Genomic DNA, 71,294 nt, shown 5'->3' on the forward strand with positions numbered 1-71,294 from the left:
AGGTCTCTTCCAACCTTAAGGATTCTCTGATTCCATGATTTTATCGTAGCGATGAATTTGGGATTCTTACCCACCAACAGGAAATGCTGCAAAGAGACAAATAAAGCAAATGTGCTTTTGGCACTATATATGTGATTATTGAATTTTGAGTTGGCAGCTGCTTTGAGGCACAATGCCTGGTTTTGAGATCTGTGTTATTCAACTCTGACTTTCCTGGTAACTTTCAGCTCCAGCAGTTGAGAAAATTTGTTGGAATTTTCCAAGCACCTGCTCTTATTTCCAGCCCTAATGGCTTTATTTCAGCTCTGCTCTGTGCAGCTCCACTCAGCAGAGCAGGTTTTCCTGCGTGGTCTATGACTCAGGACCCTTGAGTCACCCTGGCTTCTTGGGATCAGCCCAAGGATTTTAGGGCATTATGCTTCTTATTCCTGAAGCGGCGATTTGGGATTTTTGAGATTAACGCGGCTTTTCCCTTTGATCCCTGTTTTCTCCTTCAATCCCTATTTTCTCCTTCCTGTGGTGCTACAAGTGCAGATCTGGCCATGAGCCTCCTCTGCCCTGGCTGTACCTGCAGTACCTCGATTTTCCAGAGGCTCCTCCCAGGTTTTCCAGAGGTTCCTCCTGAGCATTCCTAGCCCGGTTATGGTGCAGGCTGTCATCTTTGCTCCAGCGGATGAAGAAAGTGTTTAAACTCTGTCACCATAATAGGATTATGCTTTTAAACCCTCAACGATTCCAGCTCCAGAGCAGCATTTTGAGATCAGATTTGGATTCCCACGGCTTTTGGTTATTTTGGGAAGCTGGCGAGCGAGGGTGCGATTCGCCGCGCTAATTGTGGTGAGGCGCGCGCGGCGTAGGCCCCGCGCCCGGAAAGGGGGAGCTTTGGCTTTCCCAGGGAGTCTGCAGCCAAAAAAAAATCCCCTCTGTGAGCTGTCAGGTGGGTCAGCACCTCCAGGGCCATCCCTGTCCGTGGGTGATGCTGTGGTGGACGCCAGGAACTCCCACAGTGCTGGGAATTCCTGGCGGAAGCGTGCCAGGCAGGTTTGGCTTCCAGCAGCTGGCTCGTGTCTGAAAGCACCTCCAGCACTGCTGCAACATTTAGTAACACCAAATATTTAAACCTGGTAATTGCTCCTCTGCTCCAGGCCCTGCAGAAGCACCTCTTGAGGTGGGATGTCCAATCCCTGTGCCACTGAATTCCCTCGGATGAGGACTCGCTCTTTGCGCTGCTGCCAAATTTCTCCTACTCTCACTTGCTAAAGTGATACATCGCAGTCACCTCTTAAATTAGACACCAGCTTAACCCTGTGACAGAGTTCATGAAACCTGTGTGCTGTGAGGAGAGACTGGAGCACGCTTCTTAATTTGGGAAATGCCACAGGTGTCGGGTCAGTCAGCTGGATTTTATACAGCAATTCATAGGATCACGGATGGTTTTGGCTTGGAAGGGACCCTACAGAGCATCTCATGGGCTTGGTTTTCCTGTGGTGGTTTGCTAGGAACCCCAACTTTGTTTTCCACAGATCCATACTAAAACCTTCAGCTGTCTCCAAAGGAGTGTATTCTCCTTCAGCTTTCCCTTCAGGTGCCAGCAGACACTTCCCTGCAGTGCCCAGCCCCTGTTTTATGGGAAAGCCCTCTGTAATCCCAACAAAAGGAGCTGCAGAGTTTTCCTCTGCCCCTTTATTACACAGGAGGGTGGGTGTCTGCCCCGCAGTTCAGCTCTTCCTTTGGAAAAAGCACAAAGCTGAGAAGGAATAAATTATTGAGGCCATTAATCTACAGGTGGCAAATGGAAAAGGATGCCAAAATGAGAGGGAATTATCTGTGGGCAAAATAATTTTAAATGGGCACTAAGCTCTGTAATTGAAGGTGCAAGAGTGCAAAACTTAATACTGGAAGGAAACCAGAAAATGAATGTACTTATGGTTGGGCACTTATGAAGGTAGTTTTATTGCACATTACCAAATTTTATAATGTCTTCATTGTGTCACTGTTAAGTGTCCAGAATTAATATTCTTTAATGTGTAAAATAAAAATGTGTTTAATGTGCCAGTGTTAAATAGGTCCACGGCAAAGTCAAGTCTGCGAGGGATATTTCTACTTTAGCACTCAGTATTTTGTCAAATAATGTTTTATGAAAAAAATCCCACACTGAGTGGGCTGCTGGGAAGTGCTTCCCTTCCCTTCCCTTCCCTCAGAGCCCAATTCCCCAGGGTGGTCTTTGTGAAGAGGGGGCAAACAAGATTTTGTCATTTCCAAAGGACCATGGATGGAAACAGCCTGGACAGGTCCACGTGCAGGTGTCAGCACCTGCCTGAGGAGGGAAGGGTGAGGAATTGCCCAGCCTGAGCTTTCCTGACAATTTCTGAGAGCTGCAGTTGTCAGACTGTCAGAGCTGTAAAAGCACTGAAGCCTTGGTGTAAATTTTCTAAACGCAGCTGAGATTTCCAAGAGGACTCACAGTTCTCTTCCTTAGGGAATTCCCTATAAACAAGAATCCTAATTTACAGTATTTTCCTGATTCCTTCCTCTGTTCTGGGCCCACTCATGGGCTCACCCTGCACAATTCCCCTCATTCCCTGATTACTGGTTGGCTCTGTTCTGTGAGCGTGCCAAGCCTTAAGTAAAAGCACTTGGGGTTTATGAAAATATGGAGCTATTTTGGAAAAAAGGATCTGCAGCACTACAGGAATGGTGATTTAAGGTCCACACTAAAACCTTCAGCTGCCGAGCAGGCTCCTGTGGCAATAAAATTCCTCTGTTCTACAGATGTTTTGCACACCAGAGCCAAAGCCCTGTCGCAGGATGTCACCAATATAAAACACGTCTGTCAAAATTTTATGTCTCGGCTTGTCCCCCGTGGGAGGGGGGAAAAAATTGCTTGTCATGAGCTGGGCTTTAGAAAGAATGTGACAACGTGGTCTGTGTTAAAGCCTTGACACGACACCTTCCCACAGCAACCCAGGCAAGCCTCCAAATGTTTCTCATTCTGCCACTTCTCTAACGTGGAGGGAAATGAAAGAGGCTTCCTGGCTGTGCCTCTGACCTTTGGAGAAATGAGTTTTAGTGCTGTGCTGAGGTGCTTGTCCCTTCTGATTGTCCTGGCTGCTTTGGATTGCCTCCCTGTGCCTTCCGAAGCGTTCATCCCCAGGTATGGGATCATATCTTTGAAGAAGGTTGAAGGGATTTAAGTCTCCAGGCTCAGCTCTCCTTTTCCAAGCAGCTGACAAATTGTGGTGTGCTCTGTGTGGCAGTTACTGGAAATAGCTGAAGCCTGCAGAGGGTGAGCCAGGATCCATAAAAATGTTCTTCCTACTTAGGATGACAATTTATAATTTAACTGCAGCTCCCAGCCTAACGATGGCAGATTTACACATGGTGCCATCCAGCTCTGCTGTGCTTTATGACCAGGGAGCTTCCCTGCATTGGAACAGTGGGAAAACTGTGGGAATGATGCAGGAAAACCACATCAGAGAGCAGATCCTCAGCACTCTCCTAGAACACATTGTCTTAATTATCTGAATTAATTGCAGCCTGTATGGTGTATGTATGGTCTAGGAAATGAAAGGTGATGCTTCCCTGGGAGATGTGCAGTTTTCCTCTCTGGAAGCAGGGAGCAGAAGTTAGCCAAGGAAGAAATTCAGTTGGGACTGAAATTTGCAGGTGAATGAATAGATGTTGATGTGAGAAGTAGCCCCAAGGAGTGTGGGTGAGTAGGAAAGCACAAAGGGGAAGCAGGCTACAGTTCTTCCTTGTAGGAAGGCAGAAAACCCAAAATCTAAGACACAAAACTTTCTCCTAAAATAAAAAGGTACCCAAAAAGGTCATTTTGTGCTTTTCTTTCTTTTTTCTTTCTTGTTTTTTTTTTAGATCAGATGGCTTATGAAATTTTAAATGCTTCACGTTGCAGAACAATTTCTCTTTGCTTACTTGGTGTGATTACACAAGGCTCTGCAGGAAGATGTGCTGCAGCTACAATGTCATTAAATAACATTTTCTGTCGGTGGGTTTATTCTCTCCTTCACCAGAATATTTAATTGCCACTGATGCCGATGGGAATTGTGTGCCTTTGGAGGGCGTGCAGATTTAATACGGAGATGATTCCCCAGCCAGGGCAAGCACAGTGAAACACACACAGAGAGTTAAAGAAAAACTGTAAATAAATATCTTCCTCAGAGCAAGTTCTGGAAAAACTCATTCCCTCCAACATCCAGCTCTTCCTTGTGGCTCAGCCCCTCCTCTAAAGGGAAGCTAAATTACCTGACAGGGGATGTGTGTTACAGATAAGTTCTGCGAGGCAGCAGAGCTTCCACCAGACCCCGAGAAGTGGCAAGTACAAAGTCAATTGAATGGCATGCAATTATCTCCCAAATTATAAAGCACGCTTTTCAGCCCCCACAGCATTTTATGGAGCTGCAGCTTGGATTGAGAAATCCCACTCCACCCGCTGCTGACCTTCCCCTGGCTGAAAATAACCTCTGAGAAAACCCCAGGAGGATCCCAACTAGCAGCCCATAAACCCCCCTGACCTTCTGCAATGGAGACAGATTTGTGTATTAACGTGTCACGTTCCCATTCCCAAAGAAATAGGAGCACTGTAAAACTGGCCTGGGTTTGGTTAGAGGGAGCTGCAGCAGGACAAACAGCTTTGCAAACCCAAAGTGGCAGATATGGCTTTATTGAAATGTTTGAAATGTTTTTCTCCCCACCCAGCAGCTGCAGCTGACTGAGATGCAAAAATCAATCTGGTTTCCTGGGAAGTCTTTAATTCCTCATGAGCGGAAATAGGAGTATAAATTATATGCAGGATTCTTTCCTGCCATTCTATAAATCAGTTGCTGACTGGGATTTGGATATTTACAGGACTGACAAAGAGCTCCTCTCCCTCTCCTCTCCCACACTGCACACAGGAAAAGCTCTTTACACAAACAGATCACCTCACAAGCTCGTTCGGTGCTTTCAGGTCTCCAGGTGGGAATACTCTGAATTTTCTGGAAGCAGGAAACTTTTGGAAAAATTCTGCTGTTGTTTTGTTAAATAAGACTAAGGCAGGAAACTTGCCTGGAAAACCTGATGGAAAGCCAGCTGATTTTTAGGGTGTACAAGTATAGGAGCCTACAAGTTTGGTTTGGTTTTTTTGGGGTTTTTTTTTGTTTTTTTTTTTTTTTTTGGCCTACAAGTTTGGTTTGGTTTTTTGGGGGTTTTTTTTGTTTTTTTTTTTTTTTTTAACAGATGTAGACTCCTAAAACACTTTGAAAATTTAGTTACCTTGGAAAATTTGTCTACAAGCACCAGGCAGACCTGGAAAAAAAAGGCAAAACTTGTGGTGAGATATCTGTAATGTCATTTCTACTTTGCTCAGTGATAGAAGCTCTCAGGAGGTGGAATTTGCTATTCTGGAAGGTTTGTAGAAAGAATCCACGACTCTGATATGATTTAACCTCATTGTGACACAGATCAGTAAAACAAATGAATATTTTATAATAAAAAATAGAAGCATTATGAGATTTTAGGGAGGGGAAAAAAGCTGTCTCATACTTCTGAGTGCACAGTTTGAGGAATTTGCAATAGCTGGAATCGGGGCCTTTTAAGATTCCTCAAACGGAACAGAAGGAAATTATTTTTAATTAGGGCAAGAGCTTGCTTGGGGCTGCATGTCCCTCTCCTGTGGGGTGCAGGGAGGCCAAACTTTGGGAGGGCAGGCCCAGAAATGTGTGTAACAAATATTGAAGGGTCAGACTTGCCTGGATGAGGAGGAGGAGGAGGAGGAGCAGGTCAGTGTCCCTGCCAGGAAATCCCACTGTGTTTTTGGGGCTGCTGTGCTGATGGCAGAGATGCTGAGGCAGGAGGAGCTGGGAAGGTGCATGGTTTGAAGTACACGGCTGAGGCTGTTGAAGAGTAGATTTTGGCTCAGGAAATGGGAAGGAGGGTTTAAGGAAAGAAGCGAAGCTGTCTCTGTAATGCACCAGCAGAAGTGTTTATTCTGTGGCAGTGAGAAGAACCGATAGTCAGCTGTGTGCACATCAATTATTTAAAACTATTCCAGCAAGTACAGCCCTTGACCTCCCTTCACCATCCCCACCCCCCAACAAAAATTCTTTGAGTGATCAAAATTTATTTGAATTCCTTCTGCTTCAACACCAAGTATTTGTTCAACTGGATTTGCTGTCGTCACATTGGAGAGGAAAGAAAAATTAAAAAAAAAAAAAAGAGTTTGGGCAAGACAGTGAAGTTTTTCCTCAGCTCTATCAGCAGGATGTCCTTTGTTCTGAAATATTACAGAAATCATAGTAAGTCTTACAAAAGTTATCCAGTCTCTGGAGCACTGAACACTTTAGAATCTGTGTCGCTTGCAAATCCTTATTTCTTTCCGGCAGCTTTTCTAGATAGGAGAGTGATGGAGGAATCGAGTCCGTGGGCAGGTCCACACCTTTGCAGTCATGCTAAAAGGATGAACTGGAAGCACAAAAAGAGAAATAAAGACAGAGTAAGAATGGTTGTCTGGCAGGGAAATTCCTGTCCCATGAACACGGAGTTATGTAAAAGAACCCCCAAATTTAGCCTTATTTCAGTGCAATAAAATCAGTCGTGGGCTCACTACTGATTTATGTCCCTGTGCTGTACTTGTTTGGCACAGATGCACACACTCATTTTCCTGTTAGAAACATCAATTTTAAGCCCATGGCAAACACAATTTGCCACTGATGGGAGGTAAATGGGTGGGTGATGTCTCCCTTTTGGGAGGCCCAGCAGAGGGGAAATGAGCGCCCCACACCCCGATCGTTCAGGGGATGGATGAAAGATCCCCCATCTCCCTGCCTCAGAATGGGGAGGGAGGGGAAGGAAGAGGAGAAAACACTCAGCTCTGGATTCTGTATTCAGGGCACATCCCCACTGCCTTATTATCACATCAGAGAGCCTGGACCCATCAGTGCCTTCGTTACACAACCGCTTCCTCCCCCAAGAATTTCTAATTCCGCCATTTTAATTTCTTTTGGGGACTCTCTGCAGCCTGCTCCACTGTCAGAGAGGAAATTTGGTTTATTAGACAACATCTCGGAGCAGTTAATCCCACCACTTTGTTTTAGACCTTGAGAGGTCAATGCATAATTTAGAGGGGTTTGGATTCCGTTCTGATTGCTCCTCGCTCAGAGACAGCCTCAGTGATACGAGCTCAGCTTTCCCAGGGCTCTGCTTTCACCATCAACTCTGCTGCCACGGCCCTGACTCCTGTGCCTGGCCTGGAACCCTTCCCACATCCTGGAACCCTCATTTCCAGGGGAATGGGAGCAAACTGCAGCTGCAGCCCCCCTGCAGCAGTGTGTGAAACTCTGAATTACAGCCTGCAGCACGGGAAGGACAGGAATCCTGTGGCTTACAAACAGGAAAGAAGGACCAGCAGGATCTTTCCCAACCACAGCCCTCTTGCCATCAATAATTGTTTCGTTTTTGCTGGTCTGTTAGAATCCCAGCAATGATGTGGTCACTGACATAAAAAGGCATAAAAAAGCAAAGGAGATCATTTCCAGACAGTTCACAAAGGCTGCTCTGTCACACGGCGGTCCAGAGAATTTCTGGGCTGATGGCTCCTGTTACAAGTGGAGGGAGTGAGACTTGGAAATAATGTTATTGCATCTTTGTGACATATAAAGAACTCAATTCAAATGTCAGTCCTCAACGGAACACGAGATCTCTCAGAAATGTGAGGCCCAATCAAACTTAAAAAATAACATAAAAATAAAAATATCTGTTGGATTTTCAGGACATTGTGCCATTTACAGAGCTGAGAGTTAGAGAGACAGATTTCTTTCTAAATAAAAAGCTAAGGACAAGAAATAATTTTCTGGATTCTCTAGTGTTTGCCTCATTTCCTTGAAAAGCTCCTGAAACCAGTGTCATGTTTATTCAGCTTTTAGTCAGGAGTGAGGCAGTCCTCTTTTAATTAAAGCTGAGCCAATTTTAATGTATTTTAACAGCTGTAATTTTATCAAATGCTCCATTTAGACACTCCTCCCTGCCCAAGCCTTACTTATCCAAAGCTCTCATTATTCCAGTCATCTGTGGTGTTGCCAGTGCTCTGCGAAAAGGGAGTGTGAGTTTCTATGTGACATACAAATACATGTGTTTACCACCTCCAGATCTGAGGAATGACCTCCACACAGGACAAGTAAGGAGTTTCTGCCCTGCCTCGCTGGCCTTGCCCCTACAGCTCTGAGAACCAAGCAGAGTTCATGTCATATTTTTGGTGAGCCACCCTTTCATTTCCCTGCGGGCACAAAAAGCAGATATTTAAAACTGAGTGTGTGTCTGATCCAGAGATACACGAGGCAGACATTCGGGAATGAAGACATGTATGTCACACAGGTATATGTGACATACAGGGGCTGTGTTTGTCCTGTCAACTCCATTGAAGTCTACAGGAAGAGTTTGTGCTTCAGCAGGCTGTTTTGTGTCCAGAACATTCAGAAAGGCAATTAAAGTTATTTTTCTGCACCAGCTTGCAGACTGAGACCCTAAATGACCCACCCGGTGTCTGGAGGCTTCAGAGCCACAGCGCTGCTCTGCGTTCAGACGCCGCCTTTCAATATCAGGCTATTGGCCTGCCCGCAGCCTGAAAGGATTTGAAAACAAAAGCGGGAAAAGCACGACCGACCTCCCAGTCCAGCGAGCGACGTTCCCATCCTTCGCCCGTGTCCTGACCGAGCGCAGTTTGTCCGTGTGTCCCGCGCAGAGTTCCCGGTGCCTCCCGGAGAAGGGAGGAGCGCGGCTCCGCGCGGCTCCCGCCTGGATGCGGGGGGTGCCGCTGCCTCCGTGCGCTTCCCTGGGAGCGGGCACAAGGGCTGGATGCCGCCCCGCTGGCAGCACGGGCGTGCCAACACTCGTCGGGCTCGGGTTTGGGGCTTTTCAATTTCTTCTCTTGCGCTTTGTGTGGTTTGGCTGGGCAGAGCGGGGTCCGTGCGGTGCTGTCCTGAGGATGCCGAGGGAGCCGGAGGAGCTCTGGGCGGGCAGGAAGGCGCCTGGCCGGGTCCCCCGGGGCTAGCTGAGCTTCTGCAGCTCCTGCCGCAGCCAGGAGGGCAGCGGCTGGCCCAGCCTGTGCAGCAGCTTGGACAGCTCCACGTTGTGCTCCCGGTAGTAGCTCGACAGAAAGGCTCGGGACTGAGCGGGGAGAAACGAGCCAAGATCAGGTTAGAGGAAACCCATCCCACAGAGGGCTCTCACAGGGGCCCTCTCTTCCAAAGCTCAAGTTTCCGATTTTTAAAAACATCAGCCCAGTGAAAATGCAACAAAGAAAAAAATAAATCCGTGTGTTTAATTAGGGTCAGTGTTAAAACGTCTCCCATAAATTTCTGGAAAGCCCTTACCTCTTGGTCCATTGGTGGGTATTTCCGACCTTTGCTTTTCCCCAGGCACTTTGTTTTCCCTCCTTCCAATAACTGGCACCAGAAGCCTTTCTGAGGGTCAAACCTGTGGAGCATCACATCTTTTAAAAGACCTTGCTTCAGAAACATCTCCTGGCTACTGAGACATCAGTGTTAGCCCACAATTACGCTGCACACATCTCTAGATGACTGGAATTGTGAGGACGGAGTGAGAAACCTGTGTAAATTCTGGGAATTCATTTTTCCCACAAATCTGCCTTGGAAGTGCCTAAAAGCAGAAGTTTTTCCCACTGTGCTCTAGCTGCACTGGCTAATTTTTGTTGTCCTTGTGCAGCCCATCACAGGGTGATGTGCAGCTCTCCTCAGGAAGCGCTGGTTGGGTGCTGATGATTTAACCCGCCTGAAGAAGGAGAAGAAGCTGCTGCTCCCTATCACTGCATCTAAATACCATTTTCCTTCCCAGGATGGCATTGTAGCATAAACACTGTCTTAGCAGCCTTATCTGAAACCTGCAGTTTGATTGTGATGCCTGAAATGCAGAGATAGAAGAGGTTCAGATGAAGGCTTCGCTGAGGAGCGAACGGCGCGTGGCGCTGAGTTTGGAATTTATTGCTGCGGGACTTGCAGCAGGCATAAACCATCCCAACGCTGCACATTCCTGCTGCTCAGCAGATGTTTGAGAAGGATGAAGGGTAATTGGCTGGAACACAGAGTTAATTAGTTACACACCACCTTTCTGCCCCTGCTCTGTCCCCACGACACGGATGCACCTGCAATTTGCTGCTGTGCAGAAGTGGGCGAGTTTCACGAGAAGGGTGAACCTCCTCCATGGGCTTTTCCTTGCCCAGCCTATTAATGCAGCCTGACCTTTGTTTCCTAAATTGTCTCTGCAGCTGTATCAATTAAAAACAAATAAATCATTGATTAAATGGGTATATTGATGATAGATTCATTTCTGCTTTGGCCTTTCCCATCTGCTCCTTGCGTGGTGAAGCGCTTTAGCTGCCTTGCATTAATTTCCCAAGAGGAACAGCAGCATCGTGTGCTGGGTAAAAGGGAAACTGCAAAACTATGCCCCAAACAATCCTTCTGCCTCAGAAGGAGCTTATTGAACATTATGAAAAGGATGTGCACATTTGGGAAGGGGAAAAGAGGGTGAGGCAGTTTGGGCTGAATTCAACCCTCTGCGTTCAGAAATCACAGAGCTCTCGGGGCTTCTGCAAACGTAATTGGGCACAGTGGAGGTATTTATTTAAAAACAGTGATAGCCCTAAGGCTAAAGCTACAGGGGAGCATTTTAGAGCTGTCAGCAGAAATCCTTGGTGGCCTGCTTGTCTTCCCTTCCCTGCAGAGTAAGCCTGGGGCAGAGGCAGGGTTTTGGGAAGGCAGTACCTGATGCCAGAGGCAGGGAATGCAGAGCCAAGCAATGCCACCGTGAGGATCTTTCTCTCACTCTCTGACAGAATGCAGCAGCCCTCCAAGGCAGAAGGCTTTCCTCAGCACTCTCCTCTGGTGTGTTTTCTCTCATCTGGTGTTTTCCTCGAGCCCTGCCTCTGCGTCCCCTCTGCTCCCCTGCCATGGCTCCCTTCTGCCTGGGCTGATTTTACTCTCCTGCAAGACTTCCACACACTGACTCCGGGTGATGGACTTGTTGCTCAGTGCTGTTCACAGGACTGGGTCCTTAGGCTGCTTCCTGACACCTTTAAGAATGTGTGGTGAGCAGTTGTTAGGCAGTAATGACTAGGAACCATCCTGTGCAATCTTTTCCCCTTTGACAAGCCCTGCCAGAAAGCAGCTACACACTTTAATGCATTTTCCCCTTCCATCCTAAATCCCTGCAGAAGTGTGTGCTTCCACAGCACATTTGCATTCTTGATGCCTCTAAACAGGGAGCGCATAATTTTATGGATCTGTTTACAATCCATTTTTCCTGCCCAAACCAGTATGAGAGGCCAAATTTCTTCCTGCTGTGTGACTCCACTGACTTTAATTTAGTTCCAGCAAGGAAGATGTATGTCTGTGGGTGTGGATTTTAAAAACCCAGCAGAAGGCACTGCAGATGTGCAGTTGTGAGTTGTTCAAACATCAATAGCTCAGCTCTGTGATCAGACTCCTCCTCCCCTCCATCCTCTTTGGAAACCAGTGACTTAAAAAATTGCCTTCTGAAATCCAAAATTCTTCCTCCAGAAAAAGGTTTTGGCAGAGCAACTTCCTTAAGCACTGAAGTCTTCCTTTGAAACTATGATAAAAATAAGCTGAACCCTGCCAGGGAGGAAACATGAAATGGTAATTGCAAGCAGAGAGGAGCAGTGTGGGGCAGCTGCAAAGTCTGTGGTTGTGTTTCCCTCAGGACCAGCCTGCAGGGAAGGTGAAGCAGAGGCTTTGCTGCTTCCCACTCCATGTGCTGGCTCAGGGCTTGGAAAAGCAGTGCCAGGCTTCCCAGCTCATGGATATCCCAGGGCTGGGGCTGTAAGGAGGTGATGCTCCTCGCACAGGGAGCTCAGGGCAAAAGCTTCTTACAATTTTCTGCTGGACTGAGAGGGGAATTCAGCCCACTCCCACCCCTGCAGGAGTCTCAGCCATGTGTGGAAATCCAGACAGGAAAATGGGATTAGGGAACGAGTGCTTCTCACCCAGCCTCTGCCATCAGGCTCCTTTGGAATAAGAAATCCAAGCTTCCCACACCTGACACTCCAGGCTTCAGCTCCTGGAGACTCATGGAAGAGAAGCCCAAGCTTCTCAAAGTTATTGTTGTCCTGATGTCTTTGTAGTTAATAATGAAGGGATCCTGGTGGGAGGGGATGTACCCTGGGATCCCACAGGGCAGATGAGAAAAGGAATACACTCACGTTAGGGCTTCGGAGTAATTGTAGTGAGGAGAGACTCCCAGAAACTTCTGCACTTCATCCATCACAGTGGCAGGGTCACTTCTCAGCTGCTGTCCATCAATAATGAGCAACTGCAGGGGTAAATATGGCACTGATTGGAAAAAGGGCTAAGATTAACAAAAAAATGGCATTACTTCACTTCTGTGACAACCTGGATTTAAATTAGCTTTAAATGACTTTGTTCAGTGCTAAAAGCATTCATGTGGATGAGCTCCTTTTTGGGTTTGCTTTTCACTTTATTGAGTTGGATTTACATAGGTGGGCACCTCGTAACTCTGCGTGTGCACCTTGTTCAAATGCAGGAGTTAAACCTCCCAAGCCAAACCTGACACTCAGACAATTCTGAGAAGAAGAGATAAGGAAAGGATGCAAAACATTGCTGAGGTTTGTGATGTGTCTGTGGGAAATCGTGAGGGGAGAAGGCAGCAGCTCCAGGTGAGGGCAGAGGAGCAGCCCAGGGAACAGGGCATGGGATGCTCAGCACCCTCTGCACGCTCAGAATTTGCCAGAACATCCCCCTCTCCTTTGGAGGAATAAGTTGGGATGAGGTGGGTAAGGAGGAGATGTGGCCTGCTTGCTCCCAGGGCATTGCTGCCCTCGCTGCCACCTCAACATCTCTGGGAGGATTCTCTCCCCATTTATAAGAATAGAAAGGCCAGAGAGGAAAGAAGGAAGTAAATGACTAATTGAGATTTTCTCCCTTCTCCTGGAAATGGGATTGACCTGCTTCTCTTCTCTATAGTACAGCTGAGGCTGTATAAAAAGAAAAAAGAGGCTTGCAAGAAGGCAGAGCTTCTAGTTCTTTTTGTTGTTTGTTTTTTTTTTTCCCCAGGTCCCTGACAAAGCTCAGCTCTGCCTCCTTTCAGCAGCACTCTGTCCCACCCAGGGCAGTCTCTGCCATTTCCTAAATGAATTTTCCCGCTCTTCCCGCAACATCTGGCGCTGCAGCCGGGCCGCAGGAGCCTCGGGAGCGCTTTGGGCAGTGCCAGGGCTGGGTGAGCTGGGCAAGCCCTTACCTGGGAGGGCGGGAAGTGCGAGAGCCACCTGTGGATGTGCAGCGCGTACCAGCCGGGGCTCAGGCAGCGCCGCTGCAGCGCCCGCAGCTCCGGCGGCGCCCGGGACCCTCCGGTGATCACCTGGAAAAAGCTGAACCTCAGGGCAGCGGGGTCCTCGTGGGAGCGCTGGTGCTGCGGGGAGACAGGGAAACACGTGGCACAAGGATGCTGCGGGCTGAAATCTTCGCAGTGGCCGCTTTGCTGCTTTGCCTTGGCAGCCGGGAAGGTGGCAGTGAGATACAGCCGGGTGCAGGCTGCAGCCCCCGGCCGTGCTCTGCTGCTTGCAGAACTGCCTGGCAGGATCAGAAATGATGCATTTCATGCTGTTCCAGCATTATTAACCTCAGTCTATTTTAACACTGAATTTAGTGTTTCTTTTATGTTTCCATTTTTCCACAAGCATGCTTATACATTTCCCTAAAAATAGAATTTTTAAATAGTGCAGGGTTTGTTATGGAAGGGTGTGGGCTCAGTAAAAGGCAAGGAAGAGCATCCTGGGGAAAACAACAGGCTTGCTTTTGTTTCCAAGGAGAGAAAACAAGCCAGTGGCTCCAGTCACAGCTTTTTTTACCTCCTTGGAAACTCCAGGAGACACTGGGTCCATCTGTGCACCGCTGCACTGCTGAGCTTACACGCTGGGGGAAGAGAAGTGGGGCCAGACCCTCAGCATCAAGAGCTCTGATTCCCTGGCTGGGCCACGCTCCTTTTCCCTGTGCACCTCCCTGGGCACGGAGCACTGCTCTCCCTCTCTGCCCTGCCAGCTGTAATTGAGATTGAACTGTTTGCTTCCAGCTGGTGGCAGCTCTGTGCTGGGAACTTCCATCATTCCTGACACCGGTGTCGCAGGTGCCAACTGCAAAAGCTGGCATCCAGCACCCTCCTGCTTCCACGGGGTGCCAAGGCTGTGCCATTACTTGCTCAAGGACACGGATTCCCAGCGATGCCAGCCATCATCCCCAGCCACCTGGGGATGCTCCACTGTGCATTCCTCGGGGCAAAGAATTCCCTACCTGGTACCAGGAGTACGCGCGGTCGGACGGGTCGATGAGGATGGTGATGATCTTGGCCTTGGGGATGAGGGAAGCAGCTCTCCTGGGAGCTTCCTCAGAGTGGAAATAGTTGGCACTTTTCTCAAACAGGAGGTCGGTGCTGGCGTTGGAAGGGGTGGGGAAGAATTCCATGTACCTTGGAGGGGAAGAGACTCGTGAGAATGAGCAGCAGCACAACAGGGTCATGGCCCCGCGCTTCCCATTTCATGGTGGGTGAGAAGGTGAATTTTCAGACGTAATTCTCAAGAAGCAAAATTGAATTTTTCAGCTCAGCCCAGACTGGAGTAATGGGAATGCATCTTGGCTGTTAGGTGGTGCTGGTAATAGCTAAAGCCCTCATGAAGTCTGGTAATTAGGTTTTTGCTGTGATGGATGGGATTTTTGCTAATAACTTCAGTGTCAAAGGGATATCTTTCACCAGTTTGGAGTGAGTTCAGTTTTAGCTGCAGAAAAAAATGGGAAAAGCTTCAAAATGTCAACATTTAATGTCAACATTTAAATGTCAAACTGTTTAATTTTAACATTGTTGAAGCACTTCATTTTGGAGCTGACATATCTTTGCCTTTGGACGCTTTCAGAATGCAAGATTTGAATTTTGGCTTTGAATGGTCTTTTCCATTTAAAATTGATTGGATGGATCCTCATGAAGAGATAAATGGAACCTTACTTCATGAAAAGCCACTTTGGAAGGAACAGAGTGTAAGTCAGTGCAGCTACAGCTATGACAAGACAGAGATGTTATTCAGCATGAAGACAGAACTCATGACAGGACTGCCTCTTGCATTCATTTGTGTGAAAACTCAGAAAATTCCTACTGTAATGTCTAAACAAAATTAGGGGCTTGATTAAATGTCCCATCACTACCAATTAGATTCTCTTTCCATCTGATAATTCCCAGCATAACGAATTCATCCAGTAATTAAGGAAATGTCACACCCACTCCTGGAATTGCTCCACTGTGATTTTCCATGGATTAAGAATGAACACCTCATTTTTGTCATTCTTCTTACCAGTCAATTCCCTTGTGGTAGTTGTTGCCGTTGAAGAATTGAACTTCCTCAAATGTTTTTGGACTGGGGAGATTGCTGATAATGGAAGGATGCATCAGAAGGAATAAATAAAGGGCTGTCGTTCCTATGACAACACAAAGAGATGCCATTAGGAAATATTAAAAAATTTAAAAAGCACCTTTGACTTTGTAGAAACTTTTAAAAAGCTCCCCTTGTGCTCCTTACCTGTTTTCTGGGGTCCTATCACCAGGAATTTGGGCAGGTGGTCGCAAGTTTTGTCTCTGGACCAAATATCCCTGTGTCTCTTATCGTCACACGGGTTCTGAAGGACAAAAGGTGGTTGTGGCCAGCACGTGGGGCATCCCAAACCTTTGCAGGGTCTCAGTGTTAAGCACTAATGTCAGAGCCCTACACCAAGCAGCAAAATCCCACAGTGCGCGTACAACGGTTTTGAGTGAGTGAGGACAAGGTTCAGTCATTAGCAGAAAAGGAAAAGAAGGGGGAAAAAAAAAGATTGGAACATTGATTTAATCATGTTTCCATTTGAGGTTCAAATGGAAGCCCCTGAATAGCTTGGAGGCATTACTTTCTAAGCTGTCAGGATGGTTTCGGATGCATGGGGCTTAGTGCCAATTTTAATTTACGTGAGAATGCAAAAGGAAAGGACAAAATAGAAATGTGGGATATTATTCATCTCCTTATCTTTCTACTACCTATGAATGCAAAATAAAAACCTGTGAACAAAAGGCCCCGCAGAAAAGGTTGGGACTGGCTGCTCTTCAAAGCAGTTATCACACAGATGCTGCTTTTGCATAGGTAACAGAGGATACACTTTGCTGGTGAATCAAATTAACAAAATGTGATGGAGAAAATCATCAACTGAACGGATTGCTGCAGCCCAGTGGAAATATTATAGATTTATACTTCCTTTGTGGCTCGGCCAAAAATAATAGGGGAAGTTTTCTGCCAGTGTAAGCCCTAAGTAACTGCGCAGGTTTCCTTGGTGCCCCCCTGGATTTTAGCCACAAGCTCAGTGTGGCCCATGGTATTCCAGTGAAGAGAAGAGGCAGGTGCGTGTAACCATTCAATTACAGCATTGAGCTCAAAAAAGGCTTTTTAGAGGAAAAGATGCTCGTTCCAACGAGCACGTTGCAGCTGGAGGAGGAAGAGGAGGTGACTTTACCTGCCAGAGGGGGTCTGTCTGCTCGGGGAAGAGCTGGAAGTACTTCTGAGCCAGCTGCACGGGGGGCAGCGTCTGCAGCCTCAGGTTTGTGCAGCTCTTGACAAAGCTGGCAAGGTTGGCAAAGGTGTAGAGGCCCAGGCGGTCGTTCCCGTAGTTGGACAGGTGGGTCATGAAGATGCTGATCTGGGGGCAAGAGGAGCCTCTCAGGCATGGCACACCAAAAATCCACTTTGCTGTCTCCCCCCGGTGCTGGCTGCTTTGCCTAGAGTAGCCTGGCTGTGAGTAGGGGAATAAATGCTGACACAGAAACGCTCCCAGGCTTTGTGAAGGATGGTATCTCAGCTAAGTATCTTTGTCTTTATTTTCTCCTTAAAGCTGATATAACTTCTGTCTTTTTATCTGCCTTTACGTAGCCACTGCCTTGTAGATCTCAAGATTTATTTCAGAGGGATAAAGAGAGTTTACAAGAACAATGTGACAAATGTATTTCCCAGCATTTTCTTTCCACGAGGTGATTAAACTCAGTTTTGTGGCTGCTTTACCTGTAGATTGTCATTATTTACTTATATGAAGATGGCACCAAGCTGAATGTTGTCACTTGGCTGTTTTAGTCAGTGCAGTGGCCTGAGCCAGGATGGACTGACAGTGAAACAGGATTACAGCTGCAGGCAGATTTGGGGGACTGAAGCACCTCATTCTGAAGAAATTATCTATCAACAGTGAGGACACCTGGTTCCCAGAGATAATTGTGTCCAGGTGAGCCTGGCTTCAGATGATTACAAATGGGGAGAAGATTACAAAGTTGTGCAAGACTGCAGGGGAGAGGTTGTTGCAGAGTACTCGTACCTTCCTTCTTTGAAGGCTGCTACAGGAGTCACTTTCAGGTCAGTGAATTTTGAGTTTTTAAATTCAAAATGAATTGATTTGATGTGCTGCAGGGCTGCTGGATGTGGTTTGGGTTGAAGCCTTGCCCAACCCAGGCTTGGGGGACAGTGTTTAGGCAGCATTCCTTTGGAGCCTGGGGTGTGGGTCAGCTATGCTGGAGATATGCTCTAAAATACCTCTGTGTGTGGTTCAGGAAGGTTTTCAGCAGTGATCCACCTGCAGAGAAAGCTTTCCCTCCTGCAGGCTCCTGCCCTGTTGTCCCAGGCTTGTCCCTAGCACAAGAAGCCACCAGCTTCCCACTCTTACTCTCCTGCTGTGCCAAGGTGTTGCTTCTTTAACCACAGCCCCCAGTGCTCGAAAACGTGTCCATTAGTTTAATTAGTGTTAAATTATTAACAGGGCTTTTAGCCCTCCTCCAAGGGGGAGACAGATGGAGCTTAGGAGAACGTGTCCCTCGTGGCCCTTGTGCAGTGGGCTTGCATTCTGCACACTTTATGCCACAAAAGGTAATTTATTCTTCCCTTTTGTTCTGCTCTGGGCCTCGGCTAAGCAAGATTGGAAGCTGTACAAGTTGTTTTTTTTTTTTTTTCTGTGGATTGATTTGGTGGAGTCTAGTGCCTGTGTGTTTTATGACCCTGAGTATTTGACATAAACAGAGTAAGTCTTAAAATTACCCTGAACTTGGTGCGTGTCTCTGTGTACTACCCCAGAAACTATAAGGAGGGTAATAAATCATGCTCTCCTCACAAAATAAACCCCAGCCAACACAAACAAATCCTTGCTAGTTCAACTCCTGCAAATGTGAAAAGTTCTTCCTGCAAACTGTTTTAAAGTGATGAAAAGGAAAACACTTGTAGGAGATGCTGCTGGAGAATATCACCTTGTTTCTGGAGCATTTGTTTGAGTGCTAAAGGGTCTGCCAATGACATTTAATGTTATTGCACCAAATGAAGTATGCAAGTAAATCTGTGTGCTCTTTGTGCTTTGTTTACACTTGAAAATGGATGAGATTGTTTTTAATGTTAAAATGTACTTGTAGGAGATGAGTATTAGCTTATTTGAGGAGTTTCATTATGCTGCAAACCAATTTAAAAGAGCCTGTTAATCACTCTTCATGGAGTCAGAAGATCTTGGACATCTCTTTTGACTTCTTTTGCTCTGTTGGTCTTTTTGGAAGTGAAAAAGCCCCAGATATGATGCATTATTCACTGAGTAAAATGGGATTTAATTCTTTGCCATCTACCTCCAGATCACTGGGGATAAAAGTGATGGATTTTAACTGTTCATGTTTAGAGCATGGCTGATATCAGATTGTTTGCACACTAATGGCAGGACCATCACACCATTTCACTGTCTGGTTTTTGTTTCTAGGGCTATTTCACATCACTTAGATGTAGAATTTGGATACAGAGTGTTTTCTCTGTATGGAATGTTTGTACGCAGGCTTGTGTGTTATAGAAAATGAAACCTACAGTAGTTAGTAGAGAGAAAAAAAGGGCTTTTAAAAAAAGTTATTTGAATATAAACCAGTGCCTTGAAACTGCATTCTGTACTCGGAGTTTGTGTGCTTGCTGTGGGTGCACAGCCCTATTGATGCAGAATAAAGAGCTTTTTTTCCTTCTCTAACTGCCAAACTTAGCACAGCTTTAGCTAAAAGCACTTGTTTTTGGACAAAGATTAGCCACCTGCCTCTGGAGGGCACAGTTCAAGTGCAACACCATCTCAAGGATGGCAGTCCCGTGTTGGGAATAAAATATTGGCTGATTGCTTTCTGTTGATATCTGAAACTCTCCCTATCCATCGATCAAGCACTTGCAATGAAATAAATCCATTAGCAAACAGCTTTAAATGCATTCCCCCTCATCCTCTCAGCCATTCCACAATTAAACAGGATCAATGCTCCCTTCTAGGTCCTTTCCTCCTGCTGCTTGGCCCATTGCTGAAAAGCCCAGGAGCCAGAGCTGGGTGTCGTGTGGGAATTCCGCTGCTCTGGGAGGAAAGGCACGTTCACTGTCTTTAGCAGCTTTTTAAATAAGATTTGCCAGAAGGGAGCAATTGATGCAAGGGGTGTAGCTCGGCCTTGTGCACAGCAGAGCCGTGGTGTTCTTGCTGTGGAGGTGCATTTTTTGCTCTGTTCCTGTCCCACCCAGACGATTTCTGCTTTTCCATCGCGCCCACAAGCAGCAGGGGCTCCGAAGGCGACGTGGAGGGCAGCCCCCTGGATTTCTGGCTGTGTCAGTGGGATGGCAGGGCAGAGGAAGGCAGAGCTGCTGGGTTCTCATGTGCTCATCCCTGGGGCACAGCCTTTCGGTCTGGGGAGGCTGATCCCTGTCCCAGCACAGCCTCCCGCTGTGGATTACAGCCCGGTCCCTCCCGGGCCAGAGCGGGATAATGCATCCCCTGGTACAGCTGCTTGGGGGCTAGGGGGAAGCTGGGAGGGAGATTTTTGTGTTGACAAAGCACTAATTTTAATAATGACAAATGGCTGCTCTGGAATTCAGCGCTATTCATATTCATGACCCTTCTGCTGCTGAAGCTAAATCATTTATATGCCTGAAAATCGCACCTTTTTTTTTTTTTTTTTTATTTTTGCTCTCTTTCCACTCTGCGCATCTGTTTACACTTTAATGCTCTTGACAGCATAATCAAATATTTTCCAAATATAACGTCTCTAAAGAAAGCAACAAATTCAGTGTTTGGACAGAAACATTTTTGTCTTTGAAGGGGAAACAAAACCATTGAATGGCATTTTATTTCCTGTGCCCATGTTCATTACTGTGTCTGCTTTCCACCCTGAGTGCTCCCAGGATGGGAGTGGAAGCTGCTGTCCATCAGTGGTGGGAAGTGGCCGTGGGACAGCTGTACAAATGCTGTAGAGCCTCTATGTTGTTTTAAAATTCCCTATTGGAAGAGCAAAATTGGTTCTCATTTACCCAGGAATGCTTTCTGCTTTTCCATTGTTTAGTTGGCAGGATTAAATGAATTCCTTAGTATTGACAGAACAATCCTGTGCCTTGTTCCTTTCCTTCTGAGAATACAGTTGCTAGGTTTGGTATTTTATTTTTTTTTTCTGTTATCTCTCCAAGTTTTCCTTCTAAAGTAAATGCTAAATCGTGAGCACAATCCACCACAGCCACTGCTCCCCTGGTCATACACGTTTGTGACACCACAAGGTGTGTGGGGTCCCAGATGAAGAAAACTGGTTGGGAGGTTCTAATCCATTAGTTATATATATTAGGTAAATGTATATATCTATTTTTTTCAAAGCCTGCAAGTAGAAAAAATTGTGGTTTTTTTTTTCCTCTCAGCACATGCGTTGAGAGGCTGTGAAAAAAAAAACTTGCTGCTTCTGATGAATTTGTGCAATTGGTGCGTAGCTGCGTGAGGGTGGAAGATCTGAATGGATTTTTTATGGCTGTTCATCTGTCACACTTGTGTAAGTCATCAGCAGCACAGCTAATTGTGGCCAGAGCTGAATGAATTCTGCCCGAATGCGCTGCTGCCACTCACATCTGTGGGCCCCAGGAAGCCTTTGCAGAAATCTACAGCAATTCAATTCTCTTGTTATTTCCATTTTCTAGTGAAATTCATGATACAGGAATTTGTTTTCTTGCCATCTGTTTTTTCTCACTGAAAAGACTTCCTTAGACTATAAACTCTCTCTTAAAGAAAGAAAGAAATCTACTCAGTTCAGACTTGAGAACAAACCCAAGTTGAAATTAAGGAAATGAAGCAGATTGCAGTGGTTTGGGGTACTGTTGGTTTAGGTCAAGCTGAACACGAAGCAGAGCTGTGGAGGACAAGGGACATGCAGGCAAAAAGAAGCCCAAATGATGGTGAGTTTGGATAAGTGCCCATAAATGACAGTTTCTCTGCCATTTCTCCTTAGAGATGTGGTAAATTGAGATGTGCTTCAGCCCATCATCCCAAGCACAGTGAGAATTAGGTCTTTTACCCTTGACATGATGCTCTGTCATCTCCAGGTGGAGGAAGGAAAGGCAGACCTGGCATTCCCTATGGAACTGGGGATGCCCAGGACCCTGCCCAGCACACCAAGTTACAGAACAAGTGTAAATCTGTTTATTCTAAGCATTCCTATAGACACTAAGAATTTTCACCAGGATATTTTGTTCTGAAATGCAAAGAAATGCCTGGAAAGTTGCTATAGGTTGGGGATGCAGGAAATTTATCATTTGTTTTTATAACAGTTCTACTGTCACGTTGCTATCTTAGCACTTTTCTGACTGCTCTGGGTTATAGAGTGTTCATAAATGATGATTAATTAATCCAGTTTGGTGGTCTACTCTGAGCGAACCAACCTCAGAGTTAATTTAATTCTCCACTCTTGGTTTCAGAGAAAAAAAAAAAAAAGGCAGCATTTTCAGTTCACTGGAGGATATAATATTCTCAAATCAGCCACTTTCCAATTAATTTTGAATGGCCAACACAGCCAGGAAGTTTAGTTCTTGGCCATTTACTTCTATTAAGGATTCATTTTCAATAATCAGAGTTCTGAGTCAGCTGGTTTTCTCCTGGAAGCCTTGCTCCTGACACCTGAATAAATGATTGCATGGTGTGTGCATGAAGGTAGCAGGTTCTGTCCCTCTTTCCCCATACCCCCTTGCTGACAGGCAGTTGTTTACTGCTATTTCTGCCATCACCCAGCTTGCTGGGAAGGAATTCTGGTAAAATATCAAAACATGTGGAGTGGAGCAGCAGCTTTCATAAAGCAGGAAAATGTCAGAAAGAAGGAAAGGAGATGTGCTATCCTTGAAATGTTTTCCTCATGCTCTGGGTTTCAAGCTAATTAGTTTCTAGATATGCTGCTGAAGGCTTGAGTTTCCATGGGATAATATTTCCCTGTAGTAACTCTGTGCAGCCATGTGGGATGAGGGGGAAAAAGAATGATTTACCAAGGGGGGGAAAAGATTCAGGAACACGAGTAAGGTCAGGGTTGATTTGTGTGTTTATGACCATTAAGTTAAATTCTGCTGTAACTTGTTAACAAAACTCCCTTTTAATTTGGTGGAATGAACCTTTCCCTCTCTTCAGGTTGGAGAGGGATGTGTCTGTCCCTGTGGGCTGCACCCTGAAAACTGCAGCTCCACAAATATTGACAATTTTTATTGGGAGGTTTCCTGCCTGCTTTTTCCTGTCCCCAGAATGTGCTGAGATGCTCAAACTGTGCTGTGAATTACTTTTGGGTTGCAGCACGCTTCCTACAATGCCCAAGGTTATTTTTTATTCTTTCTATAACTATGCTCAGAGAAACAAAGCAAATAAAAAGAAAAACATTACCAACGCTCAAGATGTTCCATAATAACATTCCCAAATCTCTTGTGGAAGGTATAAATTAACCCCTCTCTGCATTTACTTTTAATATGGCAGAGCAATAACGTGCGATTCTCCTCTGTCTCTGTGAGGAGAGAGAGAGCAGGGAACAAGAACAAAATCTGCCAAGTGTGGCACATGCGGGACGTGGAGAATGCAGATCTAACAGGCTGGAAATGAGCAAGAGCCCTTTAGTCACGGTGAGAGTTTAAAAATGGAAATGCCTTTAAGTGGCCCTCAGAATTAAAAGCGTCCCATGCCACTTCCCAGGGAGTTGGAATAATAATGTACATTATTATGGGCTGCCTGTAGCTTCTGCTGAGGGGAGTTCAAAGTTACATTTCAATCACAGGTCTGATTTCGCTCTCGACAACCAAATTCCTGCAAAGAAAAGCTAATCTTCCTGAAATTCATCTGCCACGTTTCACCTCTGGTTAAAGCTTCTTAGGGCTGTTTGATTGAAGTGGGAAGAGAAGCCTGAAGAAGTGTTTAACTTCTCCCTTTTTCTGCTGCTTTTCCATTTTTAACCTGATCTGTCAGTTGCAAATACGCGATACTTTGGTGGCTTTCTGGGCCAAATGCCGAGCGGGGTGTGCCTGACTCTAGATCCTGTGTGGTGAGGCAGGTGTAAATCTAGAGTAGGCAGGGTTATAGATGTATAAAAATAGGCAGAAAAAAAGACTTGTGCCCATTTTTATGGTGGAACTACGGAAAGGAGTCAGTGGGAGAAAGAGTAAAAACACCCTGTGAGAGGAAGGGGAAAGGAAGAGTCAGCCCAGGTGAATTCCTGTGTAACAAGGAGAGAAAGGAAGAGTAGGAAGGGTGCTGCAGGCGAGAGGTGCCAGGATTTTGGGTTATCCAAAAGCTTTTCAAGGTGAACAGGTAAAGGGAAAATGTGCATCACATTGGCAAATAAATCCAATTCACTGACTGCTCAACCAGTACCGTGGGTGCTGCTGCTTCTCCTCAAAGCCCCATGCACTCATTCTTGCTGTAGTGCTCGACTGAGGTGCCTTTGTGCTGTCACTTGCTGGCTTAATAAAAATCTCTCTGGTTTTAAGAGGTGGTTTTTTTTAGGAGAAATGACTCTCTCGCTGTTGTTTGTAGAGGCAATAATATTTAGGGCTGTATTTATTAGCTTATCTTGGCTGTTAAATGTTTATGGCTGTTGTTTATGGCCTGTGGAGCAGGGGAGGAAAGGAAAGGAGCCATGAAAGAGATAGTGGGAGACCTTGTGGATGCTCAAGAGGTGATAAATAGAACAGTTTGTAAAAGCATTAAACGTGTCAGGCTCTTCCCCAGAGACTGAGTGAAGGGCAGGGTCAGAGAACCCACTCAGTTTTGAGCCTGACATTTGGATGTGGAAAATCTCCCTGAAAACTTCAACTCCAATGGAGTTCTCTAACTTTTCTTATGAGAAACTTTTTTCTTTTTTTCCTGCTGTTAAAAGCATTTCGGTTCTGGGGACTTAGTTACAAATGGGTTGCTTTTAATTCTGAATTTCCCTGGGTTACATTTGGAAGCAAAGCAAGGAATTTGCTCTCTTCATCCCATTTGCTCTCTCCACCTCCTGCTCTGTGTTTGGTCATGATAGCAGATGATGGGGGCTTGGGAAAATAGCACAGCTTCCACACAAAACTCCCTTTCCAAAAAAAAAAAAAAAAGCAGGCACCTTAAAGCAGGCTGGTTTTACTGCTGGTTACCTTGTGTTTCTCTATGGAATGTGGCAAAACCAGAATTGCCTGGAGAGTTGATGGGAAGAGGTTTAAAAGGAAACCAATGTGGCACAGCACTGGTGAAATAAACAGTGAGGAAGGGAGATGTTAAGAACATGTTCCGTGAGAAGAAAAAGTTATTCTAAAGCACAATTAAGCTAAGCAAATAATGAGAGGTAGAATTTTAAAAAGGCTGAAAATAACTGAAATGTTGAACTCCTTTGAAATGCCATAAGCTTTTTTTCATCTTATATAACCCAATGAAGCAAATGTTAAAAAGACATATCAAAGCACTGCAAAAAGTTGTAAAGAATTGGGAAGGTTTAGGAAGAAAGAAAAAATTATGTGATGCTGTTCAACATGGTTTTAAACAGAAAATAAATTTTTACGTGTTTCAGGCTGACTTTGCTTCTGCTGCTGGAGCTGTGGAATGCTGCACACCTGCAGAAAGCCTAAATATTTTTTCACAATGCTGATCAGAACCAGAGGATTTTCTACCATATTTACATAGCTGGGTAGTGTTAAATTCCTGTTGAGGACATGGCGATTTTCTTGTCTGATGCTCTTTGGTATTGCACTCCTGTCTTTGAAGATACATCATGAGTAGCAATGTATTTTTTGAGTATTAATGTGTTTTCTTGCCTTAAGATCTAACTACACTTAATAGAGATACTTATGCTATCACAAGAATCATAGTGTTGGGACAAGTTTTATTTTGCTATCAAAATTAGATTGGGCACAAAACCGGTTTTGTAAAGCTTTTTTACATTTTGGTTGGTTGTAGTTTTAGATGTAATTTTTTCCTCTTCCCTTCTTTCCTTGCTGCTCTCTTTTCACTGCTGCTGTGCAAGTGCTGATGCTACAGCTTTTGGGAGGCCTGTCCTAATTAAGATTTAGTGACTAACTGGGTTTTGATGTTTGTCAAACCACACAGTAAATAACATCAAAGATGATTGTAACTCAACCCTGATTGAACATCCAGCTTTGGTCTGGCAAGGGAGATAAGAAACTTTAAACTGAAATTTTTCTTACTTGTATCAAATAGTAAAGCAGAAGTCCAAGAAGATAATATTTCATTTTCTGCCCCAAACTGTATTTGTATTTCTTATTTATACATACATCTGAAGCTCCTTGTTATTTCTCTTAGCCTCCAAATGAAGGAAACCCTGCAGAGGGGGGCTGGATTGATACCTTTGAAAGAGTTTGGCTGTTTGTGTTTATTTCAAGCCCAGCCTGTTTGCTGAGCCTTCCCTACTGACTGTAATGAGCTTTGCTTTGAAGTGTTCATGCAAAGAGTAAGTAGCCCAAACTGCAGATTTGAGCAGCCTTAGCTGGGTTCTGGAAAGGTCTGCCTGGGATTCTTGCAAGCCTCATTAAAACTCCAAGGAAGTTGGTTTGATTTCTGTCTGTCTTGGTGGAATTTATCCCTCCTCTGCCTACTACTAAATCATCACTGCCAGACATGACTCATCTTTAGGACTCATAAATTAGAAAGTGAGAATATCTCTCTGAGTATTCAGCAGAAGCCATTTAAAAAAAAAAATCCATCAGAAGATCCCCATGACAATCTCTCTGCAAACTTTATTCCAATGCAGTGTCCCTTGGGCACTTTCTAATTTAACCATCTGGTGGTATTGCTTCATGGAAGTACAAACATTTTTGGTATTTGAGCTTAATAGGTATTTGTAATACATTTGCTGAAATTGCTAACCACGCCCTGAGGAAGGGACAGAGTTTCTATAAACCTCTTGAAAAACTGTTTAATCAAACGTTGATCGTTGCAGTTTTTTCAAATCCCACCCCCAATATCTAGGGCACTCTCAGGGTATTGGGGCACTGGTTGGCTGAGGAATTTGGGCTGTTCTAAGCATTGCTCGTGGGGTAAGGAGCTCTACACGCTCTGCTGCAGGCTGCTGCACTGCCCAGACCTGAGGAAATCTTCACATTATGAGAAATGCACAGGTATTCATGCAAGCATGATACAGCTCAGTGTGAATTCCGAGCTATGCTTCAGGAAAGCATGGGAAGAAAAGCCAGCTTGAGGAGACTGCAAGTAATGGGGAGACAGGATCAAGAAGAGGGATGTGTTTTATTCTCAAATGAGGTGTCATGTGTATGGTATAGAAAAATTCCTGATAGAAATGTTCCATTTCTTTAAGAACACTGAACCTGACTCGGACACCAACTCACCCAGCCAACTGTTCACTCACCAGCATCTGACTGTATAACACCAAAAATCTATATTTAGGTGTTTAAATAAAAGTGACCTGGATTTGAGAGTCAACTCCACCTGAAGTTTCTTTAGCTCTGCAGAGGAGTCAATGAGTACTGCAGTTTAAACTCACTGAAAATGAGGCCACCTGGCAAGACAAGGGACATTCATCTTGTGCCTAGTGCAGCTTGTTTGGGTGGAATGGGAAGGAGAGAGGACAATGTCAAGAAAAAATAATTGCTCTGTTGGGGGGTTTTGGCTCTTTCCCTTGCTCCTTGCACCTCTAGGCTCCTGTCTTAAATGGTACCAGGCGGTTTTTTAGCAGCTCAAAACCTGTTTTTAGGAGCTGGTGATGGAGAAATGATATCAGGCCTGAGCCCTGGGGTTTCCATTGAGCTGTGTGAGGAGTGCCTGAGGAGCCAAGTTCATGGAAAAAAGAAAAAAAATTAACAAGATCAGTTTTTTTGCCCTCACAGGTCAGTTTCAGCTTCAGACATGTCTCTTAGGGGGACCTGGCTTCAGGCTGGGAAACAATAAGGTGCTGGAATTAATGTATTCCCCAGGAAATTGTTGCACGTGTGGTTGTAGCTGGAAATTGGCAGAAGACATTTTCCTCCTTTCTTCTTAAACTGATTGATACCTCTGAGCAAGTGGTCCTGGTTCTTATTTCCCAACCTGATCTCCTTCCCTCCCTCCTCCCTGTTAGCACACCCAAACAACAGCAAAAGAAGGTACCTACGGGGTTCAGGAGAATGGTGAGGAACAGTTCACCTCCTCGGATACTTTTGTCCAGCTCCTGAGGACCACCAGGATATTCCTTGTAAAAAATAGTGTGAGTGAAAAGGCCACAGGTCTGTCGAGGGAGCACCTGGGAACAGAGGAACAGCAGCTTACACAGGTATTGCAGTGCCATAATCAGCCTGGGGAAGGTCTTTTGTTTCCCTTAATTCAATTCAGTATTTTGTAATTTTTTACTCAGTTAAAACAACAACCGAAACCTGCATTTATAGAGCATTTGGGTACATGTGTAAAAACACTGCTGATTTTGAGTCTGTTCCAGCAGTAATTTGGCTCTGCAGGAATTTGCTTTTGAGACACTCCCTCTGCCTTGTTTAGGGGATGACAAGTTGGACTTGGTATGCACAGGCAATATTCAGAGCAGTGTTTGGGACTTGAAAGCATCCCCTGGAATATTTGTCAGCTGACTTTAGCACACCCAGCCTAGAGGTTTGCAGCTGGCTGGTAGGACAGGCCAAAGGGCTTGCTAAGTTTTCCTGTCCTCTGTGCACTTCTAAGTGCCTGGGAAGAGCCTTCTCTCCCCTGGCAAAGTGCACAGGGTGTAAGAGGTAGGCAGGTGTCCCAGTCCTGCCTCTGGGAATTTCAGGAGCAGAGCTGCAACTTCAGCCCTGCAGAAGTGCTGGAGGAGATTACTGCCACCTGTTCACCTTCCCAGGTGATGGATTTCTAATCCTTTCATGCATAAAGATGAAGCAGAGCTGGGAACAGAGGTCTTGGGCAGTTTAATGATTTCACAGAGTGCAGCCATGACTCGGCTGGTAGTCGATGGGGCCAGGAGCACATTTAGTTTCTGAGGAATACTTCTGCAGTTGCCTGAGTCTGTGTGACTTGTTTTTTTCCCTTCTTTTAAATGCACTCTTTGGGCATCCTTACAGCTGCTGGATCGCAGGGAATTTTTAAGGATGCTGGCAGAGGTGAGGCCTGCAGTGAGAGCAGCCCCTCTGGGGTCCCTGCAGTAGTATTGCTATGAACATGGAAATGCAGTGTACCATGATGCCATTGTGGATGAAGCCCCGTCTGTACCGTGCAGGCTTCAGGTGCGGGTACTCCTCTGTGCTGGTCACACGGATGTGCCACACCTTCTTCCAGGCCTCGTAGAGCTGCACGTGCACCGGGTACACGCCGGAGTGGTGCGGGGCCACCGCGTAGCCCATGCCCGTGGGGATGCCGTGCTCCTGCAGGCCACCACAGGGATGGACAAGTTAGGGACACACAGAAAACCCTCCCATGTCGTTCATCAAGGCTGCACACGCTGGCACTGGAGAAGCTGCTGTCCCTAGACAGAGCTGTACCTAGTGCAGCACGAGGTGGAAATGAGGGCAGGTGGAGGGAACTGGAATTACAGTTGGGGGACTGCAGTGGGGAGTAATCCTCCTGGATCATGTTCCACTGCTGTTGCAGGGAATAGATTTGCCTTTTGTTCTGTTATGTATTTGGATATGCATCCTACCTGTCTGGTTCTTTCTAAAGACAATCTAGTGAACCACTGCTGCTTATTTACTAAGCTAGTAAACAGATGGAAAAAAATGTTGCAGTGGCATACATAGGAATTTGTTTCCTAGTTGTGGCATAGGAGAAACATTCCTCCCCAGTTTAATAAATAAATATTCCACATATCTTCTGAATCTCCTTATTTTTTTCCATGGTATTAGGGTATAGCAAAAAATAGCTTGGACTACTTTTACATTTTATCAATATTTATATTTAGCTCCATTTCTATATGGAAATACGTGTGTGTTCATCATATAATCTACAAGTTATCTTGCAAATCTCTTCCAAATACACAAATTCATCTTGCTCCCAGTACTACCGGAGACAACAGCTCTTTTCTACTCCTCTAAAACTGATCTGCAGAGGGAAATGGCTAAAATATGAGATGATTATTTTATGGGGTTTTTTGTCCTTCCTCTTGCCCACATTATCCATTGATTACTTTAATTCCAGGAACAGCAAGCTCGCTGGGCATCTTCAAGTACTTAACAAAGAAAGGGTTTTGATTCATTGGCAAAAATTAAGTTAAATCTGTAGGGAACACTCATTCCTACATCACATAATGCAACCACTTTAAATTATCCATTCCTTATAGTGGAGACCTCCGGTTATAGAGCGATCCTGTAAAAGAGAAACCCAAACTCTCCATATTGTAATTTACTGAGAACTAAATGTAATTTCAGTTTATTAATGCTGTTACCTACTTGAGAAGCATGAGTCAGTTTAAGGGTGGGATGAGGGACAGCTCTATAATGACAGATGGTAAATCACCCCCTTCTCTATTTTTTTTTTTTTTTGCCATGAACATGTGAAAAAGAAAAAGCTGTATCAAAAGATTTCTTTGAATCTGGCCATTTTTTGCCATGCCTGGGAGGCCTGTGATGCTCAGACTGTCAAACTGTTAACCTGACTATCCTGTCTCAGCTTTTGTGTGCAAACCTTCACCAAATGGGGGTAGGGAGTACACAGAAACAGATGTAAGGCAGATGTGTGCTGGGGCTGACAATGAACACGCTCTGGATGACTTATCCCAAAGTAGGGATCTGGATGAATATGTCTAAGGTCCTGTTTATCTCCTGACTGTTTGATGCTGGAATTGCCATAGCAGCAGAATGCTGAAATGGTGATCTGCCATTCACAAATAAAACCAGGCAGTTTTGCAGGAGTTCTCAACATAAAACACAAGTTAGCCTCTGAATAAAACCTGCTCACTGCGTGGCTCATCACACAGAGTTAAGAAGAAACAACTATCAAATAATTGTGTTTTCTTTGGGCAGTTCTATTTGAAGTTTACCTGGGAAGGTTAAATACTGTGTGTCCCTTTTAGTGTTTTTCTGTTGCACTTTTCCTCTCATTTTGTTATTAAACTTACTTTGGGAGTGAAAACTCATATGTTAAAGGAGGAGTATACTGGTGAGGTTAAATACTGTGTGTCCCTTTTCTGTTGCACTTTTCTTCTTTTCCTCTCATTTTGTTATTAAACTTCCTTTGGGAGTGAAAACTCATGTGTTAAAGGAGGAGTATACTGGTGTGTCAAGATATGAGAAATACCTGTACTGAGCATTTTTCATGTGTATTCTAAGGAGCAATTTCCTGATTTTTACATTGAAAATGTACATTGGGGTTTTTTTTAATGTCAAAACTTGTGCTTGTTGGTTTAGTTTGGAATGTAGGTATGATGTGCTATTGTCAGAGAAAATAAGAACAAATTTTTAATTTAATAATTTTATCTCTACTGTAAGTCTTTGCATGCAGTCACTCAAGGTGCAGATGGGAAGGCTTTTATTAGGTGAAAAAGCTAAATAGAACCTCAGCTAAGTTTGCCCAGCCTTTTGGCTTTGCCTGATAGCAGGTGATACAGCAAATGAGTATTTCAGAAGAAAATAAGATGAGGCAGAATAAATCTCATCCTGCTGCACAGAATGATGTTATCCCTTATTCACAGCCCATTTTTAGAAGCAATCTCCAGTGGGCATCTCTCCCTCCCCACACTAAGTGCAGATATTAATAAAGGGACAAATTAGGCTCTTTTCATCACAGGTAGATGCTTTGCCTTGGCTGTGTGGTCACTGGGCCCTCGTATTGTTGGGATTTAATTGGTGTATTAAAAGCTCCTGGTGTACTTGTGGCTTGAGCAGCTCAAGAGGTGCAGGCAGAGGAAGTGCTAATGTGCATCTGCAGTTGGTTGTGAGCAGGAGGTGGGAGCCAAGGAGTGCTGCTAGGCAGGTTCTCAATTGATTTGTTTAGTTCTACATCTTTGTTTCTTCTTCCTGTCAGCTCACAGCTGCCATGTACAGCCAGTGACAGTTTTTTTGTCCCATCTCTTCTGTGCTTTGGGCTCTGTACTCACAAATGAGCACAGAAGATAATCACTGAGCAAACAAACCAGGGGATGGAATAAAGAGCTACAGGCTTTGGATTAGATACATTCTACTTGCTTTTGTCAGATAAGGATGTACCAAGGGGGAGGAAGAATAGCTTGTTGTTGATGGCAGGGAAAGCTTGGTTTGTTTTATTTGTAGAATATATCAGAGACTTCCCCTTGAGCAATTTTTTGCCTCTATGTATCCATTGCATTGCCTATAAAGAAGGAGAATAATACTTGAGGAATTATCAGTTTGTAAAATTTAATCCGAGATTTTGTTCATTAGTGTCCTTAAAGGGTTTTGGGATCCTCTGATAGAGAAAAAACCCAAACCACAAAACACGATCAATTCAAACCCAACTGAAAATCAAATTAATTGTGATTTCCCACTTCCTTAGGCAGGCTGTGGAACACACCATCCATATTTCCATAAATAGGATGACATTGGGATAGCAACACTTTGGGTAGCCTGTGACTTAGTTCAGCACAGTTAAAATCTCTGTCTCTTGTTTCTCTGGGGCTGAGGGTCTTGTGCTTGATGAGAGATTTGGCAGTGAGGGCTTTGGGAATGGGGCTATGGATGGTGCAGCTGTGGGGCCCATCACTCGGGTACACGTGGATAAGAATTTTGCCAGGCAAAACTTCCCCTGCTGCCTGCCAGATCCAGAGCAATGGGGCAATGGCATTTATTGCAAGATGTGAAGGAGTTACTTCCTCTCACCATGTAGGCAGTGGAAATGATAAATATCTCAGGGATGCATGGAACAATTTGGAGGGCTCTGGGTGAAGGCGGTGTCCTGGTTCCCAAGCAATGTGCATGGAAGGGAATCCTTGAAGGCAGATGCACAGAGGTGTCCATATCTGCACTGAGATCAAGGCAATTAGATACCTAATTAGCAATTAGTTCTGTTTGTGAAGAGCTGTTTAGATAGCTGATTTCTATCTGTGTGCTGTGACAGAGCCGTGTGAGGCAGGCTGCAATTGTAAGCTCCCATTTTACAGAGCCTTGTTAGGATGTGTGGATAAAGCCATGTGAAACAGAGCCAAGGCTTTTATCTACCAGCCAGAGGAGACAAAATGTCTTAATAAACAGAATTTGTAGGTGTTATTTGGGATCTTCAGCAACCTTGAGTATTGTTCTTGTATATAATGATGTGCTCTCCCTTCCTGAAAACCTTGTTACCTCCTTAGCCATGTTTAAAAAAGTGAACAAAGAAATAGTGCATTAGGTGAAGAATTAATGTGATCACACTTCCAAATAATTACTGCAGCTTTCTTGGCAGAAGCTGACACAAAGTGTTACTTCTATGTGCAGCCAAAACAGGAGGTGGGGAGATATGGTCAATAAATGAGAAATGCAAGAGAAAAAGGCACCAGCATCAAGCTGTGTTCTCCTGAGTATAATATTAAATCAAGATAGTGGACAACAAACAAAACACATATAACATCAAGCAAATTTTCTATGTACTGTTCCAGATGTCTAATTTAAATTTGGATCCACCTCGTGACGTCGAAGAATAATGGGAAGAGGTTTGCTTTAACTTGGAGGGCTTAGAGCAGTGCAGCTGCAGAACAGGGAGTTTGTTTCTCAAAGGAGACACGATGCTGAGGATGAGACAGGGAGGAATAAAACGCACTCTGAAGTCATGGCTGGGACCTCTCTGATAGCTATCAGGGAGGCTGTCATAGAGGGAAGATGAATTTCTCCCACAAGAGAGAATTTCCGAGGAAGCCTTTTGAAAAGAAATGTTCTCATAAGTAAATTGTACAGCTCATATAGATTCAAGGTCAAGGGGTTGATACAACCCCTGTTGAAATGTTAGCAGGAAATAAAAGTGTAATAACAGCAGCTTTTCACTGACATCAGCTCCTTATTTATAGGCACCCTAAGGAGTCTCTACCCTTCAGGACACTGGCTTTATCTTTCTGGAGTGGAAGTTGCAAACACATTCCATTACCAGCTCTGTTTTCAGGCTATGCTATAGGTTTTACTCCCAAAGGTGGCTCGACCTGGATGCCTCCATGCTTCCTGAAAATACTAGGAGAATTTCCCCCTAGGTTTAAAGATGAAGGGACTGTGTATTTTTGAGGTATGGATTGTTTAAAAAATTACTCTTGCATTTAAGATCTCAGCTCTGTTTGGCTCTCTGGGCCAGGCTACACAAAAGGCAAGAACAGGCTGTGCCAGGAATGAGGCTGACAGGGAAGCAGAACTGTAGAAAGGAAAAGAAGTCAGCCTGCCAAGTAGGAGATGGGAAGGGGGAGAAGTCTGGCATGACGAGTAAACAGTTAAGCCATTTTTAATTAATTTTCTTTAAAGGTTGTTGGGAAAATATTTCCATAAACAAGGGAATAAATTGCTTCCAACTGCTTGTTCAGGCATTTGCCTCTGCCTTTTTCCTGATGTGCCTTGGCTCATGTGAGGGATGGGAGGAAGGGGCTTGGCCTTTTGGAGCTGGGGAGGGCTGGGGAATTGCTGCTCCCAAAGCAGCTAAGAAAGCCCCACTGTGTCCCTCAGCTCCTGTGAGCAGCTCTGGTTGCTTGGCATTCCTGTGCCTGGCCAAAGACCACACAGTGTCTTTCCAAAGCCAGCATTTACAGATTTCAGGTTCTCTTTGTCGTGTGCAATAAGCCAGCAGAATTATCCTGAAAAGGCTGTAAATAGTACAAGTACTGTGAGGCCTGGGCAAAGGGGGAGGGTGGCTTGTGGAAGTTCAGAGCACAAATGAGGAAGAGGGAAGCATCATTATCTGTCAATATGAGCAAGAGGTTAGCTATATAAAGAGCATTTTTCAAGCAGGTCATTTAAAAAGGCACAGAGAAACCCAGCAGCTTTTCTTGTTAGCTCAGTCAGCATCAAGATTTCTCCCAAACCATACACCAGGTTCAGGGTTCACTGCAACTTCCTCCCTGCCTTACTGAGGATGTTTGCAGCAGACTTTAGCAGGATAACCTGTGTACAAACTGCTGCCTAAAGCTTAGAAGGCCAGCTGCTATCTGCTGTGTTTTCACTGATTCTGATCCCTATGGTCCTGCCAGGATACTTGGGGCAGGGCTGCTCCCTCTGCAGAGAGCCTGTGCCAATGGGAAAGGCTAAGTCTAAATTCAGTTTGAGTCACAAACAGGCTGGCTTTGGATGAGTTTCTAACCTCACTGCCTCTGTTTGCACGCCTGAGTAAATACATAGGTATTGCTTAGACAAGCATGAAACCAGTGGGGAAGGCATGGCCATGGTCATGAAGGCATCCCAGTAAATCTCTTGCGAACTCACTCACCATTGCAAACTCTTTGTTGAGGATCATCTGCTCCACCAGTGAGGACTCATTGTGGAAGAGGTGTGGCTGCATGTGACTCCACATGTGGGGAAACCACCAGAACTCATCCACAGATCTCAGCAGCAGGTCGTCGCCCTCATCCTCCTCCTCAGTCCCTGCAGAGGGAAGAAAGGGACAAAAAAAGATACTAGAAGGCAAAAAAGGCCCATCATTACTTTTTATAGACAAAAGAGACTGCCAAAAACCCTGGTGTCCTTGGCCTGTCTCACTGTGTTCCTGTTATGTTTGTGGACTATGGGAATATTAAATATAAAGAGTAGGACTTATTTTTTTAAAATACATGATCTTAAAAACCACCCCTCCCCATTTTCTCTATTTGCTTTATTTGAATGCCACACTATCTTTTTCATCCCCATAACTTGGCAGCTTGGCAAAGATACTAGAAAGCAAAAAAGGCCCATTATTGCTTTTTAAAGACAAAAGAGACTGCCAAAAACCCTGGTGTCCTTGGCCTGTCTCACTGTGTTCCTGTTATGTTTGTGGACTATGGGAATATTAAATATAAAGAGTAGGACTTATTTTTTTAAAATACATGATCTTAAAAACCACCCCTCCCCATTTTCTCTATTTGCTTTATTTGAATGCCACACTATCTTTTTCATCCCCATAACTTGGCAGCTTGGATTTAACGTGACAAAACAGTGTCAGGAATATTAATGCTGTTTTCCAGGTCTTTTGAAAGCTGGACAAATGATGATGTTCAGTATAAAAGAAAAGGCATCAGTTATTTTCCATTTTGTCCTGATAATAATGTCACTGTTAAATAGAAAATACTCCATAAAGGCAACATATGGATAAAAATGAAATCTTACCAATGCTTTCCCTCTATCTTCCTTGTAACTACCACTTTATTACCCTTGGTTAATTGAAATCTGATCATTGCTGGTAGAGTGTGAAACAAGTTTTAAGATACAATTAGGTGGAAAGCATGAAGCTGTAATGGCAAAAGGCTTCCAAATATTTCTTAGGGTTCAGTATTCAATTTTGGCCAGATTTAATCTTGAAGTAAACCCAATAAAACCTCCTGTGTTAGTGAGGGGTGTCTGCTTCAGGCAGAAGTGAGGATATGTGGCTGTAACAAAGAAAACCTTCCATTTCAGAAAGGACACAATGCTTCTCCCACCATCTGCAGACACATCTGCCCTGCTTTTCCAGCCTGGAAAGGCAAAGTGACATTCCAGTAGCTTCACCTTCAAGCTACCCAACAATATTTGCTTTTTAGCACATTTCCTTCGTGTTCTTTGCCATTTGAATGCTTTTATTTTGCTTCAGTCTAAGAAATGATTGCCAAAATCAGTCTCCTGATGCAAACATAGAAATTCTGTCTTCTTACAGGCCCTTTAATGTTTTGCAAAACTCATTGGAAGCAAATGTCACTGTTTACTTGGCAGGAACATCCAGAGATGCCTGTTCAGTGCCTGCACTTCAGCTCTTGGCTTTTATTTTCCATTTCTGCGGTGGTTTTTGAAGAATGCCACTACACAAGTAGAGCAGCACTTTGAAACTTTCTCCCAGAGTCACAGAATCCCTTTGCTCCCCTCTTTGCAGCACTCTGCAAGTTCTAAGGGAGCTGCTCCTGCTGATGGGAGTGCTGCAGGAAAAAGAAAACAACCTTGTTTACTGGAGAATTCCATCGTGTAAACAAAGGCCTGATGGCTGCTCCCTCTGTGCCCTGCATTTTGGGAGTGACTGCTGGCTTGGTTTTGGGGAGATGTGCTTCACTTTCAGTCACTCAGGTATGGGTAAGGGAAGAAACTTAACAAAGGCTTTCAAAGTGGGACAGAGCAGGGAGAAAATGGGGTTTGTGAGGCAGCTGAGGATCTCTTTGATAAGGCCAAGTTAGGGATGGAGAGGAAACAAGTGGGAATTTGAAATACAGGAAGAACTACAATCAGAGATGGTAGATTTAGGTCAAAGTATAATTTAGTGCCTTATTAACTTCTGGAGTAGAGTGTGGTTCTTGAAATAAATCCTGCTTTTGCTCATTAATTTATTTGTAAATTTAGATATACACCTGATAAAACCTTGCACTTCTTTTACTAAAACAAAACCCAAACAAGATGAAGCCTAGTGCTTTTCATTTTAAAGAAGAAGAACCCCATCCTGTAATGCCAGAGGTGATGCAGAAAGGTTGCAAGTTTAACCTTAGGTAGTGGCATTGCTTATGAGGTTAAATATTCTCACAAACTTTAGAAAAGAATATTGTTTGATTTTATGAATTCTTAGCTAGTGTTAGTTCTGAAGAAATCTCATTCAAAGCTTGAATGGAGCATTTGGTGGGTGCTTATATTGTTTAAATATTTCTGCCCAACCCCTTATTCAGAGTATTGGAGGCTAAACAAGGGATCTTGAGGTTTTAATTTCTTGTACAATCAACATCCTTTCTGTAATTGTCTTTATTTAAATGTGAAATCTGAAAAATGTGTAAAACCTATGAACAGGGTGACCATGTGTCTGCTTTGAGTGCACTTTACACAGGTATATAATTCAAAGTTTGTTTGTGCATAGTTTTTCACCCCGTATTTTAAAACTATAGCTGTAGTTATATGATTGGAAGCTGCTACCAATAATCTTGTACATCATAAATGCAAATCCTGAAAATGTCTTCATTTCAATGCTGCAGCATGAGCAAGGGGGAAGTGTTTGTTAAAGCTGCAGAACTAACAGGGTGTGCTCATTCTCTTTGCTGATGGTGTTAATGCAGGGCAGAGTTTACCAGCTGATGTGGCCTGATCTACTGCAATATCTGATTTGTCAGCAGCCTCTTTCCAGGAAAACATATAACAGTTTAATCTGCCAACACATCACCACATTCATCTCCCTCCTGTAGTTTTAAAATGATCCAAGTTTTGAAAGGAGAGCACAATGCCACACTAAGGAAGTTGAGTACCTGCTAGTAAAAGCATCTGTGGGTCAGCAAGCCATGTGTACAGTAATTAAAGAACATCTTTCCAGGCTTTATTGATAATGAGTCAATAAAGAGTATATTGCATGGAGAATATGATGCAAGATTTCCAGTAAGCTGAGAAAGGGCCATCCCCACCCTGTAAATCTGCAAGATTTCCAGTAAGCTGAGATGAGAAAGGGCCATCCCCACCCTGTAAATGAAGTGCTCTGTTAAAAACCCAGCTGCATCCAGACCTCTTCATGGAGCCAGGGACATGCTTCAGCTTGGGAAGTATTTCTGTGCTATTTTTAGGGGCCTGGAGAGGCTGAGGAACATGGACACACATCCATATCCTCCTCATTTCTCTCTCTACAGCACTAGCAACTCTGAAATTGCTCAGCATTGTATCAGAAAATCTGTGACAAACCTGTGGAGGGTGTTGGGATGAAGGAAAGAAGGAAAAGGCAGGTCAGGGAGTGGTGTTTTCACAAAGGATGCATTTTCTCTGCCAGCCACTGCCCACTATGTCATGATATTATTAGTAATACCATCTCTTCCTCCATGGACCACCTTTCTCCACAAAGGACACCGATGTTCGATACCAGCTGCTCTCTGGAGATGTCCACAAGTGAGCAGCTTCCTGCCTTGGAGGAGCAGAGCCTCGGGCTGCTTTTGTTTGTTTTGCTGCCTTGCACATGAGCCCAGCTCATCTCCAGCAGGAGCAGCTGCACAGGCAGGGCAGTGTGAAGTGCTGTGTGTGTAGTTCTGTCTCCAGGGCTGCTCTCTGACCACAGCTCTGCCACTGCCTTGTTATATGACTGCAGGCAAGTCATCCCATCTCTGTCTGCCTCTCATTTTTTCCCAGACTCTCCAGCCTGGATCTTTAGTCCAGGAGGTTTCCTGGGCAGCAGTTGCTCAGCATTAAGTGCTTGCACAAGGGGAGAACAGGCTGGACTTAGTGACAGTGATACAAACACATCATTTTTCCTTCTCTCTACTCATCCAGCTGCCTCACAGTATAGGAAGGCAGGCACTGCCTCATTCCTAGGTTTTAAACTCCCCTTCCCATCCTCTTGCTGCCTTCTCCCAAGGTCCAGATAAGTTTCCCTGGCATCACTCAGTGAGTGTGGCTGAATGGGCTGACAGCTGAGGCTTTGGGAGCTGGTCTCCAGTGTTGGGAAGGGTTATGGGATTTGGAAAGAAGGACAGGAGGTTCTCCCTTGCAGGGAGTCTCTTCTTGCCTCAGCAGCACTAGGGAGCAGCACAGCTCAGTGCAGCAAAGGGGAAGACAAAAGAGGAGGAAAAGAAATAACGTTTTTAAGAAGGGGCTATTGTGCTGTGAAGAAATGGAGCAAAAAGGAGAAAGGAGTCACAAGGATTAGGAGATGTGGAAGTGCCTCATCTTCCACAGAAGCACAGGTTTCAATACAAATTTCTTTTCATCATGTTTTCCTTTATTATCCCTCCTGATTTGCAGATTACTGAGACAGATTTCCTTCACAGGCATAACAAAATCTGGTGCAACCCATTGAAATGCTTCTGCCTCCTCAGAGGCTCTGAGACATGATTTTCCCAATCTTTTATATTTCATCATACCTATCACACCTGAAAAACCTTACTCTGTCTTCTGTGCTGGCCTGTCTCCTGAGGAATTTACAGCAATCTCTGCAACTACTTTGCCTCCTTTATAACACTAAGATTTACCACCACACATCTTTCAGGAAAACATCAAGGGCATCCTTGTGTACCTGAGCAGTTCATCCACAGTGCTTCTTTACCCCTTTGGACACTGAAATGATGGAACACATATTTCCCACTGATTATTTAGAAAGGGAATGGTTAAAGCTAGATTTAAAATTCTGTCACCTATTTAACTGCATCAAGTTTCTTCTTACCTGTGTGGTAAAATTTTCCTGAAAATCCAAGGTTGAAGGTAAAATTTGCAACCTGAGTGCGCAGTAAATTTTGAGTCTCTAGTAAAGCCTGAAATAAATAAGAAATTAACATGGATTTAGAAAAGTTAATATTATTTTGGGCTCATCTTTTTTTTATAGGACTATTACAGAGAGCTTGAGAGTTGGATGGACTAGAAAAGGTAGTGAGAGTGCCTGAGAATCCAAGGAGGTGATGGTTCAGTGGTTTGGCCCAGGATATTATCCCTTGGGGCAGTGTTCCATGGCAGGACTCAAATCCAGCCACTCAGAGGCAGCAATACACTGGATCACTGGATCACCCATGCTCTGGGTTATTGGTGAAGCTTGATAAAATGGGCTTAAAACCCAAAACAAAATTAGGAGTACTACTCAGCATCTAGGCATGAAGGCATTGGGGTTTACTTACCTGCAGGATCATTTTGGGCTGTGCCTGAAGAGCAAATTCAGGCTTAAGTGTGAATGTGCAAAGCTTCAGGTTTGACCTGTGGTAGAAGCCGTGTCCATGTCATAAATGCATTTTTAATTTAATTAAAGTTTATTTTTATTCTCTCTTCCAAGCTAAAATAAGCCCACTGGAAATGAAATGGAAGGAAAGGCTGCTGCTTATAGAAGAAATAGTCTTGGCCACTTGTCCAATTTTGGTTTTGGACATATTTCCAGCTTCTAGGGAAAGAGAGAAGATGGCTAAGCCTGTGTGAGCTTTACTTGATGTTTTCTACTGGTTGTTAGCTCTGCACTGCTCCTGGAGCTGGTCCTTGTGCACAGATCTGCTTTGGGTGCCCAGCCCCTGGAATTTGGGTGTGCTGCATGTGGGATGGAGGGTGCATTTCTCTCCCTATTGGCCTTGCCAGTGCTGAATAGGTTATAAACTCTGTTTTCATCAATTTTCTGTGCCTCCATTATGTGGCCCTTGAGAACTTTTCCTATTATCTATTAATAACACTTCTATTGATTGGACCTTCATGTTCTTGCAGAGTTCAAAGATAAAATGATTGCAGTGGTTTGCACACACCCCCAGCCCAACTAATGTTGGCCTTCATTTGAAAAAAATTGCACTCTGTATGGTCATAATTTCACTGAACTTCGCAGGAAAATAGTTTTTTGGTCTAATTTAAGCAAGGACCAGAGCCCCTACTTGGCACCAGAAACCAAAAGTCTCTCCAGTGCAGGATAAACATTTGAAAGCAGGGTTTAAGCAACTGAGGTGTGTGAGTGTAATACAAGAGACTGCATCTGCCTTGATTTTTTTAAAATAGAAACATACTTAGGGTGGCAAGGAAGACGTAAAATTGAGATAGTGTTTATCAGCTGCAACAGTCACCAAGCAAATTCCTCGCCTTGCTAAAGGAAATGAAGTAATCTTATGACAGTAAATCTTGTGCTTTAGCATTAAATATTAAGGTAGTTGTATGGTTTCCAGCCTATCTTGCCAGACATTTAGTAAGTTGGTTATTTCAATCCTGTGACAATTTCACATGTGGGACTATATTTACATAATATATAACAAGTAAATGTTCACTAAAATGTAAAATCTTGGAGATGAACACCACTGTTAGCTGAGACATTGAGGAAAATCCCCAGCTGGTAAAAACTGCCACTAAATTGACACCATTAAAGTCAGAAGCATAGAATCAGAGCCGTTATATTTTAGAACGTAATTTTCCAAGCTATCTAGAGCACTTTAGATATGTTGAGAAAGACTGATGGCCTGAGCAAAATCAATTTAATTTTCCTTTGAGGGAAGAACATCTTGAGAAATTATCATCGCTTAACGCGCGGTACGAGAAGGGGCAGGGAACAAACATCATTCCATCACCTGGGCTCCTCTGCTGCTCCCCTCACATCTCAGGAAGATGACAGAGCTGCAGGAAAGGCAGGAGCCCAGAGAGACCTCATTAAAAGTACAGAGTGAGGATTAAGATGTAAATCCTGGTACCTGCAGTGTGTCAAGCATTATTCTCTGTCTAAAGGGCAAATCTGTCACTCAAACTGGATTTGGCTTGGTCCTAAAGTCTTTTTTTCTTGCCATTTCAATTTCCATATATGCATATTAATTTATATAATATGCAGCTCAATTTTGTTGTCGTGACCTCCCTTCTTTTTAATGCTAAGAAGATATTGTCAGCTAAGACAGTCCAAATTTATTTTGTCACTGCTTGTCTGTTTGGAGGAAGGGCAGTAACGTCTTCCACTCCCTTAATATGGAACAACTTTTTAGGTGATTAGGGTCTGCCTTTCCTACCTTTAATGAAAGGGTAGAGAGGCTGCATATCCCTGGCATCCAGGGCCAGGAACCTTCCTGGGATCTGCATAGGTTCCATGGGAGGTAGAAGGTATTTATTTGATTTGATTCTGAAGGCTCTGCAGGGTAGAGAAGGGCTATTGAATTTTAACAGCTGGAAAGCTGTTCCCTTCCCAAGGCCAGGTGCCACACAGCTATTCCCACTCTTCCTGCTGTCCCTGGCTTCACAGGTATCCCTCCTTCCCTGAGGGCTCAGTGATCTCCATCCCATCCCTGTCCCCACTGCATGCCTGTGGAAATACAACCAGCACTCCCTGTTAAACCCACAGGTGGTTATTTTGGGGCAGTTGAATAGATCATGCTTACTGATTATCCTTGCCAAGGAAAGAATCATGGAGCACGCTGTGCAGGGAAAAAACAGGCACACCTCCGTGCCTAAGTAAAGACGGGGGCATTTTTTAAGGTAACTTAAGGTGTTTTTTCAAATGCAAGCCCTTAATTGCCTGGAATCTCTCAAAACTCACGGATTTAACTTTGTTAATTGATTCTTTGCTTTGTCAGTGAAGCTTCTCTCTGACTCTCACGAGATACAGTTTCTTCATTATATTGCATTCAGTAGCTCTTTACATTAATCCATATAATTACCTTTTGTAGATTTGAACTTGCTGTGTCTTTATTCTTCATAATTGGTGCATCTATTAGGAAGAAGTTGATATTTCCCTGCTATGTCCTCGTTAATTATAACTCTATCCCTCATTTACATAATAAACTTTTTGGGGCGATTTCTGCAGGAACATTTCATGCCTAATAAGAAGCAATTTGCTTTCCTTCATTAAGTACATTAAAACTTCATGCCCCAGACATCATTGACTGTAAACATTTGATTCTGCTCAAATGTAATGCACCAAGGCATTTTGCTCTGCCATATTAGGTTTATTTATGTGCTGTGTTCTGGATTGTTAGCTGCTAATGAGACTTTGGCTCTTATTGCTCTAAGGCCTGAACGGTAACCTCATTTTAATGAGTTCATTATTTGCTGCCTTCTGAGTGGAAGACAACAAATTTTCCTTTTAATTAAAGGTCAAAACACCTCTGGCTGAGGGAAGTGTAGAGGTTATCAAATCCTTAGAGAAGGCAAATGAATGACTTTGCCTGATTTTGATGCCAAGCATGGGCTGGCCAGGCTGAGGTAGAAAGTGCCTCTCTGGGGAGCAAAATTCCAAACCTAAGTTAAGTGGTAACAATGCTAAAATGCAGTACTGGATTTCTCAAGGCATTGTTAAGGCAAAACAGAACCTGAAAGTCAGCCAAATTAATTAAAGAGGCTTTCCTCCCCACCCAAAGGTCTGTGTGGATCAATAGATCTGCTAAAGCATGAGCCCTTCCTTGCATGGGTAATGGTGTTTGGGGTGAGGAGGGCAGATGCCATATGGATTGAGCCAACACAATGGAATCTCATATTTCTTATTGGGGAAAGCAAGGCAAATACTGGGGCTCTGTGCTGGGGCTGCTTGCAGGGAGACAGATGTATATGCAGCTGTGGGTTGGTGTGTGTGCAAGTGCACACACAGGGACTGGTGAACCCTGAAACTTCAGTTAAACCAAAAAAGGATTTGTTATGGGAATTGATGCACAGATCCTTGTCCTTTTTCTAGTATTCTGTTTGGTGTGCCTTTCATTCTGTTCCCACAGCAGGTAACAGCACTAGAGACAAGAAGGGCTCTTGGGAAAGAAAGGATCAGTGTCTGTGAGATCAGCTGGTGAAAACTTAGTCTAGTTTTGGAGGAAAAATCCTAAAAGCCTCTGAAACATAGACATTGTTTAGTTTGAAAACTGCAGCTCTCAGAATATCTTTATGACACCTCTAAAGAATATTTCTGCAAATCAGAACCCAACTCCTGACACTCAGAGGTGTCTCAGGGACATTGCCAGAAACTGAGAGCATCAGGGAAAGCACAGGAGGGACACAAGATTTGCAGGACTTAACATTTCCCCTGTGTGGAGCAGACAGCCTGGCATTTCATTAGGGCTCCTGCTCGTACATGTGCCCTTCCAGAGGCAATGATGTCAATGTGAACTTTGGGAAGCAGCAAAAACTCCAGATCTTGGAGGTCCCTGTGTCTGTGGCAGGATCTGTGAGGTCGTGATGCTCTGGGGCATTCCACAAGGGAGAGCTGCCCAAGGAAACCCCATCCCAATTTACTGCAGAGCCTGTTGGTGGGGATGCACAGTGGGTAGGGCAGGTGAGAAAGTTCTTCTCTCAGACTGGAAGGAGATGTAGGCAAAGAGGGGAAGCCAGATATCCCTGCTTTGCAGTGTATCTAATCTGCTGTCATCTTGAGTTATTTGACTTGCACAGACTGGTTTGAGGAAGTGCTTGTGGCATGGGAGGATGTGTCAGGGCCTGGCTTCCCAGGGGTGCCTGGCCAAGGTTACACTGTCCCATCACCTTCTGAGGGATGTGGCTGAGAATCTTGTCAAAAATGGGCTGGCTTGCCATTACTCAAAGTCATTATTCATTTGGGAGCAGATCCTAGTGCTGGGTAGCGATTGCACTGCTGCAGGTGTCTGCTCTTTGGTGTGTGTGTATAAAATGTGGATGTGCTCACTATATACACAATACTTTTTATTTATATATACTGTGGAGAGAATATTTGCACATATATAACTTTAACATTACCTCTGCTTTGAGCTGGGGCTTAGATTACATCACCTCCAGAAACTCCTTCCAACCTAAATTGTTTTTCACTTCCTGACAGCTTTTTCAGGCTTCTATGGCACATAGTTGTTATTAATGCCAAGAAGTATTTTAATGCATTTATACATTTTAGTCCCTAACATCTGTCCTTAATGCTTGTGCTTCTTCATAGCCCTGAGGTTCATTCCCAAGCTGTTCTGTGCAGCAATTTGCTGGTGGTCTGTGCAAAGTTAGAGGGCTACAAAGTAATAGTTTTTACTCTAAACTTCCAGCTGAAATTTTTTGGAAGGAAAAAAGACAAAGCAAAGAGTACTTTCAGCAATGTTTCTTTGCACTGCAAGCAGTTGCTGTCAGGATGTCATTGTTTGATTGCCTCTTCCCACTCTTGCTCCCTCCCTGAAATCTATGCTAGGATAAAAAAATCTGACTAAGCCTGCTGTGGTCTTGGCAATTTTCAAAGCTGGTGGAATTGGAATTGATAGGAATACCACACAGCAGTTAAAATCATAGTAATGACTATAAGGAAGGTGTGAAATAACTAGCCACTGCTATTTTCTGACAGGAAAGCTGTCAGTAAAAAAGTGATGTCTAGGCTGACATTACTGATGGGGTCACTGCAAAACTGGGATTTTAAGTTCCTTATTTTCAGCTTTCAGATTGGAGCATAAATTTCTGTCATAAGGGGGACAATCAACTCAGCTGTATCTGCACTTGTTAGAACTCAGCTTGCTGAGGAATTTATAAGCCCAGGGAAGCCGAGTTGCTGATTTCTGTGTGGTGAGGATTTTAGCCCACTTCCCATGCTTATAGCAGATAATACCAGAGTGTAGGAATTAGGAAGAATCCACATTATTCACTTAGTGGCTGGAATTGGAAAGCAGTTTAGGGGTTGGAGTTAGTGAAATCTCTAATGGGATTTTAAAATCACTTGGCCTATGTGAAACCTGACTGGAATAGCAGGGCCTGGATCAGAGGGAAACTGCCAAACCTCATAGAGCTGGAGACACTTCTCACCCAGTCCTTGCTACAAAAGGTGCCACTCCCAGTGCTGGCTGCAGAGCTGGGCACAGCCAGGGCTTTGAACCTGCCTTCCTGAGGGCTGGGACTGCATTTCCTCGTGCTTTTATTTCTGTGAAGCAGCCTGCTAATCCATAGTGCCATATAAATAATTAACAGGGAGCTCTCAGCTGAGGCTCAACGCAGCCAGCTCTGGCTGCAGATCTATTTTTTATTGTAGAGCTATTACTTGAGCCTGTTCAGCATTTCCCTGGAGCTGGCTGCCTTTGTGTGAGGTCTGACAGGAAAGGTGGGTTTCTTTGAAGCAAAAAAAAAAAAGGTGATGATTTGCACATATTTGTGTAGTATGTTTATTGGAAACAGAAAAATTATTTTTCGTTCCTGAATGGACTACCCAGTTTATCAGATCTATTTCTGCTGCTGTGTTGTAACTCTGTCCTAAAGTCAGAAAACTGTCAGGAGCCTATCTGCATTTAATTTGACCCAGAGGAGAGCATCTGTCCCAGAAGAGGTTCAGCCAGTTCCAGCTGAAGGAGATGAATGGGGTGATACTGCACCAAATTTACTACTCACTCATGACTAAGTGGTGAATAACATCCCTGAGAACTCAGGAGGTGGCTTTTGATTTAGTATTAGAAGAGAGATGATGCTGAGTGTGACACAGACAGCCCAGCAGTGAGAGCACCTTGACCAACTGCACAAGTGTGAGTGCACAGATACATGAAAATATCCATGGCAATTATCCAGTCTCTCTTCTTGGAAAAAGGAATTCCTGGCCTTGTTAAACCATCTAGCAGCAAAAAGCTCAAATGAAGAGCAAGGGCAAAAAGTATGAATTGAAAATAGCGGGCATGAATCTAAAGCAGGGTTTATTTTAACCAGGGCCACACAGATGAGTTAAGGCAATTGCTCCCGTTCTGGGGAGGATCAAAGGCATTAGGCCTGGCTGGGAGCATCCACAGGAGCTGCAGGAGCAGGGAGTGGCTGCAGTGGCTCCCTGCCAGCAGTGATTGCTGCTCTGTGTCTGCCCTACCTGCTGAGAAGATTTACAGCCTGTGCTGAGGGCCTCCACTATCAATCACTGCTGATTCTGAAGGATTTTCTAGGAATACTAACCAAATGTGCTGACAAGTCCTGGGAGGTGAAAAGTCAGCCTGTGCCCAAGCTGAGAGCAGGTGGCAATCCCCTGGGCTGTGGGGAGACTGCTGGCACAGGGCTGGGCAGCATCCCTCCCTGCAGGTCCATGCAGCAGGGACAGGAGCTAGTGGCACTTGGAGCAGAGCAGCAAAGGGGCTTAGAGATTATTTCTTATCAGTTCTGACTTTTCAGAAGCTTAAAAGAAATCTCTTGAAGAAAGGCTCTTCAGGCAGGGGAATCAGGGGAAGGCAATCTGCCAGTGGGGGATCAAGGATTATTGGTTGAGTTTCTGAAACAACATGGTCAGGAATGCTTGTTTTAATTTCAGTGGCTCTGCTCCCTGTGGCTGCAGTTCAGCCTGGCCAGCATAACAGCCCCATGAGACAAAGAAGAGATGCTCTATTCCCCCATATCCAATCTGCACGAGGCAGGTGGGGCTTGTCTCTCTCTAATTCCACTGTAGAGCTACCAAGAAAGAGGCCCCAAAGGCAGGGACAGACCCCTCGTGTCAGCTCTGATCAATCACAAAATTAATCCCTAAAATACAAATTGAACAGCAAAACCATCTTGAAGCTTTACATCAAGGTCTAAAGTAGTATGTTAATAAAAAAGTGCATGTTGGGCCATAGTGGTCCTGTTGCAGGAAACTGTGCTGGTGTCAGTCACCGTGCTGCATGTCACTGACATAAAACCCACACTGGTCGTTAGTTAGCTTGGCCATGCCAAAAAAAGGATCAAAGCGTCTCCCTCTTTGGCACAATACAAATACAGGGTAAAAGACAAATAACAGCAGCAACTGCATTTTGGTTGAGTTGTATATTCTTTCTTTTTCTTGTGCTTTGGTGCTTCAGACTTTGTTTCTTTAGCACAAAAAAAAAAAAAAGAAAAAAATTACAAATAAACTCTACAACCTGTTATAAGTGGGTACTCAGTTGCTATAAATTATTTAAAGGCTAGACTAATGGAGGCTACCTTATTTATCTTCTTTAATTTATGGACTTGGACCTACTGAGGTTTAATCAGAGTGGTTTTCTGTTCCTTCACTGCCCTTGGAAATCATTCACTTGGATAACTTGTCACAAAAATAAAACTTCCTTCAAGTTCTCATCATGTACATTTATCTCCAAATCCTGAGCACCTACCAGCAATGTCAAATCCCTGCCTTAAATTTACTGCTTAGAAACTAGCTGCTGTATATGCTTTGTGGTGGGGAATTAAGGGTTTTTTTTTTTTCAGCACACATTCAATCATAAAGGAGAGATTGGAGCAGGTGATTCATCCTGAACTGAGGTGTGTCCTTCAGGACTCGGAATGGGTGTGTTGGAACAAGGATGGATCTGTCCTGTGGCTTTATGAGAGTGCCTCCATATGTTTGGGGTTTTTTTCCCCTATGTGAGTCTGCCCATTGCCAAACCTCTCCATAAAAATCAGAAACCAGGGAAGTCTGGAGAACTGTTTTCCTTGGTTATTGTGAAACCTTCAGTTGGCAGAATCTTGGTGATTAAGGGTGTGCTTTAAAAACCACTAGGACTGAGTGTTGCTTTTTAATATTTTTGAGATGTTTGATACTTGTCTGGCAGAGCTTAACTTCTCTGACCTTTCTTCCTTCTTTGTGATGCTGTCTTCCATTATCCAGGGAGCTGGCTTCAGTGTTTTGATAACTACAATTGGATGTTTCTGTGGAATGAAAAGGGAATTTCAAGGCAAATGTTCTTGCTTTAGACTGCATCTCTTTCACCAGAGATCAGAGTGCTTCTTGCACCCCATGCTCCTTCAGGTTCATAGCAGAGGGAGCTAGAACCTTTATTGTCCTCCAGGACAGGCTTAAAATCCCTCCATCCCAGAAAATCCTCTTGCTTACCACTGCTTTATTATCCTTCCCAGCATGAAGACAGCGTAGTGAGCTGTCCGGAGGAGGGGGCTGGAAGATCCAAAGTAAAATGGCAATGTCCATCTTACATTTCTACTCAGTTCTCATGAATAGAAACATCAAAGGCCAGTATATTGTCCAACAAAATCAATCCAGACCACCAACTGAGGGTGGCACATTTGAGATGAACAATTTCAGAAGTTCCCGTAGGCTACTGCTTCATAAAACTAGGTAATTTCAGGTAAAATTGAGAACAAATCTCTTTAACAGCCAAAGGAAATGTTTCAGGTTCAAAAGTATCACCACACCTTTCCCATAAGTGGGAAAATTACACTCAGAGCGAAACTAAAGTACTGTTCTTCCTCAGATCACTCTGGAAGAGAGCCTGGAAAAAACTCAAACCTGCACCCTTGAGAAATTCAAGTGGTCCAATGTAAGTGTGGAAAAATGATGAAATCTTTCAGTCCTTGCAGTAACTTCTTAGGAAGGAAACTTGTGCTAACAGGAAGCCCTTCTCCATGGCTTTTCCAGCCTAGCCATGAGTAAGTGCCCACAGCAAGGCAGCTGGTCCCAAGCTCCCTGAGCAGACCCTACAGGAGCAGTGTGTCTCCCAAGAGTAATAATGGCTGATGGCAATAATACTCCAGGGAAAAATCAGGGTTTGTGATCCTTTCCTAAGTCTCATAACAGCTGAAACTCGTGGCTTTTCTCTGCTCTCACATAGAGGAGCACACTGGTTGTGAACCCTTGTGGTGATAGGTCTCCAACACTTGGGAACAGGGAGGAGAGCTGCTCTCAGCAGCACATGGAATACTTGCATAGCATTGTCTTAAAAAACAAAAGCAGCACAGAAAGGTTGGGGGAGAAAGGTTTGGTTTTTGCTTAAAGCACATTGCTATTTCAGAACCATTCATATGCATTTTGGTGGCAGCCAGAAAGTGGCATTACTGAGGCAGTTAACTTTTAAATCAGGTTGCTTTTGATCTTAATCATTAAAGGCAGCACTTTTCCTTCTAAATATTCCAATTGAAAACTGTAGCTACTTGCAGTGTAAAGTATGAATTCATGTAACACAGGATCATTAAACTGGGAAAAATATGTTCAACAAACTATCAAGCTTTTAATTATAGTTGTTACACTAAATTTCCACTCATTTCTGAAGTGAGAGATTCTATTACTCTCACAGCTGAAGGGTAATGCCATAATTTTATTTTATATGGGAATAGCTGTTTAGAAATCACAAATACTGAATTGTTGTGACAGGTTTTGCTTGGGTAATGCTCTGCTAGTCCAACAGGACTGTTTGGCAAGGTGTACATCCAGATCCTGGAAATCATTTGCAGCTGTAAGGTGAGAGAGAGCTAAAAGCTGGGTGTTCTTTTTTCCATTGTGGAAAACCTTCCTTATTCCTCAAGCTCTCCTTTGAGTTGTCCACTCCCCCTTGTTTGCCCCTCTCTCCTCTGCTGGGGTTCAGCACACCCCATGAGTTAGGTCACCAGTGAAATGAATAATCCAGAGTATTTTTGTAGGTGCAATCTCAGCTGGCTTTGAGCAGTTGAAGAGCAGAAGGGTGGTTTTAAGCATCCTGCAGCAGGCTCTTTCCAGGCACAGGCTTCCTGCCCAAAATTCCCTCTGGTCTTCAACACTCACCTTGCAATATTTACAGCAGGGATGGGTGGGTTTTGTTTCCTGATAATGTACTGGCAGCCTGTGCCCAGTTACAGCAGAAATAAGAGGGAAAGCATATGGGAAACAGTATTCCCTTTCCTAATAACAAATACAGAGGAATTACACTTTATAATACCACAGACATGTTTGTTTATGATGCACATAAGTCTTGAGATATGTTACTAGGAAGAGACATGCAGAGCTTTTTTATTAAAGAATTCACATTCTGCAGCTGAACCTATTTTTTAAATGTTATGCAAATGCATTATTTTTATTATTGTTACTATTAACCACGCAGAGCATAGCCTCAGCAGTCCACATTGTCCTGGGAACTCCTAAATTAATAAGATTATAGAGTATTTAATCTGTATTAATTATAGATTAATATAGATTAATATTTATTTATACATGCATATTCACTTAATTCCCAAACATTTTTGCTAATTTGTTGAAAAACCTACAATAAATATTATTACAAAGGAGGTCTCCAGTCTTGTGGTCCTCAGAGATTAAATATTACTGGGAAATGGACAAAGCACTTTGATCCTCATTCCCCAAGTCTGTCTCCCTTGTCCTGCTCTTCACCAGGCTGTTTTTCCCCAGGTACATGCTGCCCTCTAAAAACAATTGGTTCTCCACCAAGAAAAGCACTTGTGCTATCAAGAATCACTGACAGCTTGAAGAGCCAATATTTCATGAGGTTTGGGCCAGGCAGGCAAATACAGTCTCCTGTCAAAAATGTGAATTCCATCATTTTTTATACCATTTTTTACTTGAAGGGCTGATGTTTTGGGGTGAAAAACACACAGGTCCTGAAGCCCATGGCTTTAATTGAGTCTGATTCAATCCAGGCAGTTCAAGTGGGATATTGAGACAACTTTTAGGAATTGCCTCAGTGTTGGCATTTCAGATTTAATATCTAATGTAAAAGCTACATTAATAATTCTGTCTTCTAAGTTAAATGAAGAGGCAGCAAAAACCTGCAATATGCTTTTCCTGGGAAATGCTTGTATTAAAGGAGTGTCTCAGCAAAGTGTGAATTACTTGCATTTTTTAATTTCTGGAAGATCAGCAATTCCAAAGCTACACTTAATTATGATCTTTGGAATTTTTTTTTTTAATATTCTACAATCTGACCCCCCTTTTCCTTTAGTCTGCCAGAGCAGATGAGCTGGCAGAACACAATTTTGTTTGAATCATATTCCAGTGAAACATTCTGCCTTTCATAAATCAAGACTTTGCCACAGGAAGCTGCTTCACTGGAGCAAACCAGGTTGATCAAGTAACAGGAATATAAACTTCATTTTCCTCTGCCTTGTCACTTTGCCATGTTGGAAGGACTTTCCACCATTTATAAGGATAAATGGCTAAGCAGGTAGGATGGAAGGAAAATGAAAATCCTAACCTCTAACTCTTTGAATTTTTCCATGCCTTGGTCAGAAACTATTGGGAAGGTGGCATTCAATAGATTTAGTTTGTGGCTTTTAAAAACTAAATCCTAAAATGCCAATTAAATGATGACATCAATTAAAAAATTAAATTCTGAGATAAGGGATTCATGCTTTTCCAATCAGAAGTGTCAAAATATCAGGGATGGGATGTGCTAGAGGAGCTCTGTCCCACGCCAGAGATCCCACTTGTGTTCAGGTGCTGTCTGGATGAAAAATGGGAGCAGCAGACTAAGAGAGAGCTGGTAATTAGCAGAAAGAACAGAAACACAAAAAGAGTAAGGCTTACAAATATTTAGAGAAAATTTTCACGGCTTGGTAAAGGACATTTATAATTTGTGCTTCTGAAGGGGAAAAGAATACTTGATACATGGCTTTATTTCCTAAAGAAGGCCATGAAGTGTTTTAACTAATACACTGATTTACAGGAAATTCTTATTATCTTGTCCTTTAATTTTCTGGTAAATTTTGAAAATCAAATTCTTAATGGAATTAAATAAAAATTGTTTTGTTTTCTCCCTGACATTTCTGGAGAGAAATTCTGAGCTAACTTAAGTTAATACCTTCAGATATTATCTATAAAATGAGTGTAACTATTGAAGTTATAAGTTACCATATTAAACATTAAAAATTTTTTTGATGCAAAATGACAAAATTAAATTGCTAAATAGTCTTATGTTAGAATTTCCCATGAGGTGAAAAAGCTCTTTAGTACTTTGTTGGGTTTTTTCCTGCCTGGGTGGAAAGAAGACAGGTGGAGGTGTAGAACACTGGAAGTAAAAGCAGTAATTGAAGGGATCTTTGGCCATGTTCACAGAAAAGACAAAGACCATAAATGTCATTTCTGTGAGGAGATGTATATAAAGCTATAGGGGTGGATGGATAAGTGGATATATCTAAGGATTTGAAGCCAGACTTAGTCAGATATTTGGCTTTATACTTCATTGTGACAAAGAGGTTGACAGAAAACGCCTGGTTAATTATTGCTGAACAACTGAAGTCTCAAATTTCTCCTTTTCTCTGGGAGATTTCCTCAGTTCCTCACCTGTTTGTCCATCCCTCCCTGTACCCACCCTTTTCCTGGGCACTGCCACTTGCACATCATTTGAATAATGCCAAGAGTGCTAAATTGAGCTTTTGCTCTAAGTGTTCCTCCTGCTCCCATTTGGATGACAAAGGCTTATTTAAAGTCACTTAAGAAACGCTGCTCATGAAGGAGCTGCATTATGGATGGGCTCCTGCTAATGTGTTTATTGCTGCTTCAAGTGCTTTTAAGGCAATAATTATGACTGCTCTTGCACTCTGCACTGCCTGGCCCTTCTACAAGGCTATTCCATCATCTCAGAGCGTTGTTTTCTGTGCAGGAAGCAACTGCTAGGGCTCCTTTTTTAACTAATATGTGTTGTTTTAAAGCTCAGGTTAATGCAGGTCTCTTGAGGGGTTGATATTATGCAGATGTGTTTTTTGGCTCCTATGGATTCCCTAAGTGAGGCTAAATTAAATAGAGTACCACGTGTATCCTGGAAATATATTCCATTTTGATATAACCTGTGACTTGAGAATTCTCTTGGAGAAAGGATTCAAGAAATAAGTACAAATCCAGGAAATCAGTGCAAGTGTAGAAGAGGAATGTGCCACAAGTCAGCTTGGCACAGGATGTGAGTCCTAGAAATCTCTGAATTTGATCTAGAAAACCTGCCATTTCTATATTATAAAGTGTATTGTGACACTTTTTAAAACATCAAATTTGAAAATGTTTTTCAAAATTAAGTTCTCTTGAGTTCTTATAGCCAGAATGAAGGATGATTTATCTCCTTTTTTTTTTTTTTTTCAATAACTAATTTGTTGTTTTGTGGAATGTTAGACTTTTTTCCATGGGGGAAAAAAAACCCCAAACATCTGAGATGAATTCTGTGATTAACAGATTATTCTGAGATTAATATATGAGATTAATTGCTTGTACAAACAATACCAAATTGAACCCTAGAGGCCAAAAACCAGTGTGTTGCCTGAGACAGAAGAATACCAAGCGAGTTTTCAAACACTGAGGAAAATCTTGCAAGGGACATAATTGTTCAATAAATTCAAGAGGTAGAAAATTTGAGCCACCAGAATCTGTTTTCTGGCAAGACTGTTGGAAACACTGTCAAGACCACCTAGTTTGGAGTGGGAAGCTGGCAGATGAGGGAACCCCACATCTATTAGAATTCGGGGAGGGTCCTTGGATAGACAGTCAATCCATCAGGCTGCCAAGGAGAATACAAGTTCTGCTCATGGCAAGGGAATTGTGGTTTTTAACTACACTGCTACTGAAGTTCTGAATGAAAGAACAGGCCCTGTTGAAACAAAAGAAGTATGAAACCTTCTGTCTGATGTGTCTTGACAAGGCACTTGAGCGGTATTCAACACTCAAATTATTACAGAAAGAACTGGGTGATTCAAGAGACCTGAACGAGGAAAATATTGAATTAACTGTCATCTCTGATGAAGCAGAATGGAGCAGGCACTCCCATTTTTAAAAAAAGATTATTAAAGTTTTCACATAATGCCTCTCAGCTGCTTTTTGAATTCATTTTTTAAGACTTTAAGACCGTCCAAACGTGGGAGCTGCAGAACTCCACTGCATTGTGTTCTTCACTGTCACTCTCAAGTGCTCCAAAAGGTGACAGAAGTGCCCCTCAGCCTGCAGTGACTAATGCCTGGCTGTCAGCTCTGGGCTCCTGTGTTCACACATCTCCTGGCCTCAGCTTCTCCCTGGGCTGGCCATGGCTAGGGTTACTTTACTGCAAGGGGCTTATTATGAATAAAAGGATAGCAGGGTGGCTGTGTTACCTCAGGACTGACCATTCTGCCATGCCTGGTGATGTGGCCCAGACACTTGCAGTAGTTCCACCTGGAAGCAGCTGTCCTTGCACAAAAAGCCAGGGATAATCATATGCTGGAGAGATGGAGTGCTTGAGCTCAGCTCCCTGCTGTGCCATTACTTTTTAATTTGGAATTGCCAGGAAAGATGCAAGTCCAACACGAATTCTTGTCTTTAAAACACTAAAATGAGCCAGAAATCACAGGCTTTAAGTGTTCCAGGCATTTTAATGATGGTGAAGGTCAAAAACAAAGTGCAGACTGTGGCAGTGAGGGGGTGTCAGAGACAAATTGTTATTTCCACTGCAGGAAGTGGACAGAGAAGGGAGGCCTGCAGTCAGCACTAACACAGAGGACATTGCCAGGCATGACTCCATCATTTCCCTGCAGCTCAGAAAGTCCAAGGATTTTGGGTCCTCCCATCCTTATAGCGACAGTTAGAGGGATTACAGAAAGGGGAAGTGGAGGTTTTAGAGAAGGGGGCTCTGGGATATGGTGGTGCTGGGACAGGCAATTTCTCTTTGATTATCTTATCAGCTCCAGCTGGGAGAGTGGGAGGAGAGAGGGGAACAGGTGGTTCCTGAGTCCACCCAGAAGGTGTTGCAGTCAAAATTCTAGAGCTGAGAGGAGGGTAGAAAGTGAAAGGTTAAAGCTTTTTGCTTCATTTGGAGTGGTTTTTTATTTGTTTTATTTATGTTTAGCTTGCACTGTGTTCATGCAGGGCTTTTGAGCTGACAATAGGATGTGTATTTGTGAAAGGTGTTGGAAAAGCCCTGGTGGATGCCTTGAGCTCTTCCTGGGTGAGTAAACATTGTACTGGCTCACGCTATGGCAACAGAAAAAATAGCAATACTTCAGCAAGTTCTTACTCCTTGTTTGGGTAACACAGCCTTCTGAGAGAGGGGAACAGGTGGTTCCTGAGTCCACCCAGAAGGTGTTGCAGTCAAAATTCTAGAGCTGAGAGGAGGGTAGAAAGTGAAAGGTTAAAGCTTTTTGCTTCATTTGGAGTGGTTTTTTATTTGTTTTATTTATGAAAAGATAAATGCCTTAGCTTGCAGGGCTTTTGAGCTGACAATAGGATTTGTATTTGTGAAAGGTGTTGGAAAAGCCCTGGTGGATGCCTTGAGCTCTTCCTGGGTGAGTAAACATTGTACTGGCTCACGCTATGGCAACAGAAAAAATAGCAATACTTCAGCAAGTTCTTACTCCTTGTTTGGGTAACACAGCCTTCTTTGTGCTCAGTTAAAGGCAAACTTTAAAGGTGAAAGCTTTGTATTTTTTCTGTGTGGCTCTCTGAGACAGCATAAAAAGACATTTCCAGGGATTTTTTTGCAAATCACTGATGCCAATGATACTGGACTCGTGTGGCTGGGAACCAGTATCATTGACAAGTACACAAAGTCACTGTTTCTGCAAATTAGCTGAAGAATTCTTTTGCCTTTGAAAATCAAGCACTGAGAGAATATATTGGCAGGCAGGAAAGGGAGAAATTAATTTGCAGAGGCTCGCTAGGCTCAAGATAGAACTCCACTAAGCTGGGAAAAACAGCTTTCTGTGGCTCTGCTGAGTTCCTGTTCATTACTTAGCCAGACATGACCTTGCACAACTTCTTCAACACCAGGGACTAGGGAGATCTTCTGTGGTAAACAGAGCCCATAATAACCCTGTTCTCTAATCTCTGCTCCTGTAGCTGATGCCATCCTTTATGAAAGTGTGTGTGTGTATATATATATCTCCCTGAGGCACCTAATTGAGAAATGGCTTTGTGAAGGAATAAGAACATTTGGGTTGCAGGAAGTAATTACACAGGCACAGGTTGACTTGCTTGATTAGTGTTACATGCCAATATTGCTATCAGGAGACTGGCTGTATATTAAAGCATTCCTGAGGGATTTGGGTGGGCATGGCACCTTTGGAGAGCGTAGCAGAGTCCCTAAATCTCTGCTCTCTGTGAGCAGCCACAGTCCCTCCTCCCAAAGGCAGGGCAAGGCTTTGCCATCACTGAAATATCAGCCTCCTAAGTAGTTATTTTTGCCTCTCAAGCAAAACTGCTGTGCCTTAAAGGGTGAAGGCAGGTCTGCTGGTTCTTAATTGTCTCCTTCCCCAGTGACCTGGGAGATTGTTCTCTAACTGGCTGTAATTACCTTTTCTGTAAACTAACCACAGTGCACTCTGCTTTGGGTGTTACGTTCATTAACAGGATTCTGTTCTGTGGGTTAATGTATGCTGGGAATGTCCACTCTGCAGGAACAGACTGATTTGTGTAGCAAGTGTTTGTGAGATACCCTGAGGAGCAAATCTTGTGCCAGGTAACTGATTCAAAATGAAATTCATAATATTGAGGACAGAGAATCTATGGGCGCTCAAGTTGCGGGGTGGATTTGTGTGAAACATTCACCTGAAAAGGGGAGATGAACTTTTTATTGTCCCTGAAAGCGAGCTTGAGGGGAAGGTTGGCTCTGAGCCTGTGCTTGCAGAAGATTTCTGCCTGTGGTTTGTGTTTGTGGCATGATCACTTGTGTGAGCTGAAGGGGGGATTTATGCTGTGAGTGGCACTTTTGGTGTTTTTGTGAGAAAAGTTGGCTGCTAATTTGGAACTGGAGCAATATGGGAAGAATGAGTGCTTCCCTTTGTACCCTGACTCAAACATAATGACTGAAAGAAGGCTCACCATGCATGGCTTGAAAAAAAAATAAATTAAAAAGGTCTGAATCCCAGCAGATGTTTTTTTTCATGTTATTGTCTAGATATTTAGCCGTGTGGACTGGTTGGTTTTCAGACAGAAAAAAGCATGCAGCACATAAATATAATTCTTAATGCTTTTAACAGCATCCAGCTCCTACTGCAGCCCCTGGATGTGGAGTTTTCTGCTGTGTCCCCTATAATGAGCATGGAATCATGGCTACTGTGCCAAGCACAGCTGGGAAGTTTGCCTAGCAATGCTGTTGACTGCTGGATAGTAATGGGGGTGGCTTGGGTTTTTTCCTGCATAATGAGGTGATTCTAGTGAGAGCTCAGCTCTGAGCTCAACCCTGTGTGGACACTGCTCTGCTGGCAGTGGGGGCCCTTGAGCTGCTGTGGAACCGTGACAGGCTTCCTTAGTGCAGCAAGCCATAGAAAGGCGCTCTCAAAAAGGTGCAGGCAGGGAGCTATTGCTGAAAAACTTGTTTCACAAGTGCCTTTGGAGTGAATTTCCTCCTGTGTATGTGCCCTTGCTCAGAGCATTTCCCCATGTGTTTCCAGAGAGAGAGCACTTGAATGCTGGGCTTGTGCACAGTGCTCAGATCTCAAAGGCACCAGGCACTCCAAGTGCTTGGCGCTCAGAATCAGCCCTGATGAGCATTCATACACCTGGTTTGGCTAATGGAATTACCCCAAGTGTTCTGATGTGCAAAATTGTTTCAATTGTATGTGAGACTACTGCTCTTGCTGGGTATTGGGATATTCCAATGGTCTGTAGAGGAGGCAGATGAATATAGAAATTGTAGAAATGGAAATAAGGGTTTAGAAATTAAATAGAAATCTGCTTTTAAAAAACAAAAGGCTTGCTTATTGTTCCTGAAAGCATTGGGTATTTACAGGAAAAACCCTCCAGAATAAAGGCTGGAGAATGTGATATTGCATGCCTAGGGATTCAATTAATCTCTGACTATGATTCCCACATGTGGAAAATGACAAGAAATAACTGTCATGCTGTTGAGCTCTGTCTATTCTTTCCAAGTTGCACACATCTTTGAAAATTACTCTGAACAAATTTAATGGTGTCCCTGGATACAATAAATCAGGAAAATAAGTGTAGAAGAGCCCCCAGTGAGTAGTCTGTGGGCCTTTCACTCTCTCAGATGGTTATGTCACTTGCTCAAGTGCACGCTGTGCTTCCACCCTGTAACTGGTAACTTTAAATGCTTACCTGCTAGTCTGGTAATGAAAATTCTCCTGCTACCTCTTAGAAGTCATGCTGGGGCTGTGACTTCTTCAGGCTCTTTTTTTTCCTTTTGCTCTTTTTGTTTTTTTAAAATTCAGTGATGGTGAGGTTTAACAAGGCAACAGTCTTGTGCTGTTCTGGCTACTTTACAGCAATGGTGAGAGAAATAATACAGAACAGGCCTCTAGAAGGTATTATATATATGTGCAACATACATGTGTATGCCCCTATGTACAAACATCCATCAATGCATGTATGTGGGGAAAATGGCTTTTAATCTCAGCTTGTGGTTTATCTATCTGCTGGCTGCACCTGTGCACTTCCAGCCCTTACCAGGAAAAAAAGCTTCTCAGCTTTTTCAAGCTTTGCCTCCTTTTAAACACCCATTAGCACACACACACATCTGGGATGGCATCCCCCAGTTCTTGCCTTACCTTCACATCGTTGATGTTCATCCTGGTCCCCTCCTTCCCGACAAAGATGTCGTCGATGTCAACCAGAATGTACCTCTCCAAGGAGAGCGTCAGCTTCTTTCCCGACAGGAAGGAGATGGCGTCGAGGAAGATGAGCTTGTGGAGCCAGAAGGTCAGGTTGTTCCCAAAGAGGACTCTCTGGATGCCGTCGTGCAGGCCCAGGTCCTGGATGACGGTTGCATAGAGAGCGGCCCTGGGCAGCGTGGCGGGGGTGGGCCTGGCGGGCTGCAGCTCGCTCAGCAGCACGGGCTGGAAGGTGGAGTGGTTGAACTGGAACACCGTCCAGTCCTCGCCGGGCAGCGGGCCCTGCTCCACCCTGGGCGCTTTGGTGATGCGCAGCAGGGGCGAGCGGGGGTTCACCACGCAGTCTCGGAGGGCCACGTTGTTGTACAGCTGTAACGGCAGCCCTTTCAGCCTGGTGCTCGGGGAGCTGTTCTCGTTGGCTTTATGAAAACCAATTATGCTAACACTGTATTCCACACAGTATTTTTCCAGAAGGTCTCTATTCCACGAGTCCATGGACACGTACTTTAAAATATTCTCGTATATAACAATCGTGTACTTCCCTCTCCCGTTGTCTGTGAGAGGGGGAATGTCTCCCTTGGCTGGTGCAATGACCATGTGGTACTGAAACTTGCTGGACTCGAGGATGGCTATGATGTCTTGCCCCAGCTGGGAGTACTGGCTTTCCACGAACAGGAGCACAGTGGGGTCAGTCCTAGAGGGATCAATTGGCTTAGGTGTTCTCAGCTCCGCAGACCTGTAGGGCAGAAGTTTGAGGTCCTCACACTCTGCTTGCCCAGTGGTTTCCACGAGGGCCATCTCCTGCTTGTAGCCAGTGTAGAGGAAATAGGCAGAGATGACAATACTTGCCAAGCAGAAGGTGGCCAGGAGAATGACCAGCGTTCGGAAGCTTCTGCGGAGCTTCCCAATGAGATTCATCTTTCGCAGGGCCTCCAGCTCCTGCTGGACTTGCAGCTCTTCCGGGTGCTCCTCCTAAAGTGCCATGGGAACGAGGAGTTGTGGAGGTTCCCCTTCCAAGGCGTTCATGTGACCATTGCAGTGCATTTATGAGGTGTTCAGGGAGGCTGTAAGGCTGTCGGAGGGAGAAGTCAAAGGATCCGGAAAGACAAATTGAAAGAGGTTTTCTCAGAGCGCAGCAGCTGCCAATAATCAATGAAGAGGACTCTTAACATTATCTGCAACAAGAAGTAAAAGAAGAGTAAGTAAAACAAAATCCATAAAGCAATTAAAAACACACATTAATAAGGCCGGTGATTGATACTGGTAATGTGAGTAAAGAGGGAAGTTTCTGAGTAGTTCAAGGAGCACTCAGTGTCACTTGCTTTCTTGGTGCATTAAGATAAGCTGCATTAAACAGCTCCCCTGTGTTCTTAGGATACAGAAAAAACTCGTTGAGGATGTGCATCTACTTATCAGCTGCTCTTATCTAAAATGCATTGTTGCTGTCGCAGATGGGAACAATGCAAGATTTTAGGGGTGAAATGTGAACAAAGTGAATCTTTGTTAGATCTGGGACCGTGTTCTGTGTCAAATTCAAACTGCATAAGACATAAATTCTGTGTTGGATTGGAAAACTATTTTGACCAAAGTGAAAGACACGACAGGAGTTTGAGGAGAGATTTGTAGGGTTTTCTCTCCAGTTTCCATTCTGCACTTGGAACCATCTGAGTTCATGATCCGGTTTAAGTACTATAGAGATTCTCTGGGGATTTTCCAAGTGAATGAGCAGGCTGCTAGCACTGTGGGGTGCAGCTGTGGTTGGCTCTGCCCCCATCAGGGATCAGTGGGAGGTGCTGTGTAGAAGGAGAAGTACTTCAAGGAAGCTGTTTTAGTGCTAGGTGGGCAGGTAGGTGGGGGATGTGCTGGTCCATGACACCTCTGGCTGAAGCCCTCGGCCTCTGGTCTGCTCCTGTATGGACGAAGAATGAGGTGCTTAAACCCCATTGCTCCCAAGTCCTTGTGCAATTCCTGGCAGTTCTGACTAAATTCATGAGAAATTGCCAGTGGTAACAGTAAACCCTGTGATTCAGAGGCAGTTAAAGCTAACTAAATAAATAGCCCATGCTGCTCTATGGATTTAAGTAGGAATTAACATCTTTGTGAATTATTGATATTGTTTGTCTATTGGAACAATGCGAGACAGTAAACAATGAATGGTTTTGGAACTGCAGGGAAGAAATGCTTTTTCCAGGCAGATCCTTCCCAGCTGACGTGTCCTCTTCCATTAACTCAGATTACACTTTTGACTTGTGTTCTGAAAACTATTTATTCATCTTAAGGTTTGCACCTAAAAGTGGAAAATGCTTGTAAGATGCATTTAGAAAGGAGGAGTTGTTTTCTGAGACCATTTGTGACTCTGGCAGGTTCAAGCTCTTATCTGATTTACCTTCCTCAGCTGGAAGATTGGAAGGAGATATTGATACCCCTGGATCGTGGGCTATTCCAGCAGTGACCCTGCTGTGTCACAAAACTGCCTAAGAGGGGAGTGAGGTAGGGACAGAAATAAGAAACCTCTTCTGCATTTACTAATTTATGTGTGAGAGAACAAATGTAGGAAGAATCACAAGCTACCATTAGGAAATTGAAGTCATCCTGATAATCTTAAGAGTATTTAACCTGCTCTGGTGCCTCCCTTGTTCTGCAATTGTCTGCTTGCTGGGATTTCACTTCTTATTAAACCTCCAATTAAGATTTCTTCAAAAGATAACACTGGATCAAGTGAAGCATCCTCTGCAAGGCGGTGTTGGAGTTTGGGTGACATTGAGCACTCACTCAGCCCGACCCCGAGGGTTTATCAGATCGGGACTCCTGCTCTCCCTGGGAGGGCCAGCCTCCAGGGCTGGGTGATGTGTCCCCCACCCCAAACATCTGACTGCAAGAAGCCTGTTCGTTCAGTACCAGACAGCCAGGTAACTGGGAAAGAATCTTGAATTTCCCCTCCTCGGGCTGTGCATCCTCGGCTTGCTTTGGGCACTAGAGGGCAATCGCTTCTTGCATTTGCGAGGCAGCACCTGCTCTCCCCTCGCTTTCCACGGCCCTGCCAGAAGGCTTCGGAAATCCCCAGGGCACGTAAAACACCTTAATTAAACCTCCGATGTTTAAAATTAAATAAAAGCCAGGAGTTCTGCTCGAAGAAATGTGCCGCTGGATCACGCTGGATGCTTTGCAAAGGTTTCAGCCTCCACCTGTGGCACGAGGGAATAGCTTGTGAGAAGACCTAAAATGGCACGGTTTTCCCCCAGTGTTTGGCCCTGCTGGATCTCCTGGGTGCTGGTATTGCAAGCTGCCAAAACAATAAACTTCACGAATATTACAGCTTGTGTTATTAAAACAGCAGAAGCTCCTGACTTTATACTAGTCAAAACAAAACTGTGTGTTCATCCCTAACTAATTCCTCCCAATAACACTGGTAAAATCTTATTGAGATAAAATACTAATAATCAGATTGCATGTTAGCTACTATCTGTTGTATGTAGATGTTATAATTAAATGCAAGTATTCCCACTTATTGAGATGTATAATTACATAAAATCGATAAAGAATTTAAACCTGCATAAGGAAACCTGGCATTGGAGCAGACCTTTTTTAGTCTGCACATTGTTTTTGAAGGGCTCTGTTGAACTGATTACACTGTTCAGTAAAAAAAAAGAATGGTGTGAAGTAATTAAAGGTTATGAAAATAAATCAGCTAAATTAGCCATTTCTCCAAGGCATAATTGGAAGTTAAGTGCCATTTGTGCCTTTGAAACTCTCCCCCTTAAAGTTCAACAGCTTTACATTCACTCCAGAATTCAACTATCTTTGGAGAGTTCCTGTGCTAGATGAGTTTGAGCAGCATGAAAATAGGCCATATTTCATAATTAGTGTTACTTATGGAGTTTCATTTTGGTAACTGGTATTTCAGGTCCTGTGGTCACTGATGAGCATTCACTGACTCTTGAGGGAGGTGAAGCCCAAAGCTGGGTACATTTGGTCGAGGTATCAAGGCTGCACTCATGCAGAGCTGGTCCTTCAGTAGATCTTGTCCATTCAGCTGATTTCCTCCATGTGGGGCCTTTGCCCAGCAGGAGCAGAACGCTGCAGTACGGCTCTGTTGTGATGTCAGAGACATCTGCAGGGAGTCTAATTTTTCTTTAATTCAGGCAGCTGAAGAAAAATGGAGGTTTAAAAATTGCTGCCTCCTTGCTAAATAACACTTCCTGCTTGCCCGCAGAAGCGCGTTTGATGGATGACTAAAGCGTGCTGATTTTGAAGATGATTGATTGGGAGATTAGGACTTGACTATTTAAAACTGATGGCACGACAGCCAAGAGAAGCAGCCCCTTGTTAATGCCATGTGTTAGCTGTGCAGCAGGAATTCAAGCTGACTCCTCGTGGGCCAGCTCCCACGGGCACAGCTTCCCCCGGGGCTTGGTGCCTGAGCCAGCAGACTTGCTGTGTGGGCTGGGGGAGCTCCTCTCACCTCTGATCGTGATCTCTGAGCTCCTCGAGCTTGCGGGGAGTAGAAATATTGATATGAAGCCATCAGCTGTGCTGGCTCACCCTGAGGATGGAGCTAATGGATTTGACGCCTGCAGCGGGTTCAGAGCGTGGCAGTGCCCAGCAGAGGAGCAGGACCCTCGTTGTTCCACAGCAGCGTGGCCATTCCCAATCTCCTGTCTGCACCACAGTGCGCTGCTGGGAACAATTCACCTGGAGGCAGGCCAGAGCTTTCCCTTCCTTACTCTGCCATAAATCAGAAGTCAGAATGTCTTTATTGTCTATATATAAAACTTCCCTTTAGGCTAAAAACCTAATGTAAAGCCTTTCCTCTTTTCTTTCCTTTCTAAGCTTGTATGACTCCTGTCATTTACTAGCAGCCCAATGAATCATGATAGCTGCCTTCCTGCTCCTTGCATGGGACTCCTCATTCATTACAGAAACAAGCAACCTGATTTGAGTGATAAATGACTGCTGGTGACCATTTGCAAAAATTCAGGCTTTCTGTTCACTGTGGAAGGAGAAAAAGAGCATTTTTCTTTTCTTTCTCTCAGAAAAGTTTCCAGGAGATTTTTTGGCTGAGCTCACAAAACTCACATCCTCTTTGAAAGTATTTTTTTTTTTCAAACTTTACAAAGCTGCAACGTGTTTTGTGTGTGTAAATGTGGCTTTGCTTGAGAGAGGTGTTGGTACCAGCTTCTCATAGCTCATCACAAGGTATTGGAAAGCTCTTTTTACCTAGGATAAGGTCAGCTTCTCAGCTGATAAGTGCTGTTGCAGATCTTGTGACTTGTATTTTATCATTTCTGAGTGGAGAGGCTGCTCAGTACTTTCACCTCTTTTGTTTCTTTTCAATGCATAATCATGTGTAAGTTAGACCCCCAATTTTTCGGCATTTTCAGCCATTTAATCAAGTCTGTATTGCACATGTAATCTTGTGTGATTTCAGAAAGCTAAATGATGCCAGAGGGTGAAGTCAATAATCAATGAATATAAAGCAAAGAGTTTGAAATACTTCAACCTGTGCACTTGATGAAAGCTGGTGTGATTCTAGTGTGAAACAACACTTGGAAGGGAGCTGTGTGACCCTTCTGACTTCTCTTTGGCTTTAAACTTTTCCAGATGATTTCAGAAAGTGATGTAAAGGCTCCCTGGTGGAGCAGTGGCTGGAGGGTGGTTTGGAGATAAGTTTTGCCCATAGGGATATTCTCACACGTGTGCATACCTATGCACATCCTTTTGTTCCCCAGCCCAAATGTCACATTTCACGTGGCTTAGCTCCTAGCAGGAAAGTGTTTTAATACTTTAGACCACCATTCTGGTGAGTGTTGCCTGATGTTCAGCCTCACCGCTTCCTCCTTCTGACCCATTAACTTCCAGCAGTCCCACAGCCATTTGGACCACCCAGAAAACTCCATAAATATCCCATCTGGGATGTTTCACTGAGGCTTCCTCCACATGGCACAATTTATGGGTCTCTAATGCGTCGCTAATTCTGAACATAACCAGTAGCTGCAGTATTTCCTCAGGAATTTCTGACTCGTGCTTTCTCTGGAGTGTCAGGAGTGGAAGCTCCCAGAAATCAGTAATAATTTAGGAATGGTCTGAGGAGAGCCATGCATGAAGAGAGAACTTATATACGTATTTTCTGGTTTTTGACAGAGTGGCTCTAGTGATCGTCACAACAGATAAGTGTTAGTGACCACAATCACCCTCTGAGCAGCTCCAGATGTTGTGTGGTGGTACCAAAATTATAACAAGACACATGATATTTTGATGTCACAGGCAAAACATCTTAACTCCCAGGGCAGACTTAATTTAATGATTATTTTAAATGTACCTTCTCAATGCATTTCCTAGTAAATGTGTCCCTCATGCATGAGTGATGGTGTTAAGATCTACCACTTCCCAGCAATAACTCACCAAAAATTTGAAAAGCTAAACAGCACTAAATGGTACAAGCCTGAGTTTCCCAAGGGCACTCAGACACCCCATGGCTGAGCTGGAAACAACATTCCCTTGCATAATGCCCTTCAGCAGCTTCTTCTTGATGTGTGTAGGACAGCAAAAGGCTGAGAAGGTGGTGTTGAGAGATGATCTGAAGGGCAGCAGCTTACTGCCAAAGCCACGATGACAGAGCCGAAATGTCAGGGCAGGGAGTTGGGGCTGTGATCACAGATGTGTGTGCCCTGCAGGATGGAGTCCTTGCTTTGCTTTCCCCACGGGATTAATGGAGAGTGCAGGTGGAATCACCACGCTGTCAGAGCCCCAGCCCAGGAGAATGGAGGTGAATAAAAGCAGGCTTTGCACGGTGTTCTGAGGCAGCCCACAAAACATTCCCCTGACTTGATGCAGCAAATCTCCTGCTCTCGCTTGGTTAATGGCTCTTCATCACTTTTCAATTCATAGTTTAATGCTCCAATGGAAGCCAATTTGAATTCATTTAACTCTTCAAATAAAACTTTTGTGAGATGCTGTATCAGATGTTTTATTACAGTCCATCTATTCTGGTACTGTTTTCCACTTTCCTAAGGCTGTCAATTAGCTATCCAGTTCCAACAGAATGATTTGTGCTGTGAACTCAGCTGAGACACAACATTTGTGCAGTACAATGGCTGCCTAACTAGGACTCCTAAAAGTCAATCAGTGCAGTAGCCAAACTCCGTGCGTGTTGCTTGATCGGGTAGACGAGCTAAGCCATTTTAAAAAATTGCTAAAAACCTTTTTTATAGTTCTATTAGCAGCCAAGTAACTGCAGATTTTCTGTATTGATTTTGAAAATTTACCAAGGATTACAGGGTTGTGTGTGATTACTAAAACTTTACTTTTTAGGGGTTTTTTACACCAAAAAAAAGAAAAAAAAAAAAGAAAAAAGTGATATAGTCCCAGGCTCTGGAACAGCCTGTTAGAAGCTAAACTATTTGGTCTTTATGCATTTTTTTTTTTTTTAGTAGTTAATAGTTACCCACACTTTCTGTTGCTTTTTTGGGAGCTAAAAATGTTTGCCGCCATGTGAGATAATGAAAATGTGTCCACTCTTGTACCAATGCCAATATATGTCAGTGAATAACATGTTTTGTGGTGTCTGTATCCTGTCACAGGGACAATTTGTGAGCAAGTCAGATGTGGTCACATCTGTGCTAGGAATTAAAAGGAGGCCACTAACTTATTTCAGAGGGACTACTGCTGTCACATAGTAGTGATCTATTGCTACTGCAGAGGAAGTCTATTTAAACCCAGATAACAAAGACTTTGTACTTAAATCTTTCATACAGCACGTTTGCCACATGAAATTTAAACAGAGCTTTATTCTGAGTTTGCTCAAGCCCGGTTCCAGCCAGTCAGACACAGTTTTCAAGCTCTGTGTACATTAATTCTCATTATAACAGCTTCCCTTTATTTATTCTTTGAATAATTTCTGCTGGAGTCCCCTTTCCCTATCTTTGTCCTCACTGGCTCAAGGGTTTGGTTGTTGCTGAGAGGATTTGGTAGAAAAGGAGGGAGAAGACACAGAGTTTGGTCCCACCGATCTCTGATCAGAGCAGATGTGAGGGCTGGAGCAACATCCAAGCCACCAGTCCTGGTGGCAGGGCTTGGCAAGTTGTGCCTTCCAAGCAAAATGAAGCAAGGAGAGTAAATGAAGCCAGGGTGACCCTCCACGTGTGCCTCCTCTTTTTTTTTGTGTGTGTGTGTGCTTCTTGGACTTCCAAACAGCTTCTAAAGGGGAAAACGGAGTCACTTCCACCTTGCTCATAAATACTTGCATTTAGCATTGCTTCTATTGCATGGCAGCTGGGGAGCAGCAAGTTAAGTTTATAGTAGCTCTCCTGTCTCTTCCTAGTCCTAGTTCTAGACTAGGTTCTAGGCAGTCCTCCAAGAACATTTTGAGTCTTAGTACCAGTCCTTTACAGGCAAGATGAGCTTTTTGTGGGGACCACTTAGGGCTGCACGTCTGACTGTTGTCAGTAAAACTGATCTAAACAGAGAAATGTGGTCATGTAACAAAAATGCTACAATATCCAAGAGACTTTTACTTTAATGTGCTTAGGTGTTGCAGGCAAGACAGTCAGAGGAAGTTTTATGCAGATGATTAACACAAATTGAAGTTTTTACCTTGAAATTACTGGAGGAGTACTGTTTGCCTATCAAGAGGAAAAATGTTTTATGTTGTAAAGATAAGGCAGGGAGTAGAACCTTTGATTTTTGTCTCTGCCACTATCATGCTTTGCCCTCTGGAGGCCAATGATTTTTTTCAGTATTTCATTTTCCCTGTCTTTGTTGAGAGAATATGAGTCTTTTCTACCTTTACATGGGCATTAGCTGTAAAATGCTCTAAGATTATTTATGTTTGGTTCAGATGTGTATAGCAGAGATATTGCAAAGTGTGCTTTTGGGAAAGCCACTGCAAAATTCATACTTTCATGTGCAGGCAAGTGTGTTTGCTGTGCTTGCTTCCTAGTTCTTCTTTTTTGTTGTACCCTGGTTAAATTCCTTTGTGTTTATTTCTGCCACTGCTTTATGGGGTTTCTCCGAGAGAAGCCGCTTTGTCAGCCAAATGAAAGATCTCTGTAGAGATTTCTGGTGTGTCATCTGTGACCTATAGATACTGTTTTGCTCTTGGTTCAAAATACAAACAAATGTTTCCTTTTGAAAGATCTATTCTTTGTTTTGCCTAGATAAAGTTCAATTTGGAAATGCCACTAGTCGGATAAGGGTCCTGCTTGGGAATTCAAGGGATTTTTTTGTTGAGTCACGCTCAGCTCAGAGACTGGAACTAGAACTAATACCATTAGAGCTCTGTGATGGAGTAGAGAGGCTTTCATTAACCTCTTGCTTTCGTGAAAAATCTCTGTTTATTGAACTACTGAGGCATTAACTGATGGTCCAAGGGGGAGAGTGTGGAATAAAAAAAAAAAATCCTAATGGCTGTTGGTCTTTCTGAACATAATGCCCCTGAATCAGGCTGGAATTGTCTTTACACCCCTGTCCTCTCCTGGGGGCTGAGTGCATAACTCCCCTTGGTTTTCAATAACAATCTCCAGGGTGTATTGTGGACAAGGAAATCCAGCCTGGCTTTCTGGGTTATGGAAGGGGCTGGCAAAATTATGGTTCATCATTTGACACAATATCTTGTAATCCATAAAGCTCAGTTTAAGGTAACATATACACAGATTCTTTATTTTCTGCCTGAACACAAATATTTTTTCCATGGGGGAGAAAGCCTTTTAGGAGTTAAAAATCTGAGTGTGCAGAATGATTGCCTGTGGTTGATGCAGGCACATGGAGCTTGCCCCAAGGCTGATGGGGAGTTAGTCTGATGGGAGCCTCTCAGGTGTTTGGAGGCATGGATGGCTCATTTTGCTTGCTATGTGCATGCTGGATATCACAGAATTCTCTTTGTCTTCAGCTGTGATTTTTGAGGTACAAGTAATAGTACCATGCCCCTCTGCAGGTAATTAATTCACCAGGATTCTGATGCACAGTTCCACCCTAAACAGTGGGACTCTAAATGGGTAGAATAGTGGAGCCATTTCAAATTACACCCCAAATATGGTCTACAGAATAATAAAGAATAAAAATGCCCTATAGTTATACCAGCTATTTAGGGGGGTAGAGTGCAGGTAGTCTGATAAAATATCAAGGCAGAGGGCCCTGGGTTTTTTTTTTGGTTTAAATTAAAAATCCCAAGAAGCTCTGAGGGCTTTAAAATCAAATGTGATCAATAAGTCTAATTTCTGTATCTTACCCAGAAGCCTAGAAGAGTGCACTTTCCTCTCATTTCCAAACATTTCTCTGTGCATCACTGACCACCTGCCCTCCCTTCTGGTGCTTTAGGGGGTGATCTATACCCCAGTGAGAGAGATTAAATTCAAGAATACCCTGAGGGTCTGGAACTTGAGCTCTGGCCTCTTCCTTGCACAATATGGTCCCATGGAAAAGGACAAGATGTTGGCTGAAAAAGCCTCTGGAAGTAGAGCACAGAGGAGGTGGGTGCATATTTCATGACAGGCTGCTTTAACTTTCCAAACAGCCACCTCTTTTATGGCCAGCAGCTACTATTAATTATTTATCAGAACACTTATTTATACACTAAAAGCTAAATGTAATCCTTTCAGTGGAGCCTGGCAGAGTGTGGGCTGGAATAAGTAGCTGTGGATAGTCCTTCAGGAGGGGAGGTTTGGTGCAGAGCCCTGCTCAGGGGAGAACCTGTCCACACTATTCTCTCTGCTCTTTGTGCCTGGTACTGATATTTACATGTGAGAGATGAAAACCCAGCCATTAGTAAGAGTCTGTAGCTGTGGGGGCATCAGCCTCATCTCCCTTGGCCAGGTTTACTAAGCCAAGGACAGTTCTTATGCCACCAGCATCCAAGGAGGAAGAGGGAATCCCTTCTTTTGTGCTTCCTTCCTCATGAAGGAAGCCCACCCTGCCCTGGCTCCTCCTTCTGTGTTTGCTCTGGCTCTGTAAAACCCATCCTTGCAGCACAGGAGGGAGGATGAATTTGCTCCCTTTGCCTCCACTTGGGGAGAGCAGTTGTGACACCTTCTGTAGCCAGAGGGAAGGAAATAGGTCTAAATACTTTATTCCTTTCAGAATTGAGTTCAAATGGCCATCCATGACTTCTGGTGCCAATGTGTTTCCCTTATCAAATACTGACATGGTTTCTATACTGGTGTGCTGTTGCCATGTAATTCTGGTGGCATTGCTGTTTAGGTAAAATATTATTATTTTTCTATAGCAGCTGTTATTTTCAGTAGGAATTCCAATTCCATTGTAATTATTCCTGACAGTAGTTGTAATAAATGTTTGGGATTGACGTGCATGATTTTCATTTTCTTCCAGCACCCGATGCTTTTAATAGCTCAATTTTTCTAATTTCAGTGATGACATAGATGGAGAATTGATTGTGAGTTTCTCTCTGGCACTCTTCTGGGTGGCTTACCTTGGTGAGGGGCATTGCTTTAACATCTCAGTAGGAGAGAGACTTGTTGCTGTGAGCTGTGCCTTCTTCAGCCTATCTCAAAGTGGGAGACAGGACTCTTTGACTTTGCACCCAACTCCAGCAGAGACCCTCCTTCTCCCTAAGAGTCCAGCCCTTCCACCTGCTCTGATGCTCCTCAACTGCATCCCAGGCCTGAGAACAAGGGATCTGATGAACTGCCAGAGCACACTGTGCTCCTTTACACTTGCAAATTGTTCCAGCCCAGGCTCCCCTCCCCTTGGAAAGTGTGGAGCGCCCTTGGCTCACCCAAGCTCAGTGCCTGTTCCTGAAACGACTGCCCAGGCTCGGCCAAGTGCAGCTGTCTGTGCAATTCCAAGGCCACCTTTCCTTCAGCCATCCAGGCCCCAGCTTGCAGTGCCTTGCTCCTCTTAGCCAGGGGTTGCTTTGTTCAGAAAAGCCAATTGTGTGGGTATGGAAAGCAGTTTCTTGGATGCACCTTTGGAGCTGAAGAAAGAGGGTTGGGAGTAGATACTCCTTAGGGTCCCTCCCAACCCAAACCATTCTTGGATTCTGTGATTATGGAAGCTTTGCAAGGCAAACACTTGAAGGAAGCAAACAGCAGAGTGTACGTGCAGCTGAAGCTCAGCCAGCCCTATGGTCATGGAGGCAGTCAAAGCAAAATTGTTTGTGGGCAAATCAGAATGATTGGGAACAGGAATGGTACTTTTTTTGGGAAGAAGTTCATTATATGGCTTCCTTTACTGCTTGTGGAGAAATGATGAATCTTTTTCTGGGGACACAGAGTTAAATGCAGTTTTTTGTTTAACTGAAAACTCATAGTCAGAACTAATAGTAACTCATCAGCATTTTCTGTGCTCAGTATTGCTGTGGGTTTGCAAATATGGCCACATTTTCCTTAAAGTATCTCATTATACTGCTGGGATAATTCCTGTTCTGCAACCTGAAAAAACCCTGTCTTTACTATTA

General features: G+C 43.9%; 1 protein-coding gene across 1 annotated transcript; it reads right to left on the reverse strand.

Moving 5' to 3' along the window:
* Positions 1-8,947: 8,947 nt before the first annotated feature.
* Positions 8,948-59,803, reverse strand: NDST4 (N-deacetylase and N-sulfotransferase 4). Its single transcript, XM_041459335.1, has 13 exons — positions 58,823-59,803; positions 39,483-39,570; positions 34,641-34,795; positions 28,499-28,684; positions 27,451-27,579; positions 16,569-16,751; positions 15,611-15,707; positions 15,386-15,509; positions 14,337-14,511; positions 13,288-13,458; positions 12,233-12,342; positions 9,366-9,468; positions 8,948-9,159 (listed from the first exon to the last, which is right to left on the reverse strand). The coding sequence occupies exons 1-13, from the start codon at positions 59,801-59,803 to the stop codon at positions 9,040-9,042; spliced, it is 2,622 nt and encodes an 873-aa protein (XP_041315269.1). The 3' UTR covers positions 8,948-9,039.
* Between the last annotated feature and the right edge of the window lie 11,491 nt (positions 59,804-71,294).

This window comes from Pyrgilauda ruficollis, unplaced genomic scaffold (genome assembly GCF_017590135.1).
Source record: "Pyrgilauda ruficollis isolate IOZ18807 unplaced genomic scaffold, ASM1759013v1 scaffold134, whole genome shotgun sequence".
Lineage (NCBI taxonomy): Eukaryota > Metazoa > Chordata > Aves > Passeriformes > Passeridae > Pyrgilauda > Pyrgilauda ruficollis.

What these genes read in the sequence shown, in the direction of transcription:
- NDST4 (XM_041459335.1), bottom strand. Translation starts at nt 59,803, where the DNA reads ATGAATCTCATTGGGAAGCTCCGCAGAAGCTTCCGAACGCTGGTCATT. An exon ending in AGACAGACCCCCTCTGGCAG is followed by an intron (nt 15,708 to 16,568) that starts GTAAAGTCACCT and finishes TTTGTCCTTCAG; the next exon opens with AACCCGTGTGACGATAAGAG. An exon ending in GATAGGACCCCAGAAAACAG is followed by an intron (nt 15,510 to 15,610) that starts GTAAGGAGCACA and finishes GTGTTGTCATAG; the next exon opens with GAACGACAGCCCTTTATTTA.